The 72,089-nt window shown below is 42.9% G+C and overlaps 1 protein-coding gene and 1 non-coding gene across 2 annotated transcripts; one reads left to right on the top strand and one right to left on the bottom strand.

The window, feature by feature from the left end:
• The first annotated feature begins 11,452 nt into the window (after window positions 1–11,452).
• On the top strand, window positions 11,453–68,186 carry LOC124805747 (lactase-phlorizin hydrolase-like). Its single transcript, XM_047266315.1, has 6 exons — window positions 11,453–11,606; window positions 35,632–35,702; window positions 37,242–37,376; window positions 49,328–49,496; window positions 56,187–56,281; window positions 67,974–68,186. The coding sequence occupies exons 1-6, from the start codon at window positions 11,453–11,455 to the stop codon at window positions 68,184–68,186; spliced, it is 837 nt and encodes a 278-aa protein (XP_047122271.1).
• On the bottom strand, window positions 41,144–41,218 carry Trnas-cga. The gene has a single exon. It is a non-coding gene; the product is annotated as a tRNA-Ser (tRNA).
• Window positions 68,187–72,089: the final 3,903 nt, after the last annotated feature.

The raw sequence follows: 72,089 nt of genomic DNA, 5'->3' as shown, positions 1-72,089 counted from the left end.
TCAGCGAATTCGTGGAAAGTGGGAGTAGAGGGACCTATTTCTACATATATCTGTCTTGACTCTCAGTCTGAAAGCGAGTAAAACATTTTAACAGATTTCCCACATGTCGTGTTAATCAACAATTGCGGAGGCCACTGTTCGGGAGGAATTTCGCACCCAAAGACAGAAAGAAATGTCCTGAAAACTCTTTATAAACTAAGAGCCATTTTGCTGTATTTTTATATGTGAAATGACCGGTCATTGGCTAACCAAAAACGTTCATTCATGCCGAAGATCTAAAGTCCATAATTCTCAGAACATAGCAGACTGGCAGACACCTGATCGAAAGGTAGGTTTTGTGCAATCCTCGGTGGGAGTAACACTGTGAACTAACAACAACACTATTAGCGGAAGCTAGGAAAACTCTTGTCATTGGCGGACGTGAATTAGCGAGAAAAACCGTGCAGAGCAGATGCTGGGAGGGTGGTGATACTTCACTTCACCTTCCTGTTACGCGCCAGGCAGTGTCAATTCAATTGTCTTCGTGCCGCCGTACGATGGTCTTGGAGAGAGGCAAAGGCAATATCTACAATTCTGGTGGCCTCCACCTACACGTCTACAGTTTCACAATTATGTCAAAATCATACAGCAGCTTCGGCAGGTTAGATCGCAACAAAGTTAGGGTTTTGCTATACTTAAGTAAACTCACACAAGCTGACCTTGATTGAGTTCACAGGCATAGTCCACGTGTAGTTCATCGCCCTTCTTTCGGTCAAGCGATTAACTGCATTCACATGGTACCATAATGTTTAATCTATTGAGAAGTGTTTTATCAATGTCGAGCAGGCCTTATTAAATGGCCTTCCCAGCCACTTAGTGTTCTTTCTCTTGCAGTCGATTTCATGTAACAGTTAAATTTACTTGATTCGTGTGTAAATAAATGTTGTGATGTTCTCCGTTTATATGTGTGTGTACGCACAATAAGTTGTAGTAAAATTTGGATATATCTTGTTTACGTATTTAATTTCGCAATTAGTAGAGGATGGTTTAGCACACTAGCATTGTCTTACCGCCGATAATAACTACTGGAAGAGATCTGTGCATCATTCATCGAAATATCCATCAGTTTTCGTCTACTATTGTCAGATCCTCTAGTAAATTTCAGCTAAAGCTCATGATGTATTTGTTATAAGAAAACATGAGTAAAATTATTGAAGTTTAAAATTTGAGGTAACATTAGAATACAGTATAGAAGCTTCGGAGAGAGATTTGACATATTATGTCACTGTGCATGAGCTTATTAGTAACAACTGTGGAAAAGGAAACGATAAGAATCCAAAGTTGCAATAAAATAAAATCATGAGTGCTTCTACAGGAACTAAAATAAGGATCCTACGTCATAAAACTCTTTATAACAGTTGGTAATTAGCAGGGAAAGGATGCGAAACACGAAGCTGAGAAACGGAACCAACTAAATTGAAGACAGCTTTTCCTGCACATGAAATATTTAACAAATCAATTTTTCAGTACTGTAAAATAAGTCTAGACAGCCAATTTTCAGTTTCCTCATGTCAGCAGTAACGATTTCTTAAATCGGAATGAGAACTATGAAGTCCCATGATGTCGAATATGTTAATATGTTCATAGAACTATAAATTAGCTGACAACTGAATTACATAACGTTTTTATCTCTGTGGAATTACAGGTCGATTCCATGTAGATCAGAATTAACCGTCTTGAATACCATAAAAACTAAGTATGCAATGCGCTTGGCAAATGGTGCGCAGTACCGAAGCACATTTGCGGTATCGAGGTACAAGATGTTCGGAATTATCCCTGTTGTTGATATCGAGGTGACAAAAAAACCATGTGACATATTTGATAACTAATGTTTTACATACACTGCGGTGGCAGAAGTCATGGGATGGCCCTAATGTCGTGTCAGACCTCCTACTGCTCGACATAGTGCAACAAGGCGACGTGGCATAGTCTCAACAAGTCGCTGGAAGACACTTGCAGGAATACTGAGCCATGCTATCTCGTAGCCGTCCGTAATTGCAAAAGTGTTGCTGGTGCAGGATTTTGTACACGAAATCGCCTCTCGAATGTGTGGCACAAATGTCCGATGGGATACATGGTGGGCGGTCTCGGTGGCCAAATCATTCGCTCAAATTGTCTAGCATGTTCTTCAGACCAATGATTTGGCGCATCGTCAGCCATATCAGTTCCATTGTTTGGGGACATGAAGTCTAACATCTGAAAATGGTCTCCAGGTAGCCGTATGTAACAATTTCCAGTCAACGATCGGCGCAGTTGGACCAAAGGACTCAGGCTATTCCGTGTAAACACGGCCCACACCATTATGGAGCTACCATTAGCTTGCACAGTACCTTGTTGAAAACTCGGGTCCAAGGCTTTGTGCTCCACACTCTAACGCTGCCATCAGCTTTCACCAACTGAAATCGATACTCATCTGACCAAGACATGGTTTTGCAGTCGTCTAGGGTCCAACCGATAAGGTCAGGAGCCCAGGAGAGGCGTTGCAGACGATGCCGTGTTGATAGCAAAGGCACTCGCTGCCATATTCTATTAACACCAAATTGCGCAGCACTGTCCTAACGAAAACGTTCGTCCAACGTCCGACACTGATTTCTGTCGTTATTTCATGCAGTGTTGCTTGTCTGTTAGCGCCGACAACTCTTTGCAAATGCAGCTGCTCTCAGTCGTAGTCAGGGCCACCGACCACTGCGTTGTCCTTGGCGAGAAGTAATGCCTTAAATTTGATATTCTCAGCACACTCTTGACACTGTGGATCTCGGAATGTTGAATTCAATAACGATTTCGGAAATGGAATGCCCCATGCGTTTAGCTCCAACTTAAATTCAGTGTTCAAAATCTCTTAATTCCCGTCTTGCGGCCATAATCAAGTCGGAAACCTTTTCACATCAGTCAGTTGAGTAAAATGACAGCTCCGCCAAGCCAACGCATTGCCACTTTATAACTTGTGTACACACTACTACAACCATCAGTACATGTGCATGTCGCTATCCCATGACTTTTGTCATCTCACTTTAGAAAGAGACGTATAGCCTCAAAAATAAGTTTCGATCAAAGTACTTGCTCAGACAGACAGCGATTGAGGTGTTCTTGGTGCCCTTACCCTGCCATCAGCGTGTACTAAATCTCCTTCGAATCACCAGTGCAGAATACCTTATTCCTTCTTTGGGCGGCGTAATGGCGTGTGCCTGTCCCTGTACAGATTTCTCTGATCAATGACAGATGGTAATAACCGTTCCACGTGTAGGTAGTAAGTCCTGTATGCCTAAAGAGGTGGATTGTTCTGCATGGTATGGATGTTATTATCCGGCACTGATGTCTTAAGGGATATGCGGAAAGTTGCACAGTCTACATGCTGCTACTATCCGCTTTAGCAGTCAGTTGCCCTTGTCTTTCACACGTCATTGCCAGTTGTAGATTATTGGCTGCTGTGGCTTTTTCCGAATCTTGGTACACATGGTATGCACTTCACAAAGTGACAAGTGAGAGGCTCAGTGCGTGTTCAGCGTTGAAGGAGGTTTGTCTCATATGTCGGGCAGCAACGATCTGGTCGCGTTGTACGAGCTGATGTTGCTTGCCTTGACCACCGACACTCAGGCCGGCTTACAACAAAAAGTTCACAAGGCACAAAGTGACACTTCCAACTGTTCCAATCTCTGTGGCGTCAGGTGTGATTCCAAGCCAACACCATAACTGCCTCTGATTAATTTGGTGATGAGTGTACCAGGAGCAGTAACAGAGTTTCAGTTATCACCTAGAAAATAATCAAGGCGTGATTAAAGAATTTGGTGATGACGTTAGTCCTCCGCTTTTCAGTGCGACATGTTTTGTAATGGCCTGGCAGAGGACTGTACAAGTCTTCATGTTGGCTGTGCAGGAAACGATCGCTTTTCTGGAATTACCTGACACGTAACGGTTTCATCATCCGAGGAAGGAGGAGACAGTCACTGATTGCCATGTCACGAAACGCAGCGACAGCTGAAATTTGATGCTCCAGAAGAGCATCAGTTGTGACGGTTTCTGGCGCGGAATGAGCTGGGACGGCATTGTTTAGCCTTGGACAGTTTTCCGCAACCCTTCACCTTGGCGTCAACCCTTAAAATTGTCAAGAAACGGTCTACCTGCTATGAATATAATCTGTTAATAGTTATTGATGTTGCTGAGCAACATTCATGCAATAATGTTTAAATAAATACACCACCATTTGACTGTGTTGTTTCATTACGACCTAGGTTTGATATTTTATATCATTTTTCAAGTGATTGAGTTAATGTCGTTAACATATATTGCAGGACGACTCAAAATTGGCCGTAAGTTAAGAAAAATATTGGCTCTCCATGAAATGCCACGTGTAAAATCATCATCTTGTACAAAGGTCAGTGCATAATATTGGGAGCACATCATATTTAGTAAAAACAGGTTTAATTGCTATATAAAAGATATGTTCACCTCTCTGAATTCTAGTACCTAGGTAGCAAATAAACTATGACGGAAGGAGCAAGGACGACATAAAAGGAAGACTAGCACTGGCAGAGAGGCATGCCAGGCCAAGAGAAGTCTCCTAGTATCAAACATACGTCTTAACTTGACGAAGAAATTTCTGGGAATGGTCGTTTGGAGCACAAGATTTTACGGTAGCGAGACATAGACTGTGACCAAACGAAAAAAAAAAGGAAACATGTGAGATGTGATGCTCAGAAGGTTGTTGAAAATTAGATGCACTGACAAGGTAAGGACTGAGGAGGTTCTCCGCAGAATTCCCGAGGAAAGGGTCAGGATGATAGGACGTCTGTTAAGACGTCGGGTAATAACTGCCACAATACTAGAGGGAGCTGTAGAGAAAGAGAATTTGCAGGAAGTAGCAGCATTTAGTTAACTAAGAACTCTATGTTAGTTAAATTAGAACAGGATTTTATGCAAACAAAACCTTCCAGCAAATGCTTTGCAAGTCAAACCCTGTTTCACTGAAGTGGATGTATTCAGGCAAGAACAACGAAAGACTCCATAGATTGTATCAAAATCTTTCCTTGATTACAGACGCGAAAATTCCGAGTGTTAATTGCATGGGAAATTGCAATTAACTCAGCTCAGTGGTTTCTGTTGCGAAATTTTCGGGGCCTCTTAGGCTTTCGGTGCCGTCGCGTGTATGAAACGCTCTTGGGTGTTGCCACTATTAAAAAAACTACCATTCCCACGTTTCAGCCTTCTATCTGAGTTCTTGCCATCAGGAACGGGTCTGCAAACAGCTACTGGGAGAGGATCTCACAAGGGAACCTCCCCATCGCACCCCTCTCAGATTTAGTTATAAGTTGGCACAGTGGATAGATCTTGAAAAACTGAACACAGATCAATCGGAAAAACAGGAAGAAGTTGCGTGGAACTATGAAAAAAATAAGAAAAATATACAAACTGAGTGGTCCATGCGCACGATAGGCAAAATCAAGGACAGTGTGAGCTTAGGAGCGCCGTGGTCCCGTGGTTAGTGTGAGCAGCTGCGGCATGTGAGGTCCTTGGTTCAAGTCTTCCCTCGAGTGAAAAGTTTATTTTCGCAAAATTATGAACTGTCCGTTCATTCATTGACGTCTCTATTCACTGTAATAAGTTTAGTGTCTGTGTTTTGCGACCGCACCGCAAAACCGTGCGATTAGTAAACGAAAGGACGTGCCTCTCCAACGGGAACCGAATCGCAAGGTCATAGGTCAACCGATTCCTCCACAGGAAAACACGCCTGATATATTCTATACGACACTGGTGACGGCATGTGCGTCACATGACAGGAATATGTTGTCGACCCACCTAACTTATACACGTGGCGAATGGGTAAAAAGATTCTTCTACCTTGCCCGATTTAGGCTTCCTTGTGAATTATTTTTTATTTTAATTATTTAAATGTCAAGTTCCGTAGGACCAAATTGAGGAGCAAATCTCCAAGGTCATGGAACGTGTCAGTACATGAACTTACAACATAAAAAGTAATAACAGATAAAAATAAATGTTCATGAACCTGAAAGAAAATCAGTCCATAAGTTTAAGCAAACGCTATCAGCAATACAATGAAAATCATCTTAATTTTTCAAGGAACTCCTTGACAGAATAGAAGGAGTGACCCATGAGGAAACTCTTCAGTTTCGATTTGAAAGTGCGTGGATTACTGTTAAGATTTTTTAATTCGAGGGGACGCTTATTGAAAATGGATGCAGCAGTATACTGCACACCTTTTTGCACAAGAGTTAAGGAAGTGCGATCCAAATGGAGGTTTGGTTTCTGCCGAGTATTAACCGAGTGAAAGCTGCTTATTGTTGGAAATAAACTAATATTGGTAACAAGAAACGACAATAAGGAATATACATATTGAGAGGTCAATGTCAAAATACCCAGACTCGTGAACAGAGATCGACAAGAGGTTCGTGAACTCACACCACGTATTGCCCGAACCGCCCGTTTCTGAGCCAAAAATATTCTTCTAGAATGGGAAGAGTTACCCCAAAACATAACACCACACGACATAAGTGAACGAAAATAAGCAAAATAGACTAATTTACGTGTAGAAATATCACTCACTTTCGATACCGTTCGAATAGTGAAAATGGCAGTATTAAGTCTTTGAACAAGATCCTGAACGTGGGCTTTCCATGACAGCTTACTATCTATCTGAACACCTAGGAATTTGAACTGTTCAGTTTTACTAATCATATGCCCGTTCTGTGAGATTAAAGCGTCAGGTTTCGTTGAATTGTGTGTTAGGAACTGTAAAAACTGAGTCTTACTGTGATTTAACGTTAGTTTATTTTCTACAAGCCATGAACTGAGGTCATGTAGTGCTCTACTTGAAACCGAGACAATGTTGCACACAACATCCTTTACTACCAAGCTAGTGTCATCAGCAAACACAAATATTTTAGAGTTACCCATAATACTAGAGGGCATATCATTTATATAAATGAGGAACAGGAGCAGCCCCAACACTGATCCCTGGGGCACCACCCACTTGACAGTACCCGACTCAGATCCCACATCACAGCCGTTATCAACATTGTGAATAATTACCTTTTGCTGCCTGTTGCTGAAGTAAGAGGTGAACCAATTGTGAGCTACTCCCCTTATTCCGTAATGGTCCTACTTCTGGAGCAATATTGTGTGATCAACACAGTCAAATGCCTTTCTTAAATCAAAAAATACGCCAAGCGTTCGCAACCTTTTGTTTAGCCCATCCAGTACCTCACAGAGAAAAGAGAATATAGCATTTCCAGTTGTCAAACGACTTCTAAAGCCGAACTGTACATTTGATAGCAAATCGTGTGATATAAAATGATCAATTAACCTTACACAAACAGCCTTTTCGATAACTTTTGCAAACATTGATGGCATAGAAATAGGTCTAAAATTATCTACATTATCGCTTCCTCCCTTTTTATAAAGCGGCTTTACTACTGAGTACTTTAATCGCTCAGGAAACTGACCATTCCTAAAGGAAAAATTACAAATATGGCTAAATACAGGGCTAACATGTGCAGCACAGTACTTTAATATTCTACTAGACACTCCATCATAACCATGAGAGTCCTTAGTCTTCAGTGATCTGATTATCGTCTCAATCTCCCTCTTGTCTGTATCACAGAGGAGTATTTCAGACATCAATCTCGGAAAGGCATTTGCTAAGAAATTTATATGATTTCATGTAGATACTAAATTTTCATTTAATTCACAAGCAATGCTCAAGAAATGGTTGTTAAATACTGTACATATATCTGATTTATCAGTAACAGAAATATTATTACTGCAAACTGACTTTATATCGTCAACCTTGTGCTGCTGACCAGACACTTCCTTTACAACTGACCATGTGGCTTTAATTTTATCCTGTGAATTAGCTATTCTATTTGCATACCACATACTTTTTGCCTTGGTAATAACATTTTTAAGCACCTTACAATACTGTTTGTAATGGGCTACTGTAGCTTGATTGTGACTACTTCTGACATTTTGATATAATTCCCACTTTGTTCTACATGATATCCTTATCCCACTAGTCAGCCAACCGGGCTGTTCATTACTGCTAGTACCCCGTTTAGAATGTTCTAATGGAAAGCAACTCTCAAAGAGCATGAGAAATGTGTTATGGAAAGCATTGTATTTATCATCTATATTATCGGCGCTATAAACATCTTGCCACTCTTGTTCCTTGACAAGTTTTGAAAAACTCTCTATTGCTGTTTGATTAACTTTCCTACGTAGTTTGTAATTAAATACGACATTGGTTAGAGTACAAAAACCTTTTAGTGTTAAAATTTGTGCATCATGGTCTGAAAGGCCATTCACCATTTTACTAACAGAATGCCCATCTAGTAATGAAGAATGAATAAAAATATTGTCTATGACTGTGCTACTGTTCCCCTGCACCCTAGTTGGAAAAAACACAGTTTGCATCAGATCATATGAATTTAGGAGATCTACCAACATCCTTTTTCTTGCACAATCATGTACAAAATTAATATTGAAGTAACCACATAGAACTACTTTCTGGTACTTCCTACAAAGTGAATCAAGAACCCTCTCTAGCTTAAGCAAAAATGCTCTGAAGTCGGAGTTAGGGGACCTATAAACAACAGCAATTAGAAGTTTAGTTTCACTAAATTCAACTAATGTCGCACAACTTTCAAATATCTGTTCAGTGCAGTGTCGTGATACGTCTATGGACTCAAATGAAATACTGTTTTTTAGGTACAGAGCCACTCCACCACCCTGCAAGGAACTCCTTGAGAAACAGCCAGCTAATCTGTAGCCTGGTAAACGAAGCCTCTGAATTATCAAATTATTTAAGTGGTGCTCTGATATACCAATAATTTCAGAGTTAACATCTATTAGGAGTTCACTAACTTCATCTCTAATACCTCTTACATTTTGATGAAATATGCTAATTCCTTCTCTACTTGGAAACATTACATCCTCTGGAGGTGAGCCCTTAGTTAGAGGCACTTCCTTTACGCAGGAATACCTATCAGCTGACTTCAGTCTAAAAAAGGTGCAGCTCTAACACCAACTACCATAGGAATTTTTCCATGAGTGATACCACTACCACCACCACCACCCACTACACTGTCACCTATAAGCTTAGCCAGCCTCCCCTTCCCATACCTATTGAGGTGCAGGCCATGCCTAGTGAAACCCCATCTACTGATAGACCCAACTGGCACCACTGAGATGTGATCAATGCCCTCCGCCATCAGTGCCCTCCCCAGCCCCACATTAACGCGCCTAACAGCCGCATTAACGTGAGGCCGATCATGACGCTGAAACAGTTGCACGAAAAGCACATTAGTACCACCAGTTTGAGTAGCTATCCTAACCAAGTCACCACTGACATCATATTCCCCGTCCCTATCGAGACTGTTCCCTGCTCCACCCTCTATCACTACTTTATCCTCTTTCGTAAAATTCTTACATAACTCCTCTATGCTTTCGGTCACCTGAGCCAACCCTGCACTAGGCTTCACAATGCTGGTGACCTGGTACTCACTCCCCAACACTTCCTGCAACTGCTGGCCCACACCTCTACCGTGGGAACTACCTAGCAGCAGAACCTTCTTTCTGCTAGACTTTGCAACTAACCTAGGCCTCCTAATTGCTGAGGACTGCTGCAAGTTACCTACATCTACGGCTACACGAGGCTCCTCTCCACTCAATTCTGACAGTTGGTCGTATCTATTGCATGTACGCAAAGTAAAACTGTCTGAGTACCTCCTCTTCCTAGCTACCTTCTAGCCAACTGCCAGTTCCCATTCCCCACCACCCTTCACCCTCCTCAACCTATCTAGTTCCTCCTTTGCGCATTGTAACTGCACCTGAAGGGCACAGATCTTACGCTCCTGCTCCTCTATTAACTTGTTTCTACTACAGATTCTACATTCCCAGGAGAGGATCTCCCTAAAGTAACCACTGGCTTCCCCACTGCATTCCCCCCAATGAAAATACTTTGAACAAATCCCACACCGTAATCCACTACTCACAAACCTACGGCTGATGCCCACACTTTTCACTCATGGTAAATTTTACAGTTACTGAAAAAAAACTATACGTCTCCGTTACCAAAGTTCAGTTACACCAGTAGAACTATTTAAGAACTAAAAATAATGGTCTCGAAATTCTCTGCCTACTAAGAAAGCAGCTACTTGTATTAATACTACTACAACACAGCCGATACCAATACCAGCAAAACTTCACAAAATTATTAGCTACAACCAAAAAATTAAAACTACCACTGTAACACTAAGCGAAGTTAAAACACTATATGAAAATTTTACTGAAATATTTCACTAGAAAGAATAATAAACGTCAGTTGAAAACTAAAGCACGATAATTACTAACGACTTCAACACACTGAAAACTCTCTAAAACAGCGAGCGAGCGATTACAAAAGTTTATTAAGTCGTTATTTCGCCACAAACGGCACGCAACACCGCTGAAATCTATTAAATTTAGTAACTGTATTACAGAGCACAAATAAGTTTGTCAGTACTTAGCTTGTAACCGCTACAGCTGCAGTGCACGCCGCAAAATGGATGTGATAATCACTCCCAAAAAAGTGATGAAAACATAAGAGTTTGTCGCATAAACTGAAAATAAAAAATTAAACTTTTCACTCAAGGGAAGACTTGAACCAAGGACCTCTTGTCCTGCAGCTGCTCACGCTAACCCCGAGACCACGGCGCTCCTCCGTTCTCACTATCCTTGATGTTGCCTATCTTGCACATGGACTAATCAGTTTGTATATTTTGCTTATTTTTTTCATAGTTCCACACAACTTCTTCCCGTTTTCTCGATTGATCTGTGTTCAGTTTTTCAAGGCCTATCCACTGTCCCAACGTATAACTAAATCTGTGGGGGGTGTGATGGGGAGGTTCCCTTGTCAGCAAAAAGGCAAATAATTCCAGTCGTATGATTCTGAAAAAATGACGCGATACAATTATCGATGAATTTTTGTAAATGTTGACAACTATACGCAGTTGTTAAAGTACTTAAGCTTTCAGACTCGTGCAGCGACACCCTTTAATCCTAAATTATGTCGATGTTTTATCACTTGACCATGTGACCCTTCCAATCGATAAATCCAAGCTTCCAGTTTCGTACCAAGATCACCTTAGTGGATATACTTGGCTGACGTTGTTGAACCCTTTAGGTCTTCTCTAGTGTCGATATATTAGTCAGGTTGATGGTATTTCCAGTTCGACAGAAAATGACACAACATACATGAGAGTGAGCATACAGGAAGTAATCATCAGATTACAGCACGCTTGTCAAGAGGTCATACACGTGATAGACCCATAGATACGATCATTTCGTGGCACTGGAGTGTTATCCGACATGTGCGAGAGGTTATAAGCCGACAACGAGTACCGTTAGAGCAACAGATACCAACATGGTGGCACCTATGACATTATGCTTGGAGCTGCTGGCAATTGCGTGCCTACTGGCGACAGCAACTGGTAGAGAGGTCAACCAGTTCCCAGAGGGCTTCCTGCTGGGAGCCGCCACCGCCTCCTACCAGATAGAGGCCGCCTGGAACGAGGATGGTATGCGACACACTTTTCTATTTTATCTAGCGACTTTTATGAATTTTGGGACGAGTAGGAAGATGAGGATCATGGAAAGACAGTACAACAGGGACACTTCGTGATCACTTCCATCATCACCATCACTACCACCATGACGTACATGGTTATCTGTACGCCGCTGGCGTACAAAAGTTAATAAAAAATTTTCGTGGTACTTCAAAGAGTTACACACGCTTCGTTGAACACTGTCCTATAGTCTTAGGAGCTTTAAGTTAAAAATAGTGAATTATGTTTCTGTAGTCCCACTCTCTTCAATGAGTAAAGTCTTGAAGTCCTAATAACCTTAGATTAGAACGGACAGATAAGTCTCCAAGTTTGGGTGTAAAACCCAAAATCCAAATCCAAGCTTCACTCAAGAAGAAAAAACGCTTCCAACTTCTTGCCGTGTGCTTTGCTGAAGAAGTACTAAGAGTCACCAGCAATGAAATAGCTAAGACCGTGAAGCATAGAAACTTCCAGTCTCAAACAATGTTGCAGCAAGAAGAATAACAGTACAATGACACGAAGTCTCAACGAGCACGTAACTGATGACTTTGAGTCCTAGCTGAGGAGGCAGCTTTCTGTCCAGAAGACGATGGCCAAGTCCTTGGCATGGCATAGTGGAGAGCTTATGGTTGCTAGGCGCGACGGAACAATTCTCTGGGGTGTGTGCGCCGTTCTATCCGACTCGCTGACGGACACGTGCTGGTCGATTTTTGGCACGTAATACGGCGGATGCATGAATAGGTGTTGTTTGCCAGCGACCTCTACTGTCGGCGTGTACGCCGCCTTTTGGCCTCGCCGGAGTGCTGTTGACTCAGTCTGTTGGTCTGGTCGTGGAGTTCCGAAATGAGGATTTTGGATTGTTTGGGGGAAGAGACCAAACAGCGAGGTCATCGATCTCATCGGATTAGGGAAGGACAGGGAAGGAAATCGGCCGTGCCCTTTCAAAGGAACCATCCGGGCATTTGCCTGGAGTGATTTAGGGAAATCACGGAAAACCTAAATCAGGATGGCCGGACGCGGGATTGAACCGTCGTCCTCCCGAAATTGTTGAGGTTCCATGTCGTATGCACTACACGATACTGAACTCACTACAACCAGGACGACTAATACATTGCGCATGGGGTGCCATCTGCACTTGATGTCTAGGATTCCACGGTATTTGACATCTAATGCTGGTAAAAGTGTCCTGTACACTTTCTTATATTGATTCAAACTGGTTCAAATGGCTCCGAGCACTATGGGACTTAACATCTGAGGTCATCATTCCCCCAGAACTTAGGACTACTTAAACCTAACTAACCTAAGGACATGACACACATCCATGCCCGAGGCAGGATTCGAACGTGCGACCGTATCAGTCGCGCGGTTCCAGACAGAAGCGTCTAGAACCGCTCGGTCACCGCGGCCGGTGCCTTATATTGGTGCTTGTAGCTACACAAATACATGTTTGTCAACATAATCTGCCTTCATTTCATTCGCTCTACATCTCCATCAGTAACTCATACACACTGCGCAGGCCACCATACGATGGTTAACGGAAGGTGTATTGTGCCACTGGTCGTCATTCCCTTTACTGTTCCACTTGCAAATGAATCGAGATGGAAAAAGGCTGTTTGCTCCAGATCAGGCTCTCATTTCTTTCGTCTTCGACGGTTTTGCTCAAGATGGTTTTAGGTGGCAATAGGATTCCCTTCAAAGTTCATGGAGCATTTCCATAATACTTGCGTGCTGATCGAACCTAGGGTAAAAAATCTAGCAGCCCACCCTTGTCGGTTACTAGCGAATCCAGACACTCAAAAAAATGTTGAAGAAGGGACGCATAGGTGTACTGCACGCGGGTACTGTTATGGATGAGCCATACGTTCCTAGAGTTCAACAAATAAACTGAAGACCATTCGTCTACCCTGAAAATGATGTCACGTAGTCGTTGCACTTCATGTCGCTCTGCATCATTACACACTGCAGAGCCAAAGAATCTGGTACACCTGCGTAATATCGTGTAGGGCCCCCTGGAGCACGCAGAAATGCCGTAACACGACGTGCCATGGACTCCACTAATGTCTGAAGTAGTGCTGGAGGGAATTTACGCCATGAATCCTACAGCGCTGTCCATAAATCCGTAAGAGTACGAGAACAGCATGTTACAAGGCATCCCAGATATCCTCAATGATGTTCATGTCTAGGTAGTTTGGTGGCCAGCGAAAGGGATTAAACTCAGAGGAAGTGTGCTCCTGGAGCCTCTCTGTAGCAATTCTGAGCGTGTGGGGTTTCACGTTGTCCTGCTAAAATCACCCAAGTCCGTCGGAATGCACAATGGACATGGATGTATGCAGGCGATCAGACAGGATGCTTACGTACGCGTTACTTGTCACAGTAGTATCTAGACGTATCAGGGGTCCCATATCACTCAAACTACGTACGCCCCACACCATTACAGAACCTCCACCAGGTTGAACAGTCTCCTGCTGACATGCAGAGTCAATGGAATTATGAGACTCGTCCGACCAGGCAACATATATCCAGTCACCAACAGTCCACTGTTGTTGTTGACGGGTACAAGCGAGGCGTAAAGCTTTGTGTCGTGGAGTCAAGGGTACACTAGTGGGCTTTCGGCTCTTTGGTCCCGTTCTTGCAGAATCTTTTTCACGCCGCAGTGATGTTGGAGATTTGATGTTTTACCGGATTCCTGATATTCATTGTACACTCGTGAAATGGTTGTACGGGAAAATCCCCACTTCATCGTTACCTCGGGGATGCTGTGTCCCAACGCTGTGCGCCGATTATTACACCACGTTCAAACTCACATAATTCTTGATAACCTGCCATTATAGCAGCAGTAACCTATCTAACAACTGCGTCAGACACTTATTTCCTTATACAGGCGATGTCGACCCCAAAGCCGTATTCCGCCTGTTTACGTATTTATGTATTTGAATACACATGCCTATACCAGTTTCTTTGGGGCTTCAGTGCACACAGATATTTTATCAACGTGGATATGTCATGCAACATACTGCTTTGTGTTCGAACATTACTGGACTCTGCTTTTCCTACTCATCTGCGTAAATTAAATTTTTCCACATTTGGATCAAGCTGCCATTCATCACATCAAATATAAATTCTGTCCAAGTGATCCTCTTTCCTTCTTGTGTCACTTCCTGTACACAACGGCGCTATCAGCAAATAGACTGATGCTCACCCCATCCATCAGATCGTTTATTTATATACAGAAAAAGAGCGACCTTATCACATTTCCCTGTGCACTCAAGACGGTACGTTTGCGTCTGATAAACACGCGCGTCTCTGATAAATACAGGCACAACGTACTGAGTCCTTTGAGATGATTCTAATTTATTGTCCCGTCTCAATTGTATATTTTTAATTAGATTACGTGTTTTGAAGACTATGGATCACCTTCGGATTTAAGTAGGTGCCTCAGCAGACCGTCCTGTCTGTACAGAAGCACATACCAGAGTAGAAACATACTTAGATCTGAATACGAGCCAAAGTTATCGAAGCATGTAAGGTAATTAAAACCGTGCAAATGAGACGGAGCAATGAATGAGAATTATCTTAAATGCCTTTCTGTATCTCTCAAGACGATTATGTCGACTATAGTACTGGGTTATGTTGCTCAAAAACCTTTCGAACCATTCACGTATCTGACATTCTTAAGAGTATGAAGAGTGGCACTGTTTTCTGAAATCTAAGAATATCCGATTCCTCCTTTTGTCCTTCGTCCGTGGTTTTCAGGATATCGTGTAAGAAAAGAGCAAGTTGATTTCCGGACGAGCGATAGGTTTTAAATCCATTCTGTTTTGTGGACAAAAGCATATTCTGTATTATTAAACCAACGAAGAACTTCACTGGGCCATTTACCATCCGTTGACCTAAACACACGTCCCACCCACCATTTCATTTTCATTTAAGTACATTTTTGTCTTCCACATCCGTCTGTTGTCTGATACATTTGTGTCTTCACCCGTCTTTTCATTTTATTATGAACTTCTGATAATACTTTTTAGGCTAGCGATAAACACCCGCTTACTCCTAAAAACACCTGCGATTGACTGTAACCAGTTTCACATACTTCGTTACTGTTTTCCTAGTCTTTCATAACTACTAATCACCCAGCATTTCTAGAGTCATTATGAGTGGGGCCTACCCAATACTCCTACCTTAGAAACACGAAAAAATGTTTTTCGTAATGGCACACGCATATACAGGGTGGTTATTTCGAGAATGAGGGAAGGGAGGGGAAGAGAGTGACGAATTGACGTTATTATACCTACATCAACATGAACATGACCACTGTGCCATTTATATTTATCTACTTGGCAGAGGAGTCACCGAACCACTTTCAATTTCTCTACCGTTCCCTCTTGAACACCACGTGGGAAACGCGAACATTTAAATCCTTCCCTGTGAACTCTACATATCTTCTATTTTCCTGCGAAACAGAAAGTTGGTGAGTCCAGTGTCGTGAATAGATCTCGTCCGAACATAAACATCTTTGTTTTAATTATTGTCGCACTAAATCGTGTATCGTATTCGTGACACTCTTTTCCCTTTCTCACAATACAAAACAAGCCGGCCTGACTTGATCTTTCTCGATTGCCTTCGTCAGCCCTATCCGGTAAGGGTCCCACAACGCGCAGCAGTACTCCACAAGAGGACGGACAAGTGTAATGCAAGCAGTCTCATTAGTAGAATTGTTACATCTTGTATGTTTTCTGTCAATAATATGCAGTCTTTCGTTCGCCTTCTCCACAATATTTCCTATGTGATCGCTCTAACCACTATTGTTCGTAATAATAACGCCAATCTATTCAGTTAAACTGGAAACCCTTAAATTTGTGTTATATAATTTGTAACCAAAATTTAGTGGATTTATTCTAGTAATCACTCTTGGCATTGTTTGGAGTCAATCGCTGCTTTTTCACACCATGAAGATGTCTGAGTCATTTTGCAACTTGTTTAGAACTTCTGGTAGTAAGAATTCATTGACGGAGAAATATCGGAACACCAAGAAGCAGTTTGGCGACATAAACGAAAGTTGGTAGGCGTGTTTGTACGTCTGAAAGGCAATTCTATTCATTATTCACGCCAGGCACACAAGAGTGAAGCTAGCAGCACTACTACGCGGATGGAAATTAGGTTAGCTTGAAATACCCGATGTAACGGTCGTGAGCGATTGCTACCTTCGAAACTGGAGGTGGTGAATTGATATTAGTCGACAATGTCTTTAAGGCAACAAAGACATCATTATCAACACCTCTTTGAGTTTGAGTGGGGTTGGGTAATAGGGCAACGAAAAGCTGGATGTTCCTGTCCGATATTGCAGGAAGACTCGGCAATAATGTAGCCACAGTATGTGTATGATTGCTAGCAACGGTGATCACGAGAATGTACTGTAGCAAGAAGACTGGGCTCAGAACACCACGTGACAATACAGAGAGGGGAGACCACTGTATTTGGCGTATGGCTCTGGCTCATCGTACTGCATCGGCAGCAGCAATTTGAGTAGTTGTCAACTCTCTACAGATCGGTTACTTCAAGGATAATTGCGACTTAGTGTCCTGTATCATGCATTCCACTGACCCCAAACCATTGCGATTTGCCAAGCGAGAGCTCATTGGAGGACAGGGTAGAGGTCGTGTTTTCTGATGAACACTGGTTCTACCATGGTGCCGGTGATGGCCGTGTGTCGGTTAGGAGGAGGCCAATTGAGGGTATACAGCCAACCTATCTGCGTGCTTGACGCACTGAACCTACACGTGAAGTTATGGCCTGGGGTGGGATTTCGTATGACAACAGTAGCACTCTCATGGATATCCCACGCACTCTGTCTGCAGATTTGTACGTCAGTCTGGCGATTCGACCTGTTATGCTGCCATTAATCATCAGCATTCCAGGACGTCTTTTTCCAACAGGATAACTGTCGCCCACATACCGCTATGGTAACCCAACGTGCTCTACAGTCGACCTGTTGAATTGGACTCTCCAATCGAGCACATATGGAACATCATTGGAGGACATCTATAATGTCATCCACAACCAGCATTAACCGTACCTATATTGATCAACCAAGTGCAACCAGAGTTTCACATTTGCAGTGGCTAATGTAGACCTTAATTCAACTTGTGACCTTAAATATGTTACCTAGACAAGTGTATTCCCGGAATTTAATTGTTGTTGTTGTTGTGGTCTTCAGTCCTGAGACAGGTTTGATGCAGCTCTCCTTGCTACTCTATCCTGTGCAAGCTTCTTCATCTCCCAGTACCTACTGCAACCTACATCCTTCTGAATCTGCTTAGTGTATTCATCTCTTGGTCTCCCCCTACGATTTTTACCCTCCACGCTGCCCTCCAATACTAAATTGGTGATCCCTTGATGCCTCAGAACATGTCCTACCAACCGATCCCTTCTTCTGGTCAAGTTGTGCCACAAACTTCTCTTCTCCCCAATCCTATTCAATACTTCCTCATTAGTTATGTGATCTAACCATCTAATCTTCAGCATTCTTCTGTAGCACCACATTTCGAAAGCTTCTATTCTCTTCTTGTCCAAACTATTTACCGTCCACGTTTCACTTCCATACATGGCTACACTCCATACAAATACTTTCAGAAATGACTTCCTGACACTTAAATCTATACTCGATGTTAACAAATTTCTCTTCTTCAGAAACGCTTTCCTTGCCATTGCCAGTCTACATTTTATTTCCTCTCTACTTCGACCATCATCAGTTATTTTGCTCCCCAAATAGAAAAACTCCTTTACTACTTTAAGTGTCTCATTTCCTAATCTAATATCCTCAACATCACCCGACTTAATTCGACTACATTCCATTATCCTCGTTTTGCTTTTGTTGATGTTCATCTTATATCCTCCTTTCAAGACACCATCCATTCCGTTCAACTGCTCTTCCAAGTCCTTTGCTGTCTCTGACAGAATTACAATGTCATCGGCGAACCTCAAAGTTTTTATTTCTTCTCCATGGATTTTAATACCTGCTCCGAATTTTTGTTTTGTTTCCTTTACTACTTGCTCAATATACAGATTGAATAACATCGGGGAGAGGCTACAACCCTGTCTTACTCCTTCCCAACCACTGCTTCCCTTTCATGTCCCTCGACTCTTATAACTGCCACCTGGTTTCTGTACAAATTGTAAATAGCCTTTCGCTCCCTGTATTTTACCCCTGCCACCTTTAGAATTTGAAAGAGAGTATTCCAGTCAACATTGTCAAAAGCTTTCTCCAAGTCTACAAATGCTAGAAACGTAGGTTTGTCCTTCCTTAATGTTTCTTCTAAGATAAGTCGTAAGATCAGTATTGCCTCACGTGTTTCAGTATTTCTACGGAATCCAAACTGATCTTCCTCGAGGTCGGCTTCTACTAGTTTTTCCATTCGTCTGTAAAGAATTCGTGTTAGTATTTTGCAGCTGTGGCTTATTAAACTGATTGTTCGGTAATTTTCACATCTGTCAACACCTCCTTCCTTTGGGATTGGAATTATTATATTCTTCTTGAAGTCTGAGGGTATTTCGCCTGTTTCATACATCTTGCTCACCAGATGGTAGAGTTTTGTCAGGACTGGCTCTCCCAAGGCCGTCAATAGTTCCAATGGAATGTTGTCTACTCCGGGGGCCTTGTTTCGACTCAGGTCTTTCAGTGCTTTGTCAAACTCTTCACGCAGTATCGTATCTCCCATTTCATCTTCATCTACATCCTCTTCCATTTCCATAGTATTGCCCTCAAGTACATCGCCCTTGTATAGACCCTCTATATACTCCTTCCACCTTTCTGCTTTCCCTTCTTTGCTTAGAACTGGTTTTCCATCTGAGCTTTTGATATTCATGCAAGTGGTTCTCTTTTCTCCAAAGGTCTCTTTAATTTTCCTGTAGGCAGTATCTATCTTACCCCTAGTGAGAAAAGCCTCTACATCCTTACATTTGTCCTCTAGCCATCCCTGCTTAGCCATTTTGCACTTCCTGTCGATCTCATTTTTGAGACGTTTGTATTCCTTTTTGCCTGCTTCATTTACTGCATTTTTATATTTTCTCCTTTCATCAATTAAATTCAATATTTCTTCTGTTACCCAAGGATTTCTACTAGCCCTCGTCGTTTTACCTACTTGATCCTCTGCTGCCTTCACTACTTCATCCCTCAAAGCTACCCATTCTTCTTCTACTGTATTTCTTTCCCCCATTCCTGTCAATTGTTCCCTTATGCTCTCCCTGAAACTCTGTACAATCTCTGGTTCTTTCAGTTTATCCAGGTCCCATATCCTTAAATTCCCACCTTTTTGCAGTTTCTTCAGTTTTAATCTACAGTTCATAACCAATAGATTGTGGTCAGAGTCCACATCTGCCCCTGGAAATGTTTTACAATTGAAACGTGGTTCCGAAATCTCTGTCTTACCATTATATAATCTATTTGATACCTTTTAGTATCTCCAGGGTTCTTCCATGTATTTCCATGAATTTAACTATTCTGCACTAATTATTTATTGCATTTTTTCTGTCGAGTTATTGTTTTGTGGCTCAACGACATAGTGCATGTCTTTCAGCTGGCAGTCTTTTTGGCGACTTACCTGTCCGTAAGCTAACGACACCGTTCTTCAGTCATACATCAAAGTATCAAGCGGGCCTGGGGTTGCTTCACTTCTGTGATCGGGCGAGGCCTGAACTACTCAACAAGAGCGTTGACGATATTCTGATGACTTTGCTGAACTGCAGCATATCTGTAAACAATCTGGAAGGGATCCCTGGATTGTCTCCTAATTCGTTTGTAAAGATTAGGAACAGCAGAGGTCACATTCTTGGGGAACGACACATATCACTTGTGTTTCGGTCGACACTTTTCCGTCAATTACAATGAACTGTGACCTTTCACAAGAAATCATGAACTTTGTCGCACAACTCCTACGATACTCTATAGGAACTACATGGTATTGTGGTATTGTGTGGTACAGCGAGGGCGCGCTCTAATCCGCAACGGCCAATGGGAGGCACTCCAGAAGCCCACTCGACCGTCTCAACACAGCAGCGTAATATACAGTGAGATGACAGAAGTAAAGGGATCCCTCCTAAAATAGTGGCGGACCTCCTTTTACCCGATATAGTGCAGCAACTGGAAGTGGTGTGGACTCAACAAGTCATTGGAAGTGGCCTGCAGAAATATTCAGCCATGCTGTCTCTACAGTCGTCCATAATTACGAAATAGTTGCCAGTGCAGAATTTTGTGAACCAACTGACCTCTTGATTTTATGTTCCACAAATGTTTGATGAGTGACAAAAGAATTCGTTCGAAATGTCCAAAATGTTCTTCAGACTGGTCGCGAACATTTGTGGCCTTGTGACATAGCACATCGTCATCCATAAAAATTCCATCGTTGTTAGGAAACATGAATGGCGGCAAATGGTCTCCAAGTAACCGAACATAACCATTTCCAGTAAATGATAGGTTCAGTTGGAACAGAGGAACCAGTCCATTCCATGTAAACGCAGCCACATCATTATGGAACCACCATTAGTTGCACAAATCCTTGTTGACAACTGGTGTCTATTGCTTCATGAGGACTGCGCCAAACTACCATTCGCTCTTCTCTTTACACTTCTGTTTGGAGTAGTCAGTCTTCTAACGTTTGATGTGGCCCACCTCGAATACCTCTCCTGAGCCAACGTCTTCATCTCAAAGCAGCACTCGCAACCAACGCCCTCAATTATTTGGTGGATGTATTCCAATCTCTGCTACCCCTATAATTTCACCTTCTACAGCTCCTTCTAGTGACATGGAAGTCATTCCCAAATGTCTTAACAGATGTCCTATCATCTTGTACTTTCTCCTTGTCAGTATTTTCCACATGTTTATTTCCTCTCAGATTCTACGCATAATATCCTCATTCCTTACCTTATCACTACACCTAATTTTCAACATTCGTCTGATGGAGCGCATCTCAAACGATTCGATTCTCTTCTGTTCCGGTTTACCCACAGTCACTCCTTCACTACCATACAATGCTGTGCTCCAATCGTAAATCCTTAGAATTTTCTTCCTCAAATTACAGCCTTTTTTTGAAACTAATAGACGTTTCCTGGCCAGAAATGCTCTTTTTGCCTGTGCTAGTCTGCTTTGGATGTCCTCCTTGCTCCGTCCGTCACTGGTTACTTTGCTGCCTAGATTGTAGAATTCCTTCACTTCATCTACTTCTTGACAATTAATCCCGATGTTAAGTTTCTCGCTGTTGTCATTTTTGCTACTTCTCATTACTTTAGTCTTTCTTCGATTTACTCTCAGTCCATATTCTGTACTCATTTGACCATTTCATTCAGCTGTTCACGTTATTCTACTTCACTTTCACTCAGGATAGCAATATCATCAGCGAATTGTATCATTGATACCCTTTCACTTTCAGTTTTTTCCTACTCCTGAACCTTTCTTTTATTTCCGTCAATGCTTCTTCGATGTATGGACTGGATAGTAGGAGCGAAAGACTACATTCCTGTCTTACACCCTTTTTAATCGGACCACTCCGTTCATGGTCATCCACTCTTATTACTCCCTCTTGGCTACGGTACATATTGTGTATTGACAGTCTCTCCCTATAGCTTTCCACTAGTTTTCTCACAATTTCTAAAATATTTCACCGTTTTCCATTGTCGAACGCTTTTTCCAGGCGGACAAACCCTATGAACCTGTCTTTATTTTTCTTTAGTCTTGCTTCCATTATCAACCGCAACGTCAGAATTGCCTCTCTGCTGCCTTTACCCTTTTCTTAAAGCCAAACTCATCGTCATCTAACACATCCTCATTTTTCTTTCCCATTCTTCTACATATTATTCCTGTCAGAAACGTGGATGCATGAGCTGTTAATCTGATTGTGCGATAATTATCACACTTGTCAGTTCTTGCTGTCTTCGCAATTGTGTGGGTGATATTTTTTCGAAAGTCAGATGGTATGTCGCTAGACTCACACATTCTACACACCAACGTGAATAGTCGTTTTGTTGCCACTTCTCCCAATGATATTAGAAATTCTGATTGAATGTTATCAATCCTTTCTGCGTTATTTGATCATAAGTCTCCCAAAACACTTTTAAATACTAATACTCGGTCTCCTATTTCTTCTAAATCGAGTCCACTTTGCTCTTTTATCACATCAGACAGATCTTCCCCCTCATAGAGGCCTTCAATGTACTCTTTCAACCTTTCCGCTCTCTCCTCTGCATTTGACAGCGGAATTCCCGTTGCACTCTTAATGTTACCTCCCTTGTTTTCAATCTCAACAACAGTTATTTTGGCTTTCCTATATGCTGAGTCAATCCTTCCGACAATCTTTTCCTTTTCGATTTCTTCACATTTTTCATATAGCCACTTCATCTTATCTTCCTTGCACTTCCTATTTTCTTAATCCTCAGTGACTTTTATTTCTGTATTCCTGAATTTCCCTGAACATGTTAGTACTTCCTTCTTTCATCGATCTGATGGAGTATTTCTTCTGTTGCCTACGATTTCTACGCAGTTACCTTCTTTGTACCTATGTTTTTCTTTCCAACTTATGTGATTGTCCGTTTTAAGGATGTCTACTCCTCTTCAACTGTACTGCGTACTGAGCTATTCCTCATTGCTGTATCTACAGCCTCAGAGAACTTCAAGCGTATCTCGTCATTCCTTAATGCTTCCGTATCCCACTTCTTTGCATATTGATTCTTCCTGACTAATATCTTACTCTTCAGCCTGCTCTTCATCATCGTATCTGCTCCTGGGTGCACCTTAAAATCCAATATCTGATTTCGGAATCTCTGTGTGACCACAATGCAATCTAACTGAAATCTACCCGTACCACCCGACGTTTTCGAAATACAACTCCTCCTCTTTTGTTTCTTGAACAGAGAATTCGGTGTTACTAGCTGAAATTTATTAACAACTCAGTTATTCTTTCTCCTCTCTCCTTCCTTGTCCCAGACCCATATTCTCCCGTAACCACTTCTTGTAATTCTTCCCTTACAACTGCATTCCAGTCCCTCCCGACTATTAGATTTTCATCTCCCTTTACATACTGCATTACCCTTTCAATACCCTCATACACTTTCTCTATCTCTTCTTCTTCTTCAGCTTGCGACGTGTGCATGTATATCTGTTGTTGTCGGTGTTGGTTTGTGTAGATTTTGATGAGAACAACGTTATCCCTGAATTGCTCATAATAACTCACTTTCTGCCCTGCATTCCTATTCACAGCTCCAGTTATACCATTTTCTGCTGCTGCAATATTTCCATATACTCATCTGACCAGGAATCCTTGTCTTCATTCCGTGTCACTTCACTGACCCCCTATTACATTTATACTGAGCCTTTGCATTTCCCGTTTCAGATTTTCTAGTTTCCCAAACTACGTTCAACCTTCCGACATTCCACGCCACGACTCGTAGAACGTTATCCTTTAGTTGGCTAATCAATCTTTTTCTCGTGGTCACTTACTCCTTGGCAGTCCCCTCTCGGATATCCGAGCGTTGGAATATTCCGGAATCTTTAGCCAATGGAGGGAGCATAATGACACTTTTTCAGTTCAGGGTACATGACCTGTGGATATGCGTTATGTGTCCCTAATTCAGTGGTTTCCGTTGCCTTCTGTATCCTTCTGCCGTTGATTATTGATTCTTCCGCCTTTAGAGGTAGTTTCCCACCCGATGGATAGGAGAGTTCCCTGATCCTCTGTCCACTCCTCCGTCCTCTTTGACGAGGCCATTGGCAAAATGATGGTTCTTAGGCCGGAAGTCTGCGGCCGCCAATGCTGTTTAATTAGTCAAAACTTAAGTGGTGGCGGGTTCCGAACCCACGACTGAGGACGTTATGCTCACTAGCTGAAGAAGCTACTCCCCATTTTTTTCTAAATCTCATTTTGCTCGTTATTGTCCGCTCTACTTGTTCGGGGAGGACGTCCCATGACGCTAGTTCAAGTTCATCGTTCATCCATTAACTCAGTTTTTTATTACAAAGGGCAGCTAACCCTCTGATCGAACACACTGAGCTACCGTGCCGGCAAACCCTTAGACCCGACGTATCACATTATCTGATGTTACTAACTGAAATCTTGGCTCATCTGACCTTGCTACGGTTTCCCAATCATCTACGGCCTACCCATATTGTCAAGAACCCCTGAGAGAGACAATGCAGGCGATGAGATGCTGTTAGCAAAGGGACTCGATCCTGTCTGCTGCTACCATAGACCATTAACGCCAAATTTCGCCGCACTTCCCTAACGGATACGTTCGTCGTACGTGCCACATTGATTTTCGCGGTTACTTCACCCAATGTTGCTTGTCTGCTAGCACTTACAACTATATGCAAACGCCGCTGCTCTTACTTGTCAAGTGTAGGCCGTCGGCCATTGCATTGTACGTGGTGAGAAGTAATGCCTGAAACATGCAAGCTCGACACACTGTTGACACTGTGGATCTCAGAATGTGGAATACAGTAACTATTCCAGAAACAGAGTGCCCCACCTGTCTAGCGCCAACTACCACTCCGCGTTCAGTGTCTATTAATACCCATCGTGCACTCACAGTCCAGTAGAGCACCTTCTCACATCAATCACCTGACTACAAACGACATTTCCACCAATGTGCTGCACACTTATATCTTGTGTAGGCGATTCTATACCCTTCTGTATAGGTGCATATCACTATCCTATGAGTTTGTCACCGCAGTGTAGTGTCGAGCATGCCAGCGCTCTAGCCAGTTCGTGACCTCATCTGAAGGAGTCAGCATCGCAGTGTAGGACTAATGATCTGTTGAAGTTACTAACGAATATATTTTCGTTAAGGTTGCATTTTGCACAGCAAGAGATCAGTTGTTAATATGTGGATCAAGTGATGCTTTGCTAGTTAATGGTAGTTGTACATTACGCAGTATACCTTTGGCAAAGAAGTGTGTCAAATTTTAGTAAATCTTTAAATCAATTATGTAATAAAGTCATTGGTCGGAGGAAGGCGACGGCAAACCACTTCTGCTAGGACATTGCCTAGTCGGCGGTGCGGGTTTCCCGCATCGTCCCCCTACGCTCCTCGGAGTATGGTACCTCATCATCATCTCAATAAAATCATAAAATATTTCGTGTAATCTAGTGTTATGAGCCTTCTCCCAGAGCCATCAAAGAACCCACAGTTATGGCCACACTAGAGCAGTTTCTTATTGCAAAAATTCATGGTGAAATTTTCACCTGTCATTTCTTTTGCGCGGTTCGCTATTAGTTTCGGTGTAAAGTAAATAACAGCTGAAGGATTGACAGTAAATTTTAACAGTTATTTCGCGGCTGAATATCCCCACCTGAAAAACACACTTAAAAGTACCTTCGTCTGCTCACAACACAGTAGAGTCTTATCTTCACCATAGTTTAGTCATGACATGGTATAAAGTTTGTCTTTCTGTTGGAAATTTGTTATCTTGAATTAATTCGAAGAGATGAGTTCTATAAAATTGTAGTGCGTTGCTATGGAAGATGGATTGCAGAGCAGTAAAAATTTGTCTTTTGAGTCATATTATCTACTAAAATGCATGTACAAGAATGGAAGAGAATGGAAAAATTTTCACTCTGTGTGTGCAGATTACCATTAGGTTGGTATGGCAAGTAAATAAGTAGACAGTTTCATAGACAAACACTTTTGCCAAAATTATTGGTGATACTCGGGATCAACTGGCTTCGAGAGGTTACTAGAACTTATTGGCACCAAAAGAAATTGATGTATTTTGCTTATTTTCATACTACCTACCAGACTCATTTTGCACTTAATGTACAAGACAAATCGTTTATTATGTATTCCTAAATTTCGTCTTTTAATGCATATGCAATATAACTGAGAGCCACACAGATTACATTTGCCTTCCATTTCCTACTACCTTCTTTGAGCTTTTAGTTTAGGTTATATATTCTTACACCTTTCCTTGTACCCTAATTTATTTTACTATCTCGTATATCTTTCAACTCTTCTTTGAAACCTCGTTTCTTTTTTGAAGTCACGCTGTTACCCACATTTCACTTCCATGATTAAGGGTTTGTAAAACCTAAACTGGGAACTTCCTTGACTTCAATCTCTAAATATTTTACTACTGTTCCACATATGAAAGTAAATTTATTTAATTTTTGGTCCCCATCACGGTTGTATTCATAAGTGAAGTTCTATTCTAGATACTTAAAAAGTTTAAGTAGCTCCAGTATTTTATTATCGACGACTATTTTTAATCTTACTGATTGTACGTGTGATAGGCAATAAATTTCATTTTATCTGGAGACATTTTGGTGTTTTTTCTGGGGTTATTTGCTGCCACACATTGACTGCTGTTTGAAGATCATCTTCATGCTTTGTAGCCAGTTTTAGATCGTTTGCAAATAGCATTACATTTGGTCTATTGTCACAGTCTAAAAATTCTCCATTTTATTCAGTTTGTCTGTGCGTTTATGTTCATTGGTTTTGGTATTATGGTTTCGAAATTTTGGTGACGAAAAATAAACTTGCAAGAAAACTTGTATCCTTTTATGAAGATCACGATGTAGATCGATACCTTAAGAAAAGTTTGACAAGTACTATGTAAATTTTGCATAGGCTCTAACGCCAGCTTCTAAATGTTACAAGTTCATTTTCAACCAACAAACTACCAGTTTCAGTTGTGTTGGTCATAAAGTGTCAAATCGGAATTTTTTATTTTGAAAATATCAAATCTTCATTAAAAAAGTTTAAGATATCGGTTTCTGTTACTCGATATGACGATAACTCATCACACGACATCGCAGCTATTGAAGTCACATGGAGCCAATTCCAAAACTAAATTCATGTCTATGTATACTACCAACAAAGCAAACAAATAAAATTCAGTTATTAATAAAGCAGTTTTTTCTCTCATGGGTATTGACTTGGCACATTACATTAACTGCATTTTTTGATACCTGATGATAATCTATGTCATCGAACTGGTAGTAAATAAAATTTCTGCTTACTTCGTTGACGATCTACACTATTATATTAATGCAAGTCATCGTTTAACCTTATTAGAAAAAATCTCGAAAAGTACATGACCGATTTACCTCAAATTTTTACGCGAAGCTCTAATAAACGATCGAACGGACATAGGCTACATATTGCTTTTACTTATGTATTATATAAGTAAATATATACACTCACATTAAGAAAAAAAACACCTTGAACGAATAGGGGAAGGACGTTTACGTTTACAGGAAATGTACATTACTATGTTCTGCAGAACTGATTAGTGTTTCAGTCAGCCAGGCGCATCACGTGTCCTGTGCCTAGTAGGCATAGATTCCGCCACGGGCCCATATAACTTGTTCCATGTGACATCGACGCATGTAAGGCGCGAATGGTGTCCTGTGGCTTCCCCAGCTATGCTGCATTCACCCGGTACCAAAGTTCATCTGTGGTGGTTGGTACTGGGCCACAGCGCTGCACCCGCCGTTTTACCGTATCCCATATATTTTCGATTGGGGAAAAGTACGGTGATCTGGCGGGGCAGGGTAAAAGGCTGACATCCTGAGACACCAAGAAGGCACGCGCCCATATAGCAACATGTGGGCGTGCACTGTCTTGCTGAAAAATAGCGTCTGGCGTGTCGTGCGGAACGGCTATGACGACGGGTCGGATATGGACTGAATGTGTTGTGCGAATGGAGTCACTGTGATGCCGTTCCGCCTGCCTGCGGCGAAACGAAATGCGGCTATCATTTTCAAACAAACAGTACCTGGATTTCGTCCAGCGAGTACATCCAGCAGAAAAAGTACGTAAAGAGAGAGGCAATCTGGCAACACTGTAACCATACACATGGTAACTACCTCTGTCAGCACATCTTCGTCGCGCTGTACAGTTGGTGCAGTGGACAGTGTTGAGGGTTAACGTGCAGGAGGTCGAAGGTTCGACCTGGGGTTAGGGCGCATTTTTTTCTCTTCAGTTATTAATTTCATTCTGACATTTCATATTGTTACATACGCAGTTTCTTAGGTTATATGTATCATAAATTTACAACATTTTGTAAAGCTGAAAATAATAAATACGTGGTTAGACAAATAAGAAACAGACAGTTCAAAGAAATGATCTGTCATAGGGCAGAATAACTACATAAACAATATCAGTTTGGAGATGCTAAAGATGAAAGTGCAGTACAATAAAACAACATGTACTTGTCATTTATACTACAAGTAATATGAGCTCTCATATGTCGCACATTAGCAACCAGTGATAATAACAGTGTCCATATTAATGACCACACGACATTCACTACAGATTATGTTGTCCTCGGAACAACAGATGCTCAAAGTCACTTCCATGCACGTTCAAACATTGCGCAACCCACCGAATCACACAGCTCTGGACCCTTCGCAGCGAAGTTGAATCCACAGCAACAAGAGCAGCATGAACACGCAGTACCAATACTTCCACATTCATCGGCGGAGTAGAGTACACGTGCTCCTTCAGGCGTCCCCACAGCAAGAAATTCAGCGGATTTAGGTCATGTGAACTCGGTGACCATACAAATGGACCTCCATGTGTGAGCCATTTCCCTGGAAATGTTCGTCCAAATACAGTCGCACATTAATTCCAGAGTATGGAGCTGCACCAACATGTTGGAACCAATTCCTCTGCCGGACATGTAGCGGAACATCTTCCAGTGCATCAGGCATACAGTTTGAGAGGAATGCATTATACCTTCGTGTAGCCACACGGTCAGGCAACATGTATGGGCCCAAACATCTGTCGCTGAATGTTCCAGCCCAGAGGCTGATACCAAAGCGATCCACAGTCGCGGGTGGGGTGCGGGTTAACCTCACTCCAAAGGTGGGCATTGTGCATATTGAAGACACCCTCATAAGTGAATGCTGCTTCAACCAACCATATTACGGTGTTCACCAAGTCGTCGTTGGCTTCCTGTTGTTATTGGAACCATTCGCAGGATTGCATCCGCTGATGGCGATCTGCTGGATGCAGGCATTGCGTGAAAGAATAATGATATGTGTGTAGCCCATGCTCACGCAGCACGTTAAAGGCCATGTATTGCGAGACACTCAGCTGCCTTGCTACGCTACGTGTTCTTCGCTGAGCTTCTTGGTGTACGACCTCCAGAATGTTGTTGTTGTGCTCTTCAGTCCTGAGACTGGTTTGATGCAGCTCTCCATGCTACTTCATCTCCAGGTACTTACTGCAACCTACATCCTTCTGAATCTGCTTAGTGTATTCATCTCTTGGTCTCCCTCTACGATTTTTACCCTCCACGCTGCCGTACAATGCTAAATTTGTGATCCCTTGAAGCCTCTGAACATGTCCTACCAACCGGTCCCTTCTTCAAGTTGTGCCACAAACTCCTCCCCAATTCTATTCAATACCCCTCATTAGTTATGTGATCTACCCATCCAATCTTCAGCATTCTTCTGTAGCACCACATTTCGAAAGCTTCTATTCTTTTCTTGTCCAGACTATTTATCGTCCATGTTTCACTTCCATACATGGCTACACTCCATACAAATACTTTCAGATACGACTTCCTGACACTTAAATCTATACTCGATGTTAACAAATTTCTCTTCTTCAGAAACGCTTTCCTTGCCATTGCTAGTCTACGTTTTATATCCCCTCTACTTCGACCATCATCAGTTATTTTCCTCCCCAAATAGCAAAACTCCTTTACTACTTTAAGTGTCTCATTTCCTAATCTAATTCCCTCAGCATCACCCGACCTAATTAGACTACATTAAATTATCCTCGTTTTGCTTTTGTTGATGTTCATCTTATATCCTCCTTTCAAGACACTATCCATTCCGTTCAACTGCTCTTCCAAGTCCTTTGCTGTCTCTGAAAGAACTACAATGTCATCGGCGAACCTCAACGTTATTATTTCTTCTCCATGCACTTTAATACCTACTCCGAATTTTTGTATTGTTTCCTTTACTGCTTGCTTAATATACAGATTGAATAACATCAGGGAGAGACTACAACCCTGTCTCACTCCCTTCCAACCGCTGCTTCCCTTTCATGACCCTTGACTCTTATAACCGCCGTCTGGTTTGTGTACAAATTGTAAATAGCCTTTCTCTCCCTGTATTTTACCCCTGCGATCTTTAGAATTTGAAAGAGAGTATTCCAGTCAACATTGTCGAAAGCTTTCTCTAAGTCTACAAATGCTAGAAATGTAGGTTTGCCTTTGTCTATTTTCTAAGATAAGTCGTAGGGTCAGTATTGCCTCACGTGTTCCATCATTTCTGCGGAAACCAAACTGATCTTCCAAGAGGTCGGATTCTACCAGTTTTTCCATTCGTCTGTACAGATTTCGCGTTAGTATTTTGCAGCTGTGACTTATTAAACTGATAATTCGGTAATTTTCACACCTGTCAACACCTCCTTTCTTTGGGATTGGAATTATTATATTCTTCTTGACGTCTGAGGGTATTTCGCCTGTCTCATACATCTTGCTCACCAGATGGTAGAGTTCTGTCAGGATTGGTTCTCCCAAGGCCGTCAGTAGTTCCAATGGAATGTTGTCTACTCCCGGGGCCTTGTTTCGACTCAGGTCTTTCAGTGCTCTGTCAAACTCTTCACGCAGTATCGTATCTTCCATTTCATCTTCATCTACATCCTCTTCCATTTCCATAATATTGTCCTCACGTACATCGCCCTTGTATAGACCCTCTACAAACTCCTTCCACCTTTCTGCTTTCCCTTCTTTGCTTAGAACTGGTTTTCCATCTGAGCTCTTGATATTCATGCAAGTGGTTCTCTTTTCTCCAAAGGTCTCTTTAATTTTCCTGTAGCAGTATCTATCTTACCCCTAGTGAGATTAGCCTCTAGATCCTTACATTTGTCCTCTAGCCATTCCTGCTTAGCCATTTTGCACTTCCTGTCGATCTCATTCTTGAGACGTTTGTATTCCCTTTTGCCTGCTTCATTTACTGCGTTTTTATATTTTCTCCTTTCATCAATTAAATTCAATTTATCTTCTGTTCCCCAAGGATTTCTACTAGCCCTCGCCTTTTTACCTACTTGATCCTTGCTGCCTTCACAACGTCATCCCTCAGAGCTACCCATTCTTTTTCTGCTGTATTTTTTCCCCCATTCCTGTCAATTGTTCCCTAATGCTCTCCCTGAAATTCTGTACAACAACTGGTTTAGTCAGTTTATCCCGGTCCCATCTCCTTAAATTCCCACCTTCTTGCAGTTTCTTCAGTTTTAATCTACAGTTCATAACGAATAGTTTGTGGGCAGAGTCCACATCTGCCCCTGGAAATGTCTTACAATTTAAAACCTGGTTCCTAAATCTCTGTCTTACCATTATATAATCTATCTGATACCTTCTAGTATCTCCAGGATTCTTCCATGTATACAACCTTCTTTTATGATTCTTGAACCAAGTGTTAGCTATGATTAACTTATGCTCTGTGCAAAATTCTACCACACGGCTTACTCTTTCATTTTTCTCCCCCAATCCATATTCACCCACTATGTTTCCTTCTCTCCCTTTTCCTACTCTCGAATTCCAGTCACCTATGACTATTAAATTTTCGTCTCCTTTCACTTCCTGAGTAATTTCTTTTATCTCATCATACATTTCATCAATTTCTTTATCATCTGCAGAGCTAGTTGCCATATAAACTTGTACTACTGTAGTAGGCATGGGCTTCGTGTCTATCTAGGCCACAATAATGCGTTCACTATGCTGTTGGTAGTAGCTTTCCTGCACTCCTACTTTTTTTATTCATTATTAAACCTAATCATGCATTACCCCTAGTTGATTTTGTATTTATAAACCTGTATTCACCTGACCAAAAGTCTTGTTCCTCCTGCCACCAAACTTTACTAATTCCCACTATATCTAACTTCAGCCTATCCATTTCCCTTTTTAGATTTTCTAACCTACCAGCCCGATTAAGGGATATGACATTCCACGCTCCGATCCGTAGAACGCCAGTTTCCTTTCTCCTGATAAGGATGTCCTCTTGAGTAGTCCCCACCCGGTGATCCGAATGGGGGACTATTTTACCTCCTGAATATTTTACCCAAGAGGACGCCATCAGTATTTAACCATACAGCAAAGCTGCATGCCCTCAGGAAAAATTACGGCCGTAGTTTCCCCTTGCTTTCAGCCGTTCGCAGTACCAGCACAGCAAGGCCGTTTTGGTTAGTGTTGCAAGGCCAATTCAGTCTATCATCCAGACTGTTACCCCTGCAACTACTGAAAAGGCTGCTGCCCCTCTTCAGGAACCACACGTTTTTCTGGCCTCTCAACAGATACCCCTCCATTGTGGTTGCACCTACGGTACGGCCATCTGTATCGCTGAGGCATGCAAGCCTCCCCACCAACGGCAAGGTTCATGGGGATAGTTCATGAAAAAGCGAGTTCAAATGGTTCAAATGGCTCTGAGCACTATAGGACTTAACATCTGAGGTCATCAGTCCCCTAGAACTTAGAACTACTTAAACCTAACTAACCTAAGAACATCACACACATCCATGCCCGAGGCAGGATTCGAACCTGTGACCGTAGCTGTAACGCGGTTCCAGACTGAAGCGCCTAGAACCGCACGGCCACACCGGCCGGCAAAAAGCGAGTTGTCAAGTCGTGTGTGTGTGTGTGTGTGTGTGTGTGTGTGTGTGTGTGTGTGTGTGTGTGCGCGCGTGTGTTTGTGTGTGTGTATTTTTGTAGCAATCGTTTTTAACACGAATTCGGAGGTGTCGCAAATAGAGTGATATTTCAAAACTAAACATAGAATTTAAATCCAATAACAATAACTTCATGAATTATAATGATAAAAGGTATCAAAGATTGACTCATCCCCTCTACAAAGTGGGCAAAACGCCATTCAAAAAAATTTGTTTAATCAAAATTACTGTGGAGATAATGTTTTAGGCATCAGGTTAGTTTATCAAAGCTCCAGCCGGAATGACTTAGGAACTGTAATTTAAAGGCAAAGCGCTTTCTTAACAACATACGATTACATCAAATCAGGTGCTGCTATTCCGCTGTGGCACCCATCAGAGAGTATAGACCCGCCTGACTGCACTGGACGACGGAAACGTCTGAAGCAGCGCTGTAAACGGCACAGCAAAAATAGATCTCACTCGCAATACATACAAAATAAATAAAGAAATAAGTTCACGGCCAAGGGTGACGGCATTTGTCGAGCCACCAACCTTGATGAATATAAGACCATGAAACTTACACGTAACAAGCCAGTGGAAGCAAGGATTTTTAAAGAAAAATAAAGCTCAACAGTGGCAGTTGTTGGAGTTCATATGGCCACCATAATTCTGTCTTTAAACTGTCACACAGGAAAGTGGTAACTACTGAAAGAACTAGTCTATTTTCCATACTTAACCGCATCAAAAGCAGGCAGCGGATCTACTTAATTACGCAAGATAATTCACGGTAGCTAAAATGGTTCAAATGGCTCTGAGCACTATGGGACTTAACACCTGAGGTCATTAGTCCACTAGAACTTAGAACTACTTAAACCTAACTAACCTAAGGACGCACGGTTCCAGACTGAAGCGCCTACAACCGCTCGGCCACATCGGCCGGCGTTCACGGAAGCGTTAGGTAATTGAAAACCAAACTAGCCTAAGCAACACCAACTTTACTGTACGGTGAAGCGGACAGCTTCGGAGTCTCACAGTGGTTATAATGGCATTTCCGAATTCAGTTTAGGAGCTGGTTGGTTGGTTGGTTTTGGGTGAGGGGACCAACAGTGAGGTCATGTGTCCTTTCTGATTAGGGAAGGATGGGGAAGGAAGTCGGCCGTGCCTTTTTAGAACTATTCCGGCATTTTCCTGAAGCGATTTGCGGAAATTACGGATAATCTAAATCAGGATGGCCGGGCACTTGTTCGTACCGGCGTCCTCCCGAATGCGAGTCCAGTGTACTGACCGCTGCGCCACCTCTTTTGGTAGTTTAGGATTAAACGGCACAATTACAAGTGGTTAGAACTTGTACTGGCTTCACACAAGAACGCTTTAAATAGTAAGTGGCTTCCACTTAAAAGCTAAACCACTTAAAAGGATATCCGTAAACACTATCCTCATCTACCGGCACAACCAACTGGTTAATGCATATGTATCAGAATAGGAGGGGCGGAATTCGTACACTGCTGAGAAGTAAGTGCAGTCAAAGCACGGCACGGTTTCTAAAAACAAATAGACCGACGACAGGTTAATAGTTCGGGGCATAGTATTTACAACAGCAAACAGCTAATCCACAAGGTAGGGTGCACTCGTCAGCAGCATCGAGAGTGCCGTAGACACCGTACCATGCAACAGGACAGGACATGGCCTGACCCAGGTGTAAACCTCCCTCGGACAGCAACGCGTCCACTGCGGACACTGCCAACCCCAGTTCCGTTGCGACAAGGAGGCCTTGCTCTGCGCAGTCCCATTCAGCTGTGCCGCCACTCTGCGTCTTACCAAGCCGACAGCGATCCCGTGCCGGCCATTCATCATACGGGTCTTTCACGTAATCACCCGTGCTAGCTGCTAACCGATCGACCACTTGACCGTCATAGCCCGCTCTATTAATGCTCTACACAGCAATCACGCGACATTGAAGTGAAGCCAAATGGAAGAGCTAAATAACGACCAGCGCTAAAGGCGCTGTGACTAAACTTTATTTGTTACGGACAACTTTTGTCACTGTTTCGATACATTTTCACGTTCCAAGAACAGGGGGTGCTTGTCATCATCAGGAGTGATGAATATCTAACCGAAGTGCAGCAACGACAATGGAACATCATCGGATGTGTTTGCCTACGTCATGGTTTCAATACTGGAACTATTATCAGGGTGTAATGTTAGCGTAACATACTCACGTGATGTCACACATCGTTGAGACACCTTTTACATTGGCTCAAACTGCTTTGTTTGAGTAGCTATATCCAAGCAAGCTACTCCTACTGTGAGTTCAATTTTTGCAAATAACGTAGTATTTTTTCTCCTAATTTATGAACAGTTCAACAAACACAACAGTTCAGTAGTGAAAGTTTGAAAGCAGCATCGAAATCACCTGTAGTAGGACTGAAGGTATGTATTATTAACACATCGAAAACAAAACTGTTTAAGCGCAAATGCACATAACAACCAGATGACGTGAATTTGTTATTGTGGTAGCTGAATACAAATATTTAGTCGACAACAAAGAGAAATATACAAAGCAACAAAAACCTAAAGTTTGCAAAACAGGCGTCCTAAACACAGGAAATCCGCTTAGCGAGCAATAGGAATTCTTAGGTTAAACATATGTGTAATTAAGCCGATAGTAAAAATGATACTTTGAACTTATAAGCCGGCGAACGAATGCTCAGTAGAGCAAGTCGATAGGTATAGTATTCCAAGGGATAAGTAAAAGCTGGGATGACAAAGAAATGGAAGTATGTTGGATGACGTTATGAAACATCAGAAACATGAAAGCGCATAAAACACTGTAATACACGTAGGAGTATGTCGGAGGCCTTCGTTTAGCAGCGCGTGTCAAATTTCTAACGATAATGCACATTTTTTTATGCGTCGTAGATGCTACGATATTATTTTTATGTAAAAATGGCATGTAAATTTCCTCAGCATCACCTATAATGTTATAACCATCATTTTCACAAATAATTTTCACACGATAAGTGAGGACAGTTTCTCAGTATGGACTGGGAATAACTTAACTGAACTGTTGATGATCAAAAATACATTAAGTCCTTATTCTCTCACAACCGCTTCCCAAAATCAGCTGGTAGAACAGCCATCTGACATTTGTCATAAGCCCGAGAGCCGAAAAAAAAAGGCTACAGGCTATAAGTGGCCCATCGGGACCATCCGAACGCCGTGTCACCCTCCGAGGAGGATGCGGATGGGAGGGGCATGGGGTCAGCACAACGCTCTCCCGGTCGTTATGATGGTATTCTTGACCGAAGCCTCAATTGGCATCAAGAGGCTGAGTGCACCCCGAAAAATGGCAACAGCGCATGGCGGCCTGGATGGTCATCCAGCCAAGTGACGACCACGCCCGACGGCGCTTAACTTCTGTGATCTTACGGGAACAGGGTATCGACTGCGGCAAGGCCGCCACCATAGGTAAATAATATCTCCATGAATTGCAGATGTTGCACTCGAATTGCATAACGTTTTTCCTCGATAGGCGTGCAGAAAGATAGTTGTTTGTTGGTCCAGCTGTTACGAAATTTAAGCTTCACTGGAGCTCTGTCACAAAATACACATATACAAAAAATAATACCATTTTTCAGCTTCTTCTAAATAGATCATCCATTGAAAGTAATGTGTCCTCAAGGTGTCAGAATGTGACATACCTGAATAAAATACTGTCTGTTAGTCAGCCGCCTCAGGTTGGATACACCCTTGAGATTTCGACATTTGTCAGCTGCATAGCGATCGACACTGCTTGAGAACTGCAAAGTCTAATTAAGGATACATGTATACTTCCTTCGTTTCAAAAACATTTTAATGTTAGTTCTCACAGATGTCTGCTGAATCTTCTTCCACAGAACCCTAACTGTTGTGCTGCTCACCCTCTCTAGCAGTAGAGATGCTAGAGTAACGCTGCACTGTTTGTTTCAGGCTAAAGTATACCGTTTCTCTATCTCTTGGCCTCGCATACTGCCTAATGGGGACCTGGACGTGATGAACCAGCCGGGAATCGACTACTACAACAATCTCATCAACTTGTTACTGGAGAACGATGTCCAGCCGCTGGTAAGAACGCTTTTATCTCTGTTCTGTGGAGGGATCGATTAAGACGCTCACACTACGCATCGACCATTCACTGCTCCACACGGCATTACTGTGCAAGTTCACAGAACTTATCGACTTTAGTGTAAAAATTTCTTCACTCTTTGGAATTTAGTGGTCAATCTGACGAGGAAGCTGGTCCTAAATTTCTCTCGGCCACTATTATTAGCATGTTAAGGAACAGTTACACTACAGATACCAACAACAATGAAGGGATGTATATTCTGTCCGTAAACATAAAGGGCAAAAGTCGTCGGATCTACGTTGGACTGAGTACGCCTGTAGAACCACTCGCTGCGGAAAACAATTTATTTTATTTTTCTTGGGTCGGTCACTGGCTACGCCCCTGACTCCCTTCAGTGTTGAACTCAGTTCCGTACATCTATGTAAGTTCCCTAGGATATCGGCTCTTGACCGATTCGTTCTACTCACACATTTTTTGCACTATCTTCACACCGCAAATAAAACTATAATTTAAAGGTACTCTGATAAAGGTGTCACCATTGATGTAGCATCGCAGTTATAATGGCAATGATGCCGGGAAAGCTTATTCCTTAGAAAATGAAGGACATGTAAAAACATCTCCATCACCATCAACATACAAATAAACGATGATAATGTTATTTTATATTATATGTAAAGAAACGTTTCTGCTTGAGGTTTTGTATTTTCATTACATGAACGTGGTAGTGCCAAATATTGTTATAAAATCTGCTCTAAGTAATTAAAACCTAATCTATACGTCTATAGGTCACTAATGCAATTACATTCTTTCTTTATGTTCGTTTACAGTATTGTTTCATATGCCTGCTGTTACTGTTTCGAATATGTGTATTGACATTGCTTCATATGGAACATAGAGAATTTTTTTCTTTCATTATACTCAACTGTTTTGTAACTTGTATGGGATTTTTCTTACCAGTAAAATACTAGTATCTGCAGTCAGTTCTCTCTAGCGAAAACAAAGTTCCCTATGTTATGAACGCATTTTGTAGCGCATAAACAGCTTTTCATCATACTGTCCAATTTGTTAGAAACTACGTCTCATAACATTATTGACGCCCCACGAAAACAATAAAACGTATTAATATCGGTTTACGCAGATATACTCTCCTAACTGCTCTCCAATTGCAATATCATTATTGTCAAGGCAATTGGTACAGTGCGACTGATAATAAGATGATTGAAAATAGTAGTAACTGTAGCTGAATGAACTAGGCACAAGGGTTTCCAAACGCAATTTTCAGTTTTACTATTTAAAGTCCAAGAGCAGGCACAACCACACTGGAATACACTTTTAGCACTACTACCAAAATAAAAAATTAAAATTAATTGTTTTAATGAGTGACTGGAACATTGCATTGTATTCTACGACTGCTTGAATCACTTAGTAGAAGTCATTCAGCTCCAGTTCTATCTGAAATCGGTGTTCACTCTCCATCTTCTACAATTTCCCGCTTCTACATTTATTTTCGCGTTCACTCATTTTTCGACTTCTCCTGAAGCCTTTGTAAACCGCTCATAGAAGTGAAGGTAGTCCTTAAAATAACTTCCGAACGTTAAATCATCCTTTCTTTTCCTGAAAAATGCCATCATTTCAAATTCTTTCCTTACAGTCATTTTACCCTTTCCAGTCACTGTGGCACAGTGATATTCACTTGATGTTCAGTAATTTTCTACGGAATTGAAGAAAAGAAATGATGACCTCGGTATTTTCATCATGCAAATGTATAACATGTGATTTTTATAGCCAACGGCTCCCATCTTGCAGGTGACGATGTTCCATTGGGACTTACCGCAAGCTTTGCAGTACATAAGTGGCTGGCCGAATCCCATCCTCGCGGACTACTACTGGCGGAGTACGCCAGGGTGCTCTTTGACAACTTCGGTTACAGAGTGAGTTACTTTGTATACTGATATTTCCCTTATTCTTAATGATTCTTAGCACGAACAGTTTCACTATAACTAAGGTTTGTAGGGTTTTGTTCGACAGTAATGCGAAGTGAAAGACAATGACGTCTTCTCACTATCACAATATTTTCAACTATCGACGTAATTTGCGAAGCAACCTACTGTCCCATGTCTTTCACCAGTGAGAACCAACAGAAAGAGATTGTCAAGTGAAGATCAAATAAATTTTTTGTTTAAGTTGTCGGAAGGGAGAAACGTTTGTCATTAGATTCTGAAGAATGTTAGAGCTTCGCCTCACATCCAATAGGAAATTTTTGAGGAAGAACCCAAACTCGGAGTGGATATGGATGGGAAAAGAAATCGTTCGTGTCTTTTCTAACTAACCACCTATCCCTTAGCTTAGGGACCACATGGAAAACGTAAATCTCTATCTCAGGAGAGAGATTTTCCATAGTAGTTGACAGCTAAAGATTCCTCCAGGGATATTATGCTGTCAGAGTGTGATGGTAAGGGACAAGGACGTCCTTATTTTTCAAGTAAAGGATGAGTGTCTCGATATTACAAATTCTCTTATGATGCTGACAATCAAGCGAGATACAATAGCACTTGTATTTCCAGCATGAATAGTTCATGGGGAGATTTAACAGAGTTCCCGGAGAGTAACTGTGTCATGAATATTATGATGGCATACCACCGTTGCAAACCGAAGCAGACCCCAAACACCAGTTTTCAGTAAGTAGATTAGCTAACAGGTAATAAATTTATTGCAAATAATGGTAAAGAAAATATACTGTAAGTGAATAAAGTGAAATTTTGGAAACAGTAGTATAATTAGTATAATAGGCGCAGGAATTTACTGCAGAAACTATACACCAATGGCAGTCACTTTGATCACCGAGAAGAAAGTGTTAAAACGATGTTCATGTTGGTGATGCAATACAAGCATAAGTTTAAGAAACGATACCATGAGATAAGTTCCCCGCGTTGTTTGCTCTATCGCTTTCTTCCTCAGGCCTGGTGATACAGTTTAAAGCATGGGCATAGAAATCTCAAGGTCGCATGATTGAATCCCCGTGGGACAACGATTTTTTCTCACTCTGACTCTAAGCTAGTATTTGTGGTGTTACGTATCGATACCACACCACAGGCGTCCTAAGGTAGGCAACGGCGTTGTAAGTTTCCAATGGCGGTGACGCGCGTCTGGTGGACCAATGGTGCTCGCCACTGCGCCACCAGTGGCTGTGGACGAGAAGCGCCCTCTTCCGGCACAATACAGGACGGCCGGAGACAGTATCTCAGCCCACCTGCACTTGGAGTCTGCTTCGTATGACAGCACTGTTCGCACTTACTTCAGAGAGCCTTGTAGGTGTTGATGTTGTGCCGGCCGCGGTGGCCATGAGGTTCTAGGCGCTTCAGTCTGGAACCGCGTGACCGCTACGTTCGCAGGTTCGAATCCTGCCTCAGGCATGGATGTGTGTGGTTAGTTAGGTTTAAGTACTTCCTGGCAGATTAAAACTGTGTGCCCGACCGAGACTCGAACTCGGGACCTTTGCCTTTCGCGGGCAAGTGCTCTACCAACTGAGCTACCGAAGCACGACTCACGCCCGGTACTCACAGCTTTACTTCTGCCAGTACCTCGTCTCCTACCTTCCAAACTTTACTGAAGCTCTCCTGCGAACCTTGCAGAACTAGCACTCCTGAAAGAAAGGATGTTGCGGAGACATGGCTTAGCCACAGCCTGGGGGATGTTTCCAGAGTGAGATTTTCACTCTGCAGCGGAGTGTGCGCTTATGTGAAACTTCCTGGCAGATTAAAACTGTGTGCCCGACCGAGACTCGAACTCGGGACCTTTGCCTTTCGCGGGCAATTGCTCTACCAACTGAGCTACCGAAGCACGACTCACGCCCGGTACTCACAGCTTTACTTCTGCCAGTACCTCGCCTCCTACCTTCGAAACTTTACAGAAGCTCTCCTGCGAACCTTGCAGAACTAGCACTCCTGAAAGAAAGGATATTGCAGAGACATGGCTTAGCCACAGCCTGGGGGATGTTTCCAGAATGAGATTTTCACTCTGCAGCGGAGTGTGCGCTGATATGAAACTTCCTGGCAGATTAAAACTGTGTGCCCGACCGAGACTCGAACTCGGGATCTTTGCCTTTCGCGGGCAAGTGCTCTACCACATAATTGATTTGGCTCTTAAAAATATAAAATCTGCAGCAGACAAAAGGAGAAAACTACACGGTAAAGCAAATGCAAAGAAATTGTATATTGGTCAGAAAGTTCTCATTAAAGCTCATTCATTGTTACATAAGAAGAAACACTTGAGTCACAAATTCTTTCTAGTTTACAATGGACCTTACAGAATCCGACGTATACCACATGATAATTGCGTTGAAGTTGAAACTCTGCGTACTAGGAAGAGTAAAGGTTTACACCACATTTCACATGTAAAACCGTTTATTGAAAGATAATCTGCTTTTTAACTTTGTCTTTGCCATATAACTTTTCACTTTACATTACTAGTATGCTGTGTCAGACTTAAGAAACTGTTAACATACAACTATGTTTGAAGTTAAATATCCAGTCTAGAACCTAGGGAACATTTTTAAACAGAAATTACGAATACATTGTTATAGTGAACAGACGACACAGTGTTGTATTTGTACATTCTTGCTTGTTAGTTGCACGATTACGTAACGACTATAAGGCTCACATACTTAGAACATTTACCAGTACTGCTAATGAGATTTTAATGCAACATTTTAGTTTACTTGAAAATACATTCTGGGTTTAAAGTACTTTCTGTGAGATACCAGACGACACAGTGACAACTACACGGTTTTATCACGACGCTACTAATGAGTGAAAATTTACAATGTTGCTTTTGCAGTGTTTCTATCTGCACAGTTTTCTGTTTTATTCTGGAAAGTAAAACAGGTTTTAGTAGTAACTTTTGTAGTATAGCTACAATGAGACTGCCTTTTCCGTAGCACAACAATACGTTACAGTAAAGTACTTTCTTCATCACGGCAATAAGCGTAATAACTAAGACATTTATACGCAAAGCATTTCACTTTTGTGTATTATGAGGTAAGTACATTGACTTCTGCAGAACTTAGCTTTCGGAGGACGATAACTACGACACTTCCACACAGATTATGTTGCAACAAGACGCACATTTAGCGCTACAGTACACGTATTTGAGTGATTAATTTTGTACTTAAAACATTTATTTTTAAAGATTTTTTGAATTACAAAGAAAGTTTTCCGTGATACATTTCATTCCATTGCTGTAATCTGTAACACCTGAGGGTATAATTACATTAATCCTCAGGGGGGTACACGCTTACTTTGTGTACCATGCGTGTGGCAACCACAAGGAACCCTAGCTAATATGGTATTTGCTTATACAACTTTACACATCGGTACCATATTTCTCTAACACACAAATTACACAGCTATCTGATCATTTAACTGAGAGATAAACATTTTTTTACTACATCAGTGACACATGTTTACGCAATACACAGTTGGATAACTTCACACTTATGAAATTGTATTTTGTCTGTACTTTGTAAACTGTTCATATTTTTTTTTTGGAACCATTGTGATACTATGAGAGCTTTGAATGATGTATTTGGTAAGGGAGCATGATTTTAAAGTACGTTTGAGGTAGATGACACTATTGAAATGAGCAGAGAATTTATTTCAGGTTTTGACATTAATGCAGAAAGCTACGACGTTTTTGAGATTTGACTGAGGTGTTATGATGTTATTATTACGACGACGATGTGTACTATGCTGTTGAGATATGTTTATGATCAATAAGATGATGCTACCGTATATGAGGAATAAGAAGTATGTTGGAAACCAAGAATCGTAGTTTAAGAGTTATGAAATGTGCGTAAATGCGTAAATGTATCACAATGCCGGCGAAAATTTTTTTTTTGGACACTGTTATATTCATAGGATTTTGTTTCTACACACTTGTGACGTAAATTTTCGACCTGTGAAATTTTCATATGAGACTGTCACTGTAGCGGAAACTGGTGTCGTAAATATTTCCGTAAGAAAGTTAAGTGACCACCTGCACGTAATGCATCGCAGGCACCCACCTGGGCGACAGCCGCCCGAAAAAAAGCCATTAGCCTTTCAGCGGCACAGGTAGAAAAAAAAAGGGAGGCCATTATCCTGGCTATTGACGTTCCTTTGTAGAAAGCATCGCAAATATTACACGCTCATTACCTGAAAACATATGGTTACTCGTACTTTGTGCTAATTACTGAAATGCTTATGAATTGATGGGAAATATTCGTACATCTGCACACCTGATTATGACAAGTGTCTTTCTACGAGAGTTGAGAGCTACTGACTTACGAAATGCCACATGACTATTGAATGATATTTTTATGCTTTGGTTGGCGTAATTGCTTATTTCATTTGACATCTGTTTTCCAGCTGTGTTGCAGCATTGGTTTCATAAAAATAAAATTAAATGCATTTGCTAATGTGAACACTTTCTGTCAACAGATCTGTTAAATAATAATTTTGTGATCCACATTCTTCAAAAAAGGAGCACTTGGAAAGGAAAGAACAATAAGAAGGGACTAGTAACAGTAACTGCATACATAATATTCTTTTCAAGTACATGGTAATATTTCTTTTACAATAAGTTGTTGTGGTGCACCACTTTAATTACTTAGACATTAAGATGTGATTATACATTTCTCTTATCTGCATTGTTATCTTTAGTGTACTATTTTTTCTGCTTGAGATATGTCATGTTTAGATATAAGCTGCTGTTTGCCAGGCATAGTGCTACTGAACTTTAATTTGTGTTACTCTGCTAAGCCAGATTTATTTTTTTGTTTGCAGCGCATTGCCTCATATTAGTTGTAATGTTGAATTGCTTGGTAATTTAGATTTACTGTAGCTTGCTTTGCGATTTTCCATTTTTTTATTGCTGTTTGTATTAATTGTTTTATATGCTGCTGCATTGCCTCGTCCCTTAGTTTAGCATCTAAGCTCAGTAGATTTAAGTTAGCTTAAGAGGGGGTAGACTATATAAGAAACTGACTATGGAGAATAGGTAAAGAATGCATTGCGAAGTTATGAAAAAGATTTGGGCCCAAATGAGTATTGTACAATCACAAATAATTATTTTGAAAGAAATATGAACAGAATACAGAAAGCAGGCTTAGATAGGACTTTTTGGGAATAATGATGAACAAAGGGAGATCTCCATGCAAAATACTGCAGTAAAACAAACCCTGTCCTTTCCCTTTTGTGTTATCCCACTATATGTTTGTGTACCCTTGTGTATTTGTTTTCTTCCTGTCTCTGTGTACTGTTTCATAGAATTTTTTCTTCTTTTAATATTAAGCTACATTCACTATGATGAGGAATACTGTTATCCTCAAATATAATTGGCATTAATAATATGTTATTTACTTTGTAAAGATGTTTAGGCATTCTTTATTCTGTTTTGTGTTAATGCTCATGTGTGAAGTTGATGTTTCGAAAGTTATTCTGATCTTTTATGTATGTACTCATGTCATAATTCCTGTAACACTGACGTATATGTCCGTTTCTATTCTTTTGTAACGCCTGTTTTACTACAAATGTTATCTGTATTGTTATGTTCTTTAATGATGTATTTTGTACCTTTGTAATTGTATTCTCATGTTATAAAATTGTAATTGACACCAGTTCATCTTATTATTAACTTGTAAGTTACATTTCACTGCACACGTTTCTGTTGGTCATAGTATATGGACAATATGTGAGAAGTAGGGACTGTTAGTGTTTGCACATGTGTTAATAATTCAGCAAGGGACTGGATAACAGCATTGTTGGTTCTAAGGACAGTTCCGAAAACTTTGTGAGTGCACAAGTGGTGGTTTATGGACTTGCTGTATTATCCGCAAGACTCTTCAGTGGTGGTTGTGCACCTGCACAGTCACAACAGATGGCTGCTGGCCATTTCTACAAGGACTACAGTGGGTCTACACCTTTGCTGACTCACCAGTACCATTATTTCTACAAGGACTGCAGTGGGTCTGCACCTCTGGTGGCCCACCAATTCCGTTATCTCTACAAGGACTACAGTGGGTCTGCATCTTTGATGGCCCACCAATACCATTATTTCTACTAGGACTACAGTGGGTCTACACCTTTGCTGACTCGCCAGTACCATTATTTCTGCAAGGACTGCAGTGGGTCTGCGACTCTGATGGCCCACTAATACCGTAATCTCTACCAGGACTGCAGTAGGTCTACTCTGTGATGACCTACCTACCAATGTTCTTCAAAACGTCGAATGACTCTGCTGTGGGTTTGCTATGTTGTGGCCCATTACCTGTCAGCATGTCAAGAGTCAGCACTGTCTTTCTGATGGAAGGACACTACTTCTTCAAGACTGCATGGAAATCCACTACTTCTGTGTGCATTCTCTTTTACTGTTCAGACTTTGAAAAAAAAGGAAAAACACTGTAATTTTACTGTGATGAATCAGGACTGTCTTTAAAGACTGTGAGAAAATTTTAGCTTTTGACCAACATTGTATCAATAAGTGTGTGCATTCGATTTCTTTGTTATTGTAATTATGAAAAAATTTTTTCAAATCTGTATTGGCCACTGCCCAATCCAATTTGTAAAATTTTTTGTGGGGAGCATGGGGGCTATGTAAGTAGGCTGTTTAGGTTTTTTTTTATTGGTAACGCCACCTCTGTATGAAAAATCACTGGCTGTGCTGTGTGCAGTCTGTGGGTAGTTTGCATTGTTGTCTGCCATTGTAGTGTTGGGCAGCGGCAGTTGGAGGTGAGCCGCCAGCAGTGGTGGATGTGGGGAGAGAGATGGCGGAGTTTTGAAATTTGTCATGAACTGCTATATTTATATATGATGATATCAAGGTAAATACATTGTTTGTTCTCTATTAATATCTTTCATTTGCTAACTATCCCTATCAGTAGTTAGTGCCTTCCGTAGTTTGACTCTTTTATTTAGCTGGCAGAAGTGGCACTCGCTGTATTGCAGTAGCTTGAGCAGCGAAGATTTTTGTGAGGTAAGTGATTTGTGAAAGGTATAGTTTAATGTTAGTCAGGGCCATTCTTTTGTAGGGATTCTTGAAAGTCAGATTGCATTGCGCTAAAAATATTGTGTGTCAGGTTAAGCACAGTCGTGTATAATTTGTTAAAAAGGGGATGTTTCAATTGATGTTGTAATACCTGGACTTATTTCATACAGCACTGTTTGTTATGAGTCTTTGTAAGCTTGGAGAAATATAAGTTAAATATCTGTATACTGTGTTAACTTAGTCTCTAATTATTTCTGCTCCTTCCAGCTTTCAAAAAAATGGTTCAAATGGCTCTGAGCACTGTGAGACTTAACATCTATGGTCATCAGTCCCCTAGAACGTAGAACTACTTAAAGCTAACTAACCTAAGGAAATCACACACATCAATGCCCGAGGCAGGATTCGAACCTTCGACCGTAGCAGTCCCGCGGTTCCAGAGTGAAGCGCCTAGAACCGCACGGCCACACCGGCCGGCTCCAGCTTACCTACGACAAAAGTTGCCATACCACTCTGCAGCCAATCTCTCCTTAACGTAGTGTACAAAGTCGTACACAACATTATTCACCTCTCCGTGATGGAGAAACCATACATGGCTCTGATTCCACTTTCTGTAGGTCCCCTTTCCGCAGCTATATAACGGACATAGGTTAAGAATATGCAGGTTGCAGAAATGTCTTCCAACTGAGAGCTATACATGAGGGCATTGAGCTACACTAAACGATTATTATTATTATTACTACCAATGCTCCTATATATGAATGAAAATCAGACAACCTTATTCACCAAACTGTCTGCTTGCTGTTGTTAAACAAGATCATAGCTTTTTAAAGGAAGAGGGGTGGGAGTCGCAGTTTCGCAGTACTTCACTATTTGGTGACTGCTCACAATCGTTAGCATAAATAATATTCTAGTACTTTCCGCTAGTGCAAACAGACTTCAGTAATGAATAGAAGAACTTACTATGGCAATTTTGAGAGTAGGATTGAAAATCAGCTATGTAATGTTGCAAGTAATCTGTAATCAATAGATTAAAACCAAATAACGCAGAGCCAGGTGACGTTTATTTCTGTATAGGACAATTGGTGACACGTGCTCCACGAAGAGTAAATGGAATAGACTCAAGACTGAAATTAGCCTCGGTTTCTCTTTTCTTCTCCGTTTCATTATTACGCTTCTGACTCGAAATCGGGGCCTTTGCCTTTCGCGGGCAAGTGCTCCACCAACTGAGCTACCCAAGCACGACTCACGACCTGTCCTCACAGCTTTAATTCCGCCAGTACCTCGTCTCCTACCTTCCAAACTTCACAGAAGCTCTTCTGTAAACCTTGCAGGACTAGCACTCCTGGAAGAAAGGATATTGCGGAGACATGGCTTAGCCACAGCCTCGCGGATGTTTCCAGAATGAGATTCTCACTCTGTAGCGGAGTGTGCGCTGATATGAAACTTCCTGGCAGATTAAAACAGTGTGCCTGACCGAGACTCGAACTCGGGCCTTTGACATTTGCGGGCAAATGGTCTACCTCTTCGGAAGCTAGGAGACGAGGTACTGGCGGAATTAAAGCATTGAGGACGGGTCGTGAGTCGTGCTTGTGTAGCTCAGGTGGTAGATCACTTGCCCGCGGAAGGCAAAGGTCCTGATTTCGAGTCTCGGTCCGGCACACAGTTTTAATCAGCCAAGAAGTTTCATATCAGCGGAAACTCCGCTGCAAAGTGAAAATCTCATTCTGAGGATAATTCAAATTCAGTGCTTATTACGAGTTCTGAATTACGACTGTGAGAAATGACCTAAGGAAACCATTGCAAAACTGAATGTCACTAAGTGACAAATGGAGAGATGCTTGTCGTGAATTACTGGGACTAACAGGAACACAAACAAAGGAACATGGAGCAACTGGGGTGGCAGCCATATTTATACCGTAGTGAAAATGAGATGGTCGTAACATTTAGGGTAACAAATCGATGTTAGATCGACCTACAAAGATCACTGCTGGATTCAAAGAGGGAATATCAAGAAGACGACCCAAAGAAGCAACACCAGAACCAATAGGAAACGTTAAGGCAATAAAACCAGTTGTTTACTGATGAATTACGATTACGACGGTAAATGAAGTTAAAAAACAATTTGAGCGTTGTACTTCCGAAATTCTAGACTAGACGAGATGAAACCTAGTGCGACGCAGTCTGCCGGCCGCTGTGACCGAGCGGTTCTAGGCGCTTCAGTCCGGAACCGTGCGCCTGCTGCGGTCGCCAGTTCGAATCCTGCCTCCGGCACTGGTGTGTGTGATGTCCTTAGGTTAGTTAGGTTTAAGAAGTTCTAAGTCTAGGGGACTTTTGACCTCAGATATTAAGTCCCATAGTGCTCGAGACCATTTTTTTTCAGACGCAGTTGCGTCTCTTTGCTTGACTATTTATTAGAATCTTTGAATATCGTGAATCATCAAGTACACATTTTGAACTAGACTTTAATTGTGCCCTGATTACCTGAATACTCCTTCTCACGGTGCCGTACTGCAGTTACATATTTCTCGAGGACGTGATGTTTGAAAAGTTCAAATCTTTTTGTTAGCAATGCGTGTCTTTCTCCTGACATTGTCATTCGCCAGATGTCTCGTTAACAAACAACACTTAAGGACACTGTAACGGTTCAAACTTCTGTTCAATTACAAGCCATTCTCAAGTGAAATAGGGGCCAAATGCATTTCATAATGTAGTTCTCCAAGCGAGCACAGACGCATGCAAGGTTTAAATTTAAAATAGAATGGCTACTGAATACGGTAATAATGCTCACAGTCGAAACTATTGTCACGAAGAATAGATCCCAGAAAGTTAATACGAAGTGAGAGGGTTTATTATCCAGCCACATTTTCTCAGAGAGCCCTGTAAAACCACCAGCATCTGACAGCACAGTGGGAAAACGTTCCTTTCGCAGGTGAAACTGTGGACGACGTTCAACGAGCCCATCTCATTTACTGGCGGCGGCCAGGCCCCGTCACAGAACGCTTCTGGTATCGGGGACTACCTGGCTTCGCACACCGTCATCAGGGCGCACGCCATGGTCTACCGCCTCTATGACGAGCAGTACCGCTCCACGCAGAACGGTGAGTCCAGACTTTGCACTGAAACCCACTTAAATATAGTCAGCTATCAAGAACTACAAGGCAAGTTTAAATAGTTTGGAGAAAGTTATTATCATATGAGCGGAAAAAAGAAAACAAACATCTACATCATTAGGTCTAGTTTATGTCCCAGTCTGGAGTCTGTGGTGGAGGTCACTTTACGCAGTACGTGAATAGTTTCGATTAAAACAGTGACATGTGGATTTTTATCACGAAAATCTTTCAAAAATTGAATGACACGGAACAGTCTTGTGCGAAGGATGATCCATTGTAATGAAAAATAAATAGAGGTTGGCCTCGATATTCAGTGAGGTGAATGGATTGTATTAGAACTAAGGAAATTCTTTGATGGGTTTCTAATTACAACAAAGGATGTACCAAAGAAGTAATGGAACATGCAGGACCAAAGCACAGCTAAAAACTTACTTTACGGACCAAAGTCTGGAGATAGCTTTAATCAGAACAGGTTATCTTAAGGCTTATCATAACGACGATAAGTCCCTAATGTATTATCCAACCTACCATTAATTTAGTGTATGTAATAAAGAAATGTGTTTCTGTTTTCATCAGTAGTCTTGATGATTTTATGGAGAAATCTCTTACTCATATCTAATTCTAACAACTTGTCACTTTGTAATGAAATGAGGATACCCCAGTTTTCGTGACGACGGATACCTCCTAGAACATCGAGTCACTGTAAGATCGTATGTAATGAATGCACTTAATTTGAGCATTGTTTACAAAAACAAGCCATAATATTCGCACTAAATAACTAATAAACTAACATGAATCATTTTATAAGGGGAAAAAGTATGCCCCTGTGTCACTTCCATTATGTCGCTTTTATTATTGAAAGTCACGTCCTCTACTAAGAGGCGATCTTAAAAAATATAGTGTACTAAGACGACATACCACTTTCGCCACATAAACCTACATGAGCAGCAGTAACATGCAAATCAAATGGGTTCAACTACGGCTTTGGGAGGCTACAATCCGAAAGAACCGAAGTTTCATAACTGAAGTTTCTGATATAGTCTAACTGTCAAATCAGACCTACCCGCAGTGTTTGAAACTTCCACCAATAAAAATAACTGGCTGTTTTCTAATTGGCAAGAGCACAGACTTTTAATGGTGGACGTTACAGCGAACCTGTACTCATTAAATGCAACACAAACATTCGCAAATTTCGCTAATGTTCAAATGTGCGTAAATTCCTAAGGGACCAAACTACTCAGCTCATGTCCCTAGACTTACACACTATTTAAACTAACTTAAACTAACCTTTGCTAAGTACAACGCACACACCCATGCCCGAGGGAGGACTCGAACCTCCGTCGGAGGGGCCTCGCAGTTAGTGACATGACGCCTCAATTTCACTAATAAATTTACTAAAACACTCACTGTAAGAAAACATACCACAAAAGGGGTATTAAAACATATATCATGACAAAAATAGACAAAAATTGTGTATGCCCGTTAATAGCACGGAAACGTGTGACATTCGATCATCCAAATCAGAGAAGAAATTCAAACTATAAAATATATCGCTGTATATACAAAACTAAGAAGATTTTTTAATTGTTATATTTTGAAATAAGGTCATGTAAACTGACTGTAACACATATTTCTAGACGTAAAACTTGAATACTGGGCCTAAGAATTATTGCTCGACCATTCAACTTAGTCAATGTTAAAGCGCATTTATTACAAAATCAAGATTCATTCAATCCATTAATATATAATTCGATTCAGAAATGAAAATTGAGCTGTTCGTAAATTTTGGTTGAGCGAGAGCACTCTGAGTTTCCAAAGTTATGAGCGTCGAACGATTCCTTACAAAGCTATCTGTGGCTAGATGGTGGAGGCGATGGTCTGCCCACAATTATCAAAGTGCAAACGCTATATTCCTCGAGATGTGAGTCAAATTAGTTAGACGTATGCAGGGTTTCTACGTCTGCTTTCTAGGATATTTCCACCCTGGGAGCAATCACTAACGTCGCTCCATTTACGCGGAATGTATTTCCATTGCATAAAACTGTTACTTTGGTCACTCTTACATATTTTGTGCATATACGTTCACATCAACATGGATAATAATGTACAGAAGTCATCAGTTTGGTTTTTCGACTTTGTCACACAGCTACCTTAGTAACGATGATGCGTTTGCCACCCACACTCCGTCACAATATTTACTCTCCGACTATCGACTACATCTCTTTCTCATATTAGTTTTAGGTACATATTGTATTTGTTGTGCTATGAAGATTTAACTGAAAAGCAAACGCCTTACATTCGCAAATTTCACTAATGTTCAAATGAGTGTGAATTACAGTGGATAGTTGGTTGGGTTGTGTTGTTTTGGAGGAGGAGACCAGACAGCGAGGTCATCGGTCTCATCTGATTAGGAAATGACGAGGAAGGAAGGCGGCCGTGCCCTTTCAAAGGAACCATCCCGGAATTTGCCTGGGGCGATTTAGGGAAATCACGGAAAACCTAAATCAGGATGGCCGGACGCGGAATTGAACCGTCGTCCTTCCGAATGCGAGTCCAGTGTAAAATTAACTTAGTAATGATAGTAAACATGTAGGTCTGCAAGCTTTTCAAGCCATTGTCCCTGAAGTTAAAATCTAGTTCGCTCACATCGTAATTCTTCCAAACGATCGACTTTCAAACAACTTGTCTCGAATCTTCTTCAGGATAGTAGTGTTCACAGTTGATTTAACAATCAGTCAAATGTGGACGCCACAAGATCCTGAAGAAGATTCCAGCAGAGAGGTCCAAACATCGATCGTTTAGAAGAAACATGACGCTTCCCAGCAACCTAGGAGATTTTATCTTCAATAATAAATACGTAGCCTAGCAACTGCTAAATAACACATAAACTGACAATGATTACGCTAGTGTGATTCCATGCCACTGGTGACACTGTGGACGCGTGAGGCTACAAAGTATGTACATAAGTGGAGCATAGACGAATGGGGAATTAGTCTATCGAAGATACGGGTCGAAATTGAGGAAATCCACTGAACATTAGTGACTTTGACAAGGAGCAGATTGTTGCGGCTCATCATCTGGGAACGACCAGTGTCCGGATACGACCTCTTTTCAGGCGAATAGTTGCTCGAAACTTTCATCGCATCGTGGAAGCAGGCCTATGGAGGCACTTTTGTGGTCTAGGGGCTTGCATTGAACCAGTAATAGTAATCGAAGAAACCATGACAGCTGTGGACTACGCGAACAATATTATGGACCAACTGCATCCATTCATGCGAGATGCTTCCGCTGACTGCGATGACATCTTCCAGCAGGCTAACTTTCCGTGTCAAAATCGTGCTATCGTGGTTTGTAGTGCATCATGGTGAACTGACGTTCATATCTCGTCCACTAAATTAGACTGATATGAACGCATTGGTGGAACGCATCAGGGATGCTATAGGGCACCGTTTCCATGCCTACAAACGCATGTTATACGAACTACGTGACCTGTACGTAGATACCACCGGGCACCTACCAAGAACTTGGCGAATTCATGCCATGTTATTGACAATAAGCACTGAGAATGTTGCGCACCCGTTATCAAACGTGTGAAATATATACCATTACACGTTTCAGGACTACGTACTATCTTTATCAAGCGCTAAGAGTTCTTGAGCCCACTCGAAGCGTAAATGGTTGCGAAAGCATACTTGACCGTTAAGCAACAAATAATCCTGGACAAATAGTGAGTATTTTGACGAATACTGGCATTAGCTACCACAAGGCAGTTGCTGCTAGGCTGAATACCGTAACACCTACAAACACCAAAAAGAAACCCAAAGTATATCTATTTTAAAATGCTGATAAAAATGCTCTTAACGCCTTTTTAAGAGACAGTCTTAACTCCTTCCGATCTGATCATTTAGTTGTAGAAAAGTTGTGGAATGTTTTCAAAGAGATAGTGTAGACAGCAGTTTAGAGGTATATACTACATAAATTAATAGGTGATGGTACTGATCGCCCATGGTACACAAAACGGGTTAGATTGTTGTTGCACAAACAACGAAAAAAGCATGCCAAAATTAAAAGAACGCAAAATCCCCACGGTTGGAAAAGTTTCCAGAAGGTAGAAATACAGCGCGTACTGCAATGCGAGATGCTTTTAATAATTTCCACAACGAAATTCTGTCTCGAAATCTGGCAGAAAGCGAAAAGAGATTCTGGTCATACAAAAAGCACACCAGTGGCAAGACGCAATCAATACCTCCACTGCGCGATAACAACGGTGAAGTCACTGATGACAGTGCCACTAAAGCAGAGTTATTAAACACGGTTTTCCGAAACTCCTTCACCAAAGAAGACGAAGTAAATGTTTCCGAATTCCAATCGCCGGCCGGAGTGGCCGGGGGGTTCTAGGCGCTAGAGTCTGGAACCGCGCGACCGCTACGGTCGCAGGTTCGAATCTTGCCTCGGACATGGATGTGTGTGATGTCCTTAGGTTAGTTAGGTTTAAGTAGTTCTAAGTTCTCGGGGACTGATGACCTCAGAAGTTAAGTCCCATAATGTTCAGAGCCATTTTTGAATTCCAATCAAGAACAACTATCAAGATGAGAAACATAGAAGTAGATATCATCGGTGTGACAAAGCAGCTTAAATGACGTAATAAAGGCAAGGCCTCAGGTTCCTCTCAGAGTATACTGATAAAATAGCTCCATATTTAGCAGTTATATACAACCACTCGCTCATAGAAAGATCCGTACCTAAAGATTGGAAAATTGCTCAAGTCACACCAATGCCCAAAAAGGGAAGTAGGAGTAATTCGCTAAATTACATGCCTATATCACTAACGTCGATTTGCAGAAGGGTTTTGGAACATATACTGTATTCAAACATTATGAAGTACCTCGAAGAAAACGATTTATTAACACATAGCACGGATTCAGAAAATATCGTTCTTGTGAAACACAACTAGCTCTTTATACTCATGAAGTAATAAGTGCTATCGACAGGGGATGTCAAATTGATTCCATATTTTTAGATTTCCAGAAGGCTTTCGACACCGTTCCTGCCAAGCGTCTTCTCACCAAACTGCGTGCCTACGGAGTATCGCCTGAGTTGTGCGACTGGATTCGTGATTTCCTGTCAGAAAGGTCACAGTTCGTAGTAATAGACGGAAAGTCATGGACTAAAACAGATCTATATTAACGACATACGAGATAAACTGAGTAGCCGTCTTAGATTGTTTGCAGATGATGCTGTCAATTACGGTCTTGTATAGTCATCAGATGATCAAAAGGACTTGCAAAATGGTTTAGATAAGATATCTGTATGGTGCGAAAACTGGCAATTCACCCAGAATAAAGAAAAATGTGAAGTTTTTCACATGAGTACTAAAAGAAATCAGCTAAATTTCGACTACACGATAAGTCGCACAAGTCTGAAGGCTGTAAATTCAGCTAAATACTTAGGGATTACAGTTACAAATAACCTAAGTTTGAACGATCACATGGATAATATTGTGGGTATAGCGATTCATTGGCAGAACACTTAGAAGGAGCAACTAAAGAGACTGCTTATACCACGCTTCTCCACCCTATTCTGGAGTATTGCTGTGCGGTCTGGGATTCGCATCCGGTGGGACTGACGGATGACATCGAAAAAGTACAAAGAAGGGCAGCTCGTTTTCTATTATTGTGAAATAGGGGAGATAGTGTCACAGACATGATACGTGAATCAGAGTGGAAATCATTAAAACAAAGGGGTTTTTCGTTGCGCCAGAATCTTCTCATGAAATTTCAATCACCAGTTTTCTCCTCCGATTGCGAAAACATTCTGTTGGCACCCACCTACATAGGGAGAAATGATAATCATGATAAAATAAGAGAATCAGGGCTCGCCCAGAAAAATTTAAGTGCTCGTTTTTCCCGGATGCCGTTCGAGAGTGGAACGGTAGAGAGACAGCTTGAAGGTGGTTCATTGAATCCTCTGCCAGGCACTTTATTGTGAATAGCAGAGTAATCACGTAGATGTATATGTAGAAGGAACATGCAAAACAAAGCAATAATACATCGCAACGTTACACTTACTGTCTACCAAGAAATATTTACTTCGTCCTGTAGTATAACACGTCCGCCTCCGTAGCTGAGTGGTAAGCATAGACGGCTGCCTTGCAGAGGACCCGCGTTCGACTACCGGTACTGTCAAAGAATTTTCCTTGATTGAAGGACTTGTTCGTGGTGCATTCAAGCTCGCGATGCCCATTCAGCAACTACTTGACCGAGTAGTAGCGGCCTCACGGTCAGGAATGTCTACAAAACGGCCACAATAGCGGTGTGCTGCCCAAATACCACTCCAAACAACATCCAGATAGAGGATGACACGGCGGCCGGAAGATACCCATTGGGCCTTCACGGCCTGGTGAGGAGCTCGTTTTGTGGTCTTAAGACTTCTGTAGCATTAGGAAGCCAGCTCAAACGTGCGTCGAACCGGTAACCTAGATACCATTCGTGAATTCTGAACGTAGTAGATACACGGATGAGAACTTCAGGATACCTAATCTCGTGCTACATATCAAGAAAAACCTTTCAAGTGAAGAACTACCGCTTATACTAGTAAAATCATAGACTAGCTTCTATCCTGCTACTGTTTAATTTCGATGTAATCTACTGTACTTGTTTTGTGCCATCTATTTTGCAGGCAGAGTCGGCATCACACTGAGCACTAACTGGTACGAACCTCTGGGCGACAAGGAGGAGAGGCTGGCAGCACAGGAGCGCGTGTTCCAGTTGGAGGTAGGTAGGAGAACTTCAGGTTTCCTTACGTTGCTCGTCCTCGTCTACAGAGTACTAATGACCGGTCACATACGCGATGCGAACTGTGCCTATATCTTTGTTCTCAAAAATTTTCTCTAAAAAAAGAAAAAAATGCATCTAGTAATTATAGGGCCAGTGCCACACTAATCTGAAATCATACAGCCAATACCATGGAGGATATCTGTGCTGACAGTTTTTACTGGCAATTTGCCGCTACTATACAGTAGAGACTGCTCTTAAAACACTGCTGTGACCTGCATTGAAATGCTGCTGAAACATAAGCAATGTGTATCAAACAGGAATAATAGATCTTAAACGTATAGAGAAAACAAGAATGCGGATAAACCTGGGATTGTTTAATAGGCAGACAGTGTAAAGAAACCGTTGTTGGGAGTCATACGCACAAAGTTACAGCATCTCACGCAGACTATTCCAGCAAGCGGGTTTCGCAACGATACAGGTGAATGTTCTCCAACTGCCTACGTATCACTCGCTTTAGGCATCACGAAGTTGACGCTTCCTCCGTAAATGGAACTGGCGTGCACTGTTTTCAGTGCAATGCCGATACCAAGCTCACTGTGGCAAGAAACCAATCGAAATGCAGTAACACTAACGAGCTGCCGTAGACCGTGAGAACCTCATGGCAGCTTAGAGTGTATTCCAGAGCAACGTCTGAAATTTTGTAGGTGGAGTTCTGGCTAACCCTTTACAGGGTAGGTGAGAAGTCCCCGTATCCTTGTAACCCCTATTTACTATCAGCTGTTATTGTACAGCTATGTTACTTTTTATCAGTTGTTGGAATCAGTTATTGGAATTCATGTTTATATGTTTTCACAGTCGCAGTCGAGTTTTAATTTGTAGCCATGGTAGATGTGAGCTGTCATGGTTACACAACTGAGGAGCGCTAAGCGACAAGCGCGTGAGTGCAAGAACAACAAAAATAAAATGTTCAAATGTGTGTGAAATCTTATGGGACTTAACTGGTAGGGTCATCAGTCCCTAAGCTTACACACTACTTAACCTAAATTATCCTAACACACACACCCATGCCCGAGGGAGGATTCGGACCAACGCTGGGACCAGCAGCATAGTCCACGACTGCAGCGCCCCAGACCGCTCGGCTAATCCTGCGCGGCGCAAGAACAACACACAGGGCACACAATGAGTCAGGTTATAGGAGCATTCTAGGAAAAATATAATGAGGCAACGGATTAGGAAAGACGGGCTTTTGCTTCTGACTGTGTTAAATCCAGGCCTTGAAGGGAACGAAGAAGACACGAGAAGAAACATGTGCCGGAATCTCTGCTTCGATTGAACAATCGCCTTCGAAATCGACGCGTAAAAGTGCTTCCGAACTTGGTATACCGAGGACAGCAGTGTGAGGCGACATGTAAAGGACCTTAAGTCAGACATTTTCGACCAAAGTTCGTAAACCAGTTATTGCCTTCAGTGCGGAATGAACGCCTTTTAGCATGCCGTGCTTTTTTAAGTGAATTTCCAAACGCAGTGATTCGTGCCAAGGTTAAGTTTTCAGATGAATGTGCCATTTTTCCCAGCTCACGTTCTAGAAAAATTGTCGTCTGGGCCAAAGAGAGCGTTCAGGCACAGTCGAGTTAGAAGGTACTCGCCTCACATAATGGTATGGGTAGCGATGTTATCACAACATCTGACTGGACGGTACTTTTTTGAAGGGAATGTCAATGACGCTAGTTATTTACACGTGCTACAAGCGTGGTCAGTACCTCAGCTGACGGTAAGGGGCCTCACAAAACGCATATGGTTGAGGAAAAACGGGATGCCTTCTCACTACACCCACGCAGTGCGCAAGTTCGTAAATGAACGATGGGTAGGTCGAAGTTAGTCTGCAACAGCAACTTCTTTGATATGACCACCATAAGTCCTGACCGCACCACACCTGACAACTGGTTATAGGGAATCATTAAGGCTCATGTGGGTGCACTTCATTAAGTTATATGCGAAGAACTGTGGAATTCATTTCGGACTATAGTGCCGAACGTGCTCAAAAATGTGTCAAGAAGAATGTGGAGGCTATGGAAAAGGGTTTACAGCATGACGAGGAGTATACCGATGCAATGGACACTTAATATGTAAGTAAGTACTTGTACTGAAACAAATCAAATCAATTATCATTCAATACTAGATGGTACGGGGACTTCTAGCCCACCAAATGGTTCAAATGGCTCTAAGCACTGTGGGACTTAACATCCGAGGTCATCAGTCCCCTATAATTACACCTAATTAAACCTAACCAACCTAAAGACATCACACATCCATACCCGATGCAGGATTCGAACCTGCGACCGTAGCAGCAGCGTGGTTCCGGACTGAAGCGCCTAGAACCTCTCGCCCACCCTGCGTAGTTTAAAGATATCGTTTGTGGTGCATTTTAAACTTGTCGGGGTAGTATAGACGTCTATGTAGACCATCATTATAACAAGCATGCTGTAATAAATTGTATCTGTGTGTTTTATTTCTGAAACAAGCGGTGTCCTTTATTGGACTTGCACTATTATCACTACCACATACATTATCTAATGCTGAATTCACTACTAGGTACTATGGTAGGCGGACTCACCAGTATAAAAGGAGACGGGGAGTACTGTATTGTGTACTTTGTTGTACTGCGAGGTACACAGCCCTAATTAGACAACTTAACCGGCCGCGATGGCCGAGCGGCTCTAGGCGCTTTAGTCCGGAATCGCGCGACTGCTACGGTCGCAGGTTCGAATCCTGCCTCGGGCATGGATGTGTGTCATGTCCTTAGGTTAGTTAGGTTTAAGTAGTTCTGAGTTCTAAGGGACTGATGACCTCAGATGGTTCAAATGGCTCTGAGCAATATGGGACTCAACAGCTGAGGTCATTAGTCCCCTAGAACTTCGAACTAGTTAAACCTAACTAACCTAAGGACATCACAAACATCCATGCCCGAGGCAGGATTCGAACCTGCGACCGTAGCAGTCTTGCGGTTCCAGACTGCAGCGCCTTTAAGCGCACGGCCACTTCGGCCGGCTGACCTCAGATGTTAAGTCCCATAATGCTCAGAGCCATTTGAACCATTTTTTAAAATTAGACAACTTATGATGTACGCAGCTCCAATTTGGGGATGTGCAGCTCCAACACGCCGGCGGCGCCTACAGATCATACAGAACAAGGTGTTACGTATCATAAGCAACGCTCCACGATACCCAAGCAATGCAGACCTTCACAGAGAATACCGCTTTGAGACTCTCACGGAGGTATTCCATAAACTTGCCACACGACTGTACAAGAAAACGAAACATAACTTTTTCGTCTCTAACCTGGGTAGCTACGCTCACAGACATAGGGGAAACACATCCGACCAAAAACACTACTACTAAGGAACAGTTAACCACCTATGGAACATACAAACATGACAAATACTGGTAAAATGTGAATGTCGTGCGACTAGGGCCTCCCATCGGATAGACCGTTCGCCGGGTGCAAGTCTTTCGATTTGACGCCACTTCGGTGACTTAAGCGTCGATGGGGATGAAATGATTGTGATTAGGACAATACAACACCCAGTCCCTGAGCAGAGAAAGTCTCCGACCCAGCCAGGAATCGAACCAGGGCCCTTAGAACTGACATTCTTTCGCGCTGACCTATTTTTTCTTTTCTTTTTTGGGGGGCAAAGTGGGCAGAGGTCGAAACCCGAGGCCTGGCCACAGTGCCCCCTCACCACCACCGAGCCTGTAGGGCACAGGTAAGTGGGAGACACAGGAATCAACAGAAATGGAAGGCGTTGTTGTTGTTTATTTATTAGCATTGTGTCTTTGTAATATTCACTGTTATCATATGTGGGACACATCGATGGCAGAGAAAAAAATATAAATGCTGGATAAAGAGAAAGGAAATGAAAAAAATCTGCGCAATCTGTGACGCGATCTCTCATTCGCGGAGGTCAGAGGTAGAATCGCTCATAGTCGGCGTAAACTCAGGCACCGTCGAGGGGGTTAGGCACCCCCTAACTTAGTGGAGGTCTAAAAAAGACTCCTGGAAGATAGTTAGCAAATAATATTCGGTAACGTGGCGTATTTTTGAGAGCTGCATGGGCTGTTCGTAAATAAGTCCGGAAGTCGAGGCGGCCTTTAAGTCCCTCATGAAAGAGACAAGCGACCGCCCGCCCTTTGACCCACGTAACAGCATTACATTTGGCTGCGGGAAAATGTTTGTCATCCGGGTATAGAAACAGTAGTGATTGTGTCTGGTGGCACTCGGAGATGGCAGGCAATGATTTTCTGCACGAAGCGCCAGATATCTTGCTAAGAGGCGCATGTCAGACTGTGGTCATCAGTGTCCAGTAGCTGGCGAAGGAGACCAAGAGGGGAATCTGACAAACCAGTGTTGTGCAGTCGCTGTTTCGTGGCAAATTTCCTGTTGACTATGTGATACCACAGTGCCCAGGCATCTGTCGGGAGGAAGAGCTGGTGGACGGTAGTCCACACTAGGGCCACTGGATGGAGGGACGTTTGGTCTCCATCACATCCCGGGGAACACAGCGCAATAGTGGGCTGTACAAATCCTTAGTCCTGGGTGGACGCGTATCTGGGAGCCTGGTATGTATGTAACTGTAGTGGACGAGAAAGGTCGAAATATGAGACAAATGAGGCATGATATGGCCGACAGATACCAGTGGTGAGGTGGAAGCAGGCAGAAGGACCTCAAGCAAGCTGCGTGTTAAAGATGTGCTCCGGCGGGTTCACAGTTATCTCATGGTACTCATACACAAGGCTGCAGCTCGCATATGGACATTCACGAGCCGGAGGCCACCATCCCGTGGGGGCAGGGTAAGTCTCTCATAACAAACTTTAAACATGGAACCAGCCGTGAGATAATAGTCAAAAGCCGCCTGAAGGTTGCGCCCAGTTGCAGTAGGCAGAGGGAGGACTTGCGTGATGTGGACCAATTTTGATGCCACATAAAGATTAAGAAAATTAACGCGTTGAAGTGTGTCCTGGCGGCTCAAGAGGTTCTGGCGGACGTCGTTGCGGATGACGTGTAACAAGCGACGGAAAGTCGTTGCCGCTGTGTGTGAGACCGTGGGGGTGAAGGTAATGCCCAGGTACCGGAAAGTCCGCAGAAGCAGCAGGGGTGCAACTTCACCCTCCTGGAGGCCTCGTCCAATGTGAATTACAGAAGATTTGGCGACATTCATGGCACTGCCAGCGACAGCCCCTTAACGGGTAATCAATTCGAGGACTGCTCGAATCTCAGAGTCGGAGCGAATGAGGAGGAGGAGGTCATCAGCATATGCCCGACAGCGAAAAGTGTGTTGACATAGGGTGGGGCCAGAGTGCTTGGTTGTCAAGCCTCCAATGAGGGGTTCAAGGGCAATGGCATACAGGAGGGTAGAGAGGGGACACCCCTGCCGTATGGAACGGCAGATGGGTACTGGCCCTGCTGCACGTCCTTTGACTTGGGAACGTGAACTGACACTGTTGTAAAGACGCCGGAGGACGTCGAGGAACAGAGGGCGGATGCCCATTCGGGCCTCCACCGAAAACAGGAAACCATCAAGTAGTTCAAATGGCTCTGAGCGCTTAGGTACTTAACATCTGAGGTCATCAGGCCCCTAGAACTACTTAAACCTAACTAACCTAAGGACATCGCACACCTACATGACCGAGGCAGGATTCGAACCTGCGGCCGTAGTGGTCGCGCGGTTACGGACTGCAGTGCCTAGAACCGCTCGGCCACCACGGCCGAATGCGCACTTTATCGAAGGCACTATCGAAGTCTATAGCAACGACCGCTGCACGGAGTCTGCAGGCGGCCGCCATCGCAGTTAAGTTGCGGCATTCCCCCATGGCAGTCTGTATGTTAAACTGTCCCCCAGGCGTCGTTAGCTGTGGGGAGAGGATATGAGGGACTATTGTTCGAAGCCGCATTGCCGGTAAGCGAGCGAAAATCTTGTAGTCGGTATTGAGTAAGGTGAGCGGTCTGTAACTCATGACCATTGAACAACGGGCAGGTTTGTGGACTGGAATGATGATGCCCTCAGCAAAGGCGAGTGGGATTGCTTGGTCAGATGTCATCAGTTTTTGATACGTAGTTGTCCACGGCGGTGCCATGACGTCCCGGAAGGCAGTATAAAACTCAATTGGTAAGCGGTCAATGCCGAGCGATCTGTTCACTGCACTCTTGTCGATTGCGTTGTTGACTTCGTCTCGCGTGACCACCACTGTCAAAGCATCCGCTTCCGTGTGGGGAAGGGTGCGTGTAACGTAATGCAAGATGGAGTCATCTTCTTTACTAAGTACGACGGTATTGTTCGACGAATGCGTGGACGATATTGTTCTGATTGGTCACCTGCGTGCCATGAGGCGTGGTCAGAGTGCTGATGATGTGCCGACGACGCCGTCGTTCGTCGGACACTATATGATGCATGGATGGGAAAACCCACGTGATCGTGGCGCCGCGTCCGTATCACCGTCCCTTGCAATTTTTGGAGAGCCAGCGCAGTTATCCTAGCCTTAGTACTTTGCCGTTTCAACTGGTTGTCGGGGGTTGGAGGCCGAGTGTCCAGATCTCGGAGACTCGCATAATAGAAGTCAACAGTGTTGCGATGCCAGTTGGTCATGTCCTTCCCTTATCTCATCAGTCTCCTCCGGATCGCTGGTTTGGCGCAGTACATCCACCATGTGAACGTCGAGCGGTAGCGTGGTTCGTAGGCTGTCCACTCTCAGTGACTTGTTGGCGACATGCCAGATCATGCACCTGGTTTAGTTTCCATGGCGCACGCCTGTGCCATACAAATTGCGGCGGAAGGAGGACCGTACAGATGTAAGCGCAGTGGTCGGAAAAGGCCAGTGGGCAGCGTCCGACGCCCCGTATCGCAGATATAAGAGTTTGTGAGGCATATATCCTGTCTACTCGGCTTGCGGAATGACTGGTAAGAAAGGTATTGCCAGAACGGTCGCTGTGTTGAACTTCCCAGGTATCGTGAAGCAGGAGGTCCCGTACCACCACACGTAGTTCCTGAAATGTAGTATAGTGTGGAATCTGATCTTTGGGGTGCAGAACGCAGTTAAAATCACCCCCTAGTAGGCAGTGGTCATACCGCCCTAAAAACAGGGGGGCGATTTCCTCGGAATAAAACTGGACCCTTTCATGTCGTCGGTCGGTGCCTAAGGGAGCGTAGCCATTAATGATGCGCGTTCTCATGGCAGTGAGTGCCATGCCCCGAGCTGACTGAACAAAGGCGACGTCGGTCACAGAAATCCCATGGCGGACATAGATGGCCACTCCGCGGCTCAATGGATCACTCACGGAGGCGTGGGCGGTATGGCCACTACTATTATGGAGGCTGGCCAAGTAAACTTCCTGCAGAAGGGCGAAATCAATATCAGAAGCCCAGAACATCTCCTGCATCAGGCGGATTTCCACCCTGGAAGGGATATTGGTTCAAATGGTTCTGAGCACTATGGGACTTAACATCTGTGGTCATCAGTCCCCCAGAACTTAGAACTACTTAAACCTAACTAACCTAAGGACATCACACACATCCATGCCCGAGGCGGGATTCGAACCTGCGACCGTAGCAGTCGCGCGGTTCCGGACTGCGCGCCTAGAACCGCTAGACCACCGCGGCCGGCCGGAAGGGATATTGTTGGTGTTGATAGTTGCTATCCGGTAGACCTGGTGGCGGACTGCTGGAGGCTGGTCCACTCTGCCGTCAGCGCAAGGGCGTGGGAGTCACAGTGGAACGTTATATAGGTCGCCAGGTGGGTTCTGGGGAGAGTATGATTAGCGGTTCGGCCCCGACGGCGCAGGGTCCCGTAACGGATCATGCTCCTCGACCTCCTCTTCGTACCACGCCGTGGAAGCGGGCACCGGTGTATCGTCCATTTTGCCTGCAGACGATGATGTAATTGTGCTTGGTGTAGTGTCGCCTGTGAAATGTCCATGAATTAGTTCAGCGTCCGCATGGGGCGTCGGAGACATGGGCGCAGGCACACTGGTGGATGTCTACGCGCTCATTACGTCTTCGTCAGCAGTAGCGGGTTCTGCGGTGTCGTGCTGGTCGACGGTTGCGTCATCCTCGACTTGCAACGTCTCCTCTTGGCCGGGAACGGTGCGTCGCCTTCGCTTGCGACGTTTCGGAGAACGTTGTTTCCTTGTGCGACCCTCCGTGTCCGACGACGGAAGGGAGTCGTGTCGCTCTGGCAGGAAGGCAGCCGTAGGGACGATGAGCGAGTCGATCTTCATCGTCTTCCCGAGGGTACGGTCAGCGTCCGGTTACGTCGGCATCGTCGGAGCGGCGTCGATGGCCGGCCGAGGCGGCGTGCCGTCCGAGGCGCTCTCCGTCAGTGTCTGGTCGGGATTGTTGGTGGCGTCGTTGGTGGCGCCCGGGCGGCGCTGCGAAGCGGTAGGAGAAGCTAGAGCAGCGGCGTAGGTCACCGGAAGGACCGTAGGTTGCGACGTGGGTGGTCCTTCGGCAGCTGGAAATTGCGTAATACGCTGTTGTAAGCATTCGAATCTAAGGTGGCCTTCTTTGCCGCTCCCGGAAGAGGTCCGAGGCTTGCCGTCGTTTATAATTATTGCACGGCATCCGCCGATCTGTAAGTAGGACGAGACGTGGCTTCGGAGATCAATGGTGACCTTTCGGACCCTGTTTGGGACAGGATATGTCCGAAACTGCGTTCACGTCTCCGCAGTGTGGCCATGGACTGTGCCGTATGGTCGGAATGCCGTGAGGACTTCCTCAGCAGGAAGCTCGAATGGCAATTCGAAAATGCGTATCGTGCGCATACCTAAGCCCTCTTGGTCGACGGTTACTGCACGCACATTGCCATCAGCATGATAGAAGCGGAGCCCCTGTTTGGTCTCACGTAGGATGCGTTCGCACACCGTGTCGTTAATGATTTTAACATAGACCGTACTGCTCACGGTCGACAAATGTGTGCCGATAATGTCGGTCGCCGTGATCTTTACTTCCTCTCACAGAAAACGCTCCACGTCGAGTGCTTTGGGTCGGGCATAATCGTTGCAGAAAGTAAATCGGAGTGTAGAGTTAGGGTAACGGTTCGGCATGGTTCGTACACGGTAAGCGGCATTTAAGCAACGGCCGTCAGAATGTAAACAAGGCGAGCTCGCGCTCCGCACGCGGTAAACACGGACGCGTCCACTCTGTTGCCCTGCCAAAGGCAGACTGGCCGGCCACTCAGCTACTTTGGGTGAACCCCTGCAGCACAGCTAAATTAACTGAAAACGCCAAGTGTAAACTAACCGACTAACAGGCAACGCAGGGAAGTCGAATTGTACACTAAACACAAACAAACCCAACAAAAACCCTTACACAGTGATCCATTTATGACGAATCGACCACTTACGTAACCATCTTGTCATGTTATAGGTACAGACGCTGAAGCTGGCCCAGCAGACTTCGCATGCGCACAGTACCCTCCTCGAAAGAACTGACGATCTTTCTGATGACCTAAGCTATGATAACAGTACCGAACACTGCACGGTGCCCAAAACTAACTACCATTACTCTCGCATGACCTGTTGCGCATAGCAAGAAACCACTACTGCTCTTACTACCCGACCAGATTATCGCAGAGGTTCCTTTTTTCCCTTGGTTCTTGTCTTGGAACTTCTTTTCCTCCGCCCTTGAAACCGCTGCCTATCGTTCGCTTTCATCCACTATCTTCTCAATGCGGCCATGTTAGTGGTTAATCCGACTCAGACGTACGGATAACATCACGGCCCCACATCCCGTGAAGTCCTCGACTATTAACTAACAAATACAGAGGTGACAGTAGATCTTTTGTGATGGTCACGACGTCGGTGTGGGCGTGGGGGGACTCGACCTTTTTACTGTATTGTCGGTAAAGAAGCAGTAACAACCGAATGCGTCGGTCAGGTGTTGCCAGTGATTTAGAATGTGGACTAATCACTGAATGCCACACGAGTAAGAAAACCGTCAGGCATTTTAGCCCTTCGAAATCTGCCCAACGGGACTGTTGACGATGTGATTGTGAAGTGCTAACGCGAAGGAGCAACCACAGACAAATCAAAACCAGGCAGACCTCATGTATTGATGGACAGTCAGGGATCGTCGAGCATTGTTCAAAATCGCGTGTAAACAGTGGGAGGAACTATTTGTGTGTTCTTAATTGCTACCAGCAGTCCAACCTGCATAATGGCTGCGCATAGTTAGTCAAATCTACATCTACATCTACATGTACGTACATACTACGCAATCCACCATAAGGTGCGTGGCGGAGGGTACCTCGTACCACAACTAGTATCTTCTCTCCTTGTTCCACTCCCAAACAGAACGAGGGAAAAACGACTGCCTATATGCCTCCGTACGAGCCCTAATCTCTCTTATCTTTGTGGTCTTTCCGCGAAATATAAGTTGGCGGCAGTAAAATTGTACTGCAGTCAGCCTCAAATGCTGGTTCTCTAAATTTCCACAGTAGCGAGTCACGAAAAGACTGCCTCCTTTCCTCTAGAGACTCCCACCCGAGTTCCTGAAGCATTTCCGTAACACTCGCGTGATGATCAAACCTACCAGTAACAAATCTAGCAGCCCGCCTCTGAATTGCTTCTATGTCCTCCCTCAATCTGACCTGATGTGGATCCCCAGCGCTCGAGCAGGACTCAAGAATAGGTCGTTTTAGTGTTTTATAAGCGTTCTCCTTTACAGATGAACCACATCTTCCCAAAATTCTACCAATGAACCGAAGACGACTATCCACCTTTCCCCACAATTCCCATTGCATGCTTGTCCCACTTCATATCGCTCTGCAATGTTACGCCCAAATATTTAATCGACGTGACTGTGCCAAGCGCTACACTACTAATGGAGTATTCAAACATTACGGGATTCTTTTTCCTATTCATCTCCATTAATTTACATTTATCTATATTTAGAGTTAGCTGCCATTCTTTACACCAATCACAAATCCTGTCCAACTCATCTTGTATCCTCCTAAAGTCACTCAACGACGACGCCTTCCCGTACACCACAGCATCATCAGCAAACAGCCGCACATTGCTGTCCACCCTATCCAAAAGATCATTTATGTAGATAGAAAACAACAGCGGACCTACCACACTTCTCTGAAGCACTCCACATGATACCCTCACCTCCGATGAACACTCACCATCGAGGACAACGTACTGGCTTCCATTACTTAAGAAGTCAGTCAGACATTTTAGCAGTCAATGATAAGCAAGCGACGCCACTGGACAGTGGAGGACTGGAAACGAATGATATGGAGCGATGAGTCACGCTGTACGCTGCAGCGATGCAACGGAAGGGTTTGGTTTTGGCGAATGCCTGGTGAACGTGAAAAGTAATGTGCTGTACACGAGACCATTGGAAAGGGAAATACCTCATAAAACACCAAATTCATTAAACAAGGACAACGATTAGCAAATATGAACATTAGCTACAAATAAGTAATTTATTTGTTAGCAGATAGTTAGAAATGAATATATGCTTTGTAAAACTCCTACACCTCTACGAAAGTAAATTGAAAATCAAAAGACTTTTTACAACCCTATTCTACCCATGTACAGCCATGTAAACTACATACCCTTGCGTTCACTTTTGCGCTCTACGCTGTCATATGATAGCCGTGTCCTGAGCAACTGGTACACTGTTAATCTGCTACAGCTGGGCCTGTACGCGAACCCTATCTTCGTGGACGGCGACTACCCGGCCGTGGTGCGGGAACGTGTGGTCAACAACAGCAGAGCCGAGGGTCGACCCAGGTCGCGCCTGCCCAGCTTCACAGAGGAGGAGAAGCGGATGATCAACGGTCAGTACAACAACAGAAGGGGGCCTGAATTCTCGTCTTTTCTGTTTATCACTCCTGCTGTCCCCTAAAGCTACAAAGCAGTCTATTAATTCTTGATTGAATGTTTCACCCAATAATTTAAGTATCACTTCTACATCCGCATTACTACCTCCTGTGCCGGTTGCCCGCAAATTTAAAATCTGCCGTTGGTACTGCAGTCATTAGGGAAGGGCGTACCACAAAGTGTACCCAGAATTGACGATACGGACTTGTCGCATGTACGATGCATGTTCCTAAAGTTTTTTTTTAAGGGTTGGCAACGATAGGTGTTAAATGGGAATCCGCAGACCAAAGCGAACATCGTACGAACAGGATGGTACGTAAGCTCAGTTGTAGTGTCCAGTTGCGTGAAAGATGTCAATAAGATATCGTGTCAAGTGCCAGTCACGTGCCGTGACGAGCTTCCTACTCGCGGAAGAAATAACACCTACCGAATTTTTATCGTGAATCATAGCGGTTTACAGCGAAGGTGTTATGAACAGAATGATTGTGTTTAAGTGGTGTGGGAAGTATAGTGGAGGCAGAGCAAATGGACGAAAAGAGAAGTGGAAGACCTTCCTATGGAGCCGGCCGGTGTGGCCGAGCGGTTCTGGGTGCTTCAGTCTGGAACCGCACGACCGCTACGGTCGCACGTTCGAATCCTGATTCGAGCGTGGATGTGTGTGATGTCCTTAGGTTAATTAGATTTAAGTAGTTCTAAGTTCTAGGGGACTGATGACCTCAGACGTTAAGTCCCATAGTGCTCAGATTCATATGAACCATTTGAACCTTCCTTTGGACGGTAGGTGCAAGAAACAATCGACGGAACTGTTCTTGAAAACTGCCTCTTGATAGTATATTTCTGCGACGTTTCCACACCTCTCTAGAACACTCTAATATGAGACACTCGCAGAAACGCTGGGTTACCGGAAACTGTGCACACAAGCGTCTTGAGCGTCTTGAATTGAAAAGTGAGGACCGGTGATCAAACATGGGTGGCGTATTACACGCCTGAGACAAAAAGACAGACGTCCAAGTCGCCTGTGAAAACCACGATTTCGGACAAAAGATCACGGTCTCAGTGTTTTGGGACCGAAAAGGCATAATTTTGTTCGAATTTATACCTCAGGAGGACACCACGAAAGCATAACGATATTATGAGACGTTAAAGAAACATTCAAAACGAAAGGAGAGGAATGCGGACGAGAGGAGAGAGGAGAGTGCCCGTTGCACGACCACGCCTGCCCTCAGACAGCCTTAGCCACCAAGGCGATCTTGGACTGTTTTGGTTGGGATGTTTGAACATCCCCCCCCCCCCGCCCCCTCGCCCCTGTATTCGCCTGATTTGGCGCCTTCAGGTTATCACATTGTCACCTGCCTGAAAGCAAAGATGAAAAGCACTCCGTCTTCAGGCCACGAGTGGCCTACCGGGGCCGTCCGACCGCCGTATCATCCTAAGAGGAGGATGCGGATAGTGTGATGTTACAAAATAAAAGTGATGTTGTTATTCAATGGAAAGTTGGAAATTGAGATTTAGCTTACTGTTTTATCAGTCGCAATTGGCGTAAGCATCATGGATTGACCATTGTCATAAAATATTGCATTATGAGATGTGAATAGCTTCTACTTGCAGTTTCGCGTGGCTTGAGGCAGTCTCAACTAGCGTGCTATTGATTAAGAAATTGCGTTATCGTCTTTCTAATTACTTCATGATCGTAGATACGATCATACCCGGTTGTGAAGTTATTGTTATGACAAAACAATTTTCTAAGGGACCAGAAAGTTCTTAAGGGCGCAAAAACAACTGTAACATCACATAAAAGGGAAATTCGATATTAAAGCTGATGCAAGAAGACGATAAAACAGTTTTCTTTTTATCAATGTAACACGCACATTGGACTGCTGATCTTGGTGTCTGTAATATTAGCAAAATGCATAATTAAAATGAAAATAATACTGAGGAGATAATAGGAATGAGCACTGCTAAATGATTCAGTATTCCCAGAACAAATATTTATTATAACTAAAACATATATCGTACCTTAAGCTTAATACAACAATGACGGTAGATTTTTATGTCCGTATCATGTCCATTGAGCGCTCTTTTATATAGCCATTGTCCTTTTGAGTCACCCGTGCGTCGTCACTATAAGTTATAACAGTTCTTTACACTTCACTCAATCTTAGACATAACACGTTTTTATACATTTAGTAAAAAATTAGATCAGACTGCCACAGATCTGCGTCCGTCTTACTTGAGAAAAACAGTACAAGTCTTTCTAGCGCTCAAGGCTTCATTTGTTCTCCAGCGAACAAAATAGTGAAGGATCGCATATCTATCCGTATTTTTCTGTTTGCAGCCCAAAGACGACGAATAACATTATTTAGAAAATTCCACCGTCGCCATGCGACGCCTCATTATACATTAATCATTATTTACAAACAAGTATCTGCCTTCTGGCTGAAAGTATTAACTACTCGTATTTGCTGTTTTAATGAAGTCAAAAATAGCGAATATCTCATTGCCTCCCATGAGGAGAGAGGGAATGCCGAAGGATTACCTCGATCCTCATGTCCTCATGAGATATTCGTGATTTTTGGTGTGACATTTACATAATGTTACTGGCGCACTATGTACTTAAATTGAAATTACATTTATAAACATATATCAGATATTTATCATTTTTCAAAATAAAGTTTTTCATTCTTTGTTCATTAATCACTTCATTCCATAATACCAAGATTTACATTTATGTGCATTTTCAAGTTTGGTCCATATTTGCTTATAACAATAAGTGAACGTTCATTTCGCTCCTCAGGGGATAGAATTCAGAAATTACTTTCTCTTGAGCTTAACAACTAATACATGAGTACAGTGAGTGCTTATTTTCACTAAACTAGAGTGGACAATGTTCGAGCATCTGTTGACTCATTGTGGTTCAATTACAGTTTAATAACGTAGCACTACACTTCGTGATGCTTTCACTTTCTGTGTTAGCTGTCTACGGCGTTCATCATGCAGTACATCTGTCCTTTCCGCTGTGGTGCCAGGAATTCATGCGGCTTCCCGGGTTTTTATTTACAATATGAAACAGAAGAAGTGGAAAATTATTAGTATAACTTACCACCTATTGGGTACATTTGTTAAGGATCGGGACTGGTCTGGAGTTTAGGGTCTTCCTATAGTGCACATTCATTTTCTTTGTCCATCAAGAGACAGGATTATAATTCATTTTAGCAGTGTTCAGGAGTGCCGGTATTAATGGCTTTAAGGTCCGAGTAATCTAACAATCTACTTTTCACTCATCTTAACTTCAACTCAAGAAAATCGCTTAATTTACATATGAAGATGTAGTCACACAAGTGTACAAATGTCTTTCCTCCAGTATGTACGATGGAAGTCATGGCGGTTAGCAGTTTTAAGTTGGATTGTTTCGTCACCCACACGTCAGCCACTCACAGCGGCTGCACAGTGTTGCGTGAACTCCAATACTCAGTATCCGTTCGCGCTCGGGCTGTAACAGAGCTGCTGGTCGTCGATTGCTCCCTTTTTTTTTTTTTTTTTTTTTTAACTTCGTATCACACGAGTGCATCGATACAAACACCTCGCGCGCCTTCTCCATCGGAGGAGCCAGACACTGAAGCTGCCTCCATACTTCTCTGTCAACTGCCTCCCATGAGGCTCACAGGTAAGTGACGACGAATGTTTTAGCTGTCGCTGCACTTAGAACAACACTGAACTTTGCGTTGCACCTGTTGTCGTAGCCTTGACTTCTTTTTACACTTGCAGTACAACACTACCACTAATATACAGTGAACAGTTATTTTTATTATGCACGTCGCACTGTAGTGTGCATCTTCACACAGCATTCGTGCTTAGTTCCTTCGCCGGTAGAGTTCATTTACAAAACAATGAATTTTGGTACAGAAAGACTTATATTCTACTATTTACA

The sequence above is a fragment of the Schistocerca piceifrons genome, chromosome 7 (genome assembly GCF_021461385.2).
Source record: "Schistocerca piceifrons isolate TAMUIC-IGC-003096 chromosome 7, iqSchPice1.1, whole genome shotgun sequence".
In the NCBI taxonomy this organism is placed as follows: domain Eukaryota; kingdom Metazoa; phylum Arthropoda; class Insecta; order Orthoptera; family Acrididae; genus Schistocerca; species Schistocerca piceifrons.
This window is presented reverse-complemented; position numbering and strand designations above follow the sequence as displayed.

What these genes read in the sequence shown, in the direction of transcription:
- LOC124805747 (XM_047266315.1), top strand. Translation starts at nt 11,453, where the DNA reads ATGGTGGCACCTATGACATTATGCTTGGAGCTGCTGGCAATTGCGTGC. An exon ending in GTACCGCTCCACGCAGAACG is followed by an intron (nt 49,497 to 56,186) that starts GTGAGTCCAGAC and finishes TCTATTTTGCAG; the next exon opens with GCAGAGTCGGCATCACACTG. An exon ending in AGCGCGTGTTCCAGTTGGAG is followed by an intron (nt 56,282 to 67,973) that starts GTAGGTAGGAGA and finishes AATCTGCTACAG; the next exon opens with CTGGGCCTGTACGCGAACCC.